The sequence below is a fragment of the Pieris napi genome, chromosome 2 (assembly GCF_905475465.1).
Source record: "Pieris napi chromosome 2, ilPieNapi1.2, whole genome shotgun sequence".
Lineage (NCBI taxonomy): Eukaryota > Metazoa > Arthropoda > Insecta > Lepidoptera > Pieridae > Pieris > Pieris napi.
Genome location: NC_062235.1, coordinates 10,725,606 through 10,797,694, shown reverse-complemented (window position 1 = coordinate 10,797,694; position 72,089 = coordinate 10,725,606). Strand labels below are relative to the sequence as shown.

Genomic DNA, 72,089 nt, shown 5'->3' with positions numbered 1-72,089 from the left:
ACGCCTAACAGCTCTCAACACATCTGCTCATGGTCTAGCTGACTGATTGCAAGATAAAGACTTATATAAAAAAAAAAGGTACAGTCCATTTGATGACAATAATGATTGTTTTATGAGACGGGCGGTAAAAGCCAGCGGAACTTAGAATTAGTAACAACTGAAGTAATCGCCGTTTATAGACATCTCCAAATTAGGAAGGTAGCAATGTACCTCTTTAGTGTGATATTAAAATCAATGATATTTGATGTTTTTTTTTTAAGATTTTGGTCTGAGAACAATTTTGCAAAAATATTAAGCCGAAGTATATTTTCTTTGACTATGTTTAGAAGCCATACATTTAGATGTCACAACTGATACAACTTATGCGATTAGCTTTTGTTAATTAGCTTTTGTTTATGTACCTACATCCATAAGGACATGAGGTTTTAACGGTTTGGAAATCACTAAATGACTTATTATTTCATAATAATGTGTTGCAATTGATACACCTTATCCAAAACTCATATCACCAAAATCATAAATTAATTCACAGATTAATTGAAGCCCGATATCTCATTTACGTTTGCAACTAAACATAATTAATAGCGTACTTGATAAATTTGATTAGTAAATAAATCGGAATGCGTAATTAATATTTCGGATTAAATAAATACCATTATTCATTTTCGTGCTTCATTAAATAAATTGATATTATTGAAATGTCAAATTATCATATTAAGTACTTTGCAAATTGAAGGTACAGTTTGAGTAGATATTGTGATTGATGGTGAGGAATTTTTTATTTTTCATTTGTCTTTATTGCCTGCTGTGATAAAACGAATGTTTTACTACATATCAAACCAAGAGTATAGGCATTACGATTTTTGTTACTAGCAGAGAATTTCTCTATTAAGTTTTAAAGTATCATTTTTCTTTCTTTCCTAAGTAACCTAAGTTTATGAATGAATTCGTCATTTTACAGGACAAACTTCATCCAGACAGAATACTCATCAAGGTTTACCTTATAAGTAGCCTATAGGCACCTCTATAAGCATGTATATATATATTTATACTAGTTATGACTCCTTTATTTTAAACAAACGCAAAGGCAAACGGGCAGGCAAATTATCTGATGTTAAGTGATACCACCTATTGTTAATCTCATTGCCAGAAGGCTCGCGAGCGCTTTTTAAGTATAGGCTCGCTCTTTTCTTGAAGAGCCGAATTGGTCACACAAAACACTTCTTTGGACGGCTGATTCCACATAGAGGTGGTGCGCGTTGAAAACTGCCTTAAAAACTATCAATATGGTACTAATTTTATTGTTCCAAATCAAAATATTCTAAAACTAACACATACTAATTTTAAATGTAATTTACATGCTAAAGCGAACTAATAACATTCCGCGCGAAATAGGGCATGATAATTCCCGTGAATATTAAAGTTTTACTTTACTAAAAGGGATGTTAAATAATTAATTAGATAATCCATTAGGAAGGTGCTAATCTTTACGGTTTCTTAGTCGACATTAAGTCGGGAGTTACCTGAATCCGATATTATCACACTTGTAAGGACAATGCTACGACTACGTTAATTTTAATCGCGATTAAGGCCGTGGCTAGAATTGAAATCGCTTTTCCAACGCTCCCTACTGTTGATGTCTATGGTTGTTGTAACTAAAAATGGGTCATTTGAATTATAAAGTCTATAGAAGTTTTGGTAATTGCATGCATGTTAGAATTTTGACTATTCTTTTCATTTGATAAATGATAAATGATTTATTTCTGTAAGTAGGTTTGTACAAACACTTTTACACGTCAAACATATTTTTTTTTTAAACTAGATGAGATCGACGTTTCCTATCTGACTACTCTGAGAAGAAACGCCGAAACAAACTCAGAGGTCACAGTCTCTTTTAAAGTCCAGACATAACAAGATTATGTGAAGACCATGTAGATTGCAGTCTGAAATGGTCTTTTGAGTAAAGAACCACACAGATTGAGTGGACCTGTCAAGTCAGTGCACGCATTTGTCAGTAACCGTGCACACTGGAACACTGTTGAAAAACAGTGTTTGGTTACAGTATCGAATGTATTTTGCCAGAGATACAAATAGTCTTTATCTTAACCCTTTAAAATATATCCTACCCACCAAATAATAATGATAATAGCCTTAACTGAGATACTTTTATATTTCAACAACAATTTAAACCTTTTTTTTTAGATATATGTGTGCCCTTTTTGGCAAAGGCCTCCTCCAATTAATACCAACTAATTTACTACAGGAATCTCCTAAATAAATTTGCAAATATAATAATCAAAGGATTCTAAAAACCGCTTCAGCTCACACACTCTGATCGTAACCAAGCCCTTAATTTTACTCTTTAGTTACAAAATCACGTATTTCTAGATAGGTATGATGAACACTCTCCTTTGATTAAATTGTACGTGTAAGGATTTATATCCGTTAGATTATATTTAGTATAATTATTTTTACAAGATATAATAAGTATCATTCTTTTTTACGAGATTACTAGTTTAATAAAGAAGGTGTTACACGCTAGGGAACACTTTCCTATTTTTGCAACGTTTATATTGATTGTGTTCTGTTATTAATTTATACTAAAGTTGAAATTCCGGCTGTGCACGGTGTACTTGTTTTTTATAAACGGAATTGACACGTGCTCGCACCGTGTAGGTAAACAACGAGTGATAAAGACACCAGAATATGGTAAGATTCATAGTCAAGGTTCAAAAAAAAAACAAACAAAAAAACGTGTGAGTACTTATATGTAAACGCGTTAGAAGTTTGTTGTTTCTTTGGCGTAACAAGATAAAAATCTTTTCAAAAATTTTATTCTACGTTTGTAGTAAAAACGCAACTAACAATAGAAAAAAAATACTCTCAACATTTTCCCTAACGCGCCAAAAGAAGTATAACTTCAAAAACCTTTATTACGCATAATAGAAAAGGATGTTTAGTTAAAAGAGAAAATTGCACTCGCCCACTAAGATTCCTTGTGTCACAGCTAGTCTTTTCCATTTTACACATTAACGAAGGGACTTGACGTAATAAATTCTACATAACACTTACAATTTTATAATGAAACTACCGTTGTACAAGAAGAATACTTTTGGTTTCATCATACGCCAGGTGGAGAAGATGTTACTTAAGACTTGAATCGATAGTGAAAATTTTATTTACGAAAGTGGTTAAAGGACCTCTGAAGGAGAAAAAAGAAGAAGCGATGGGTGAAGAAAGTGCGTTGTTTTGAGTTGTATATGAAGTGGTATGGTCGGTGTTTGTTTCAAATAAAGTCGGCATATTATTATAAGTATAGTTGTCTAACCGTTAGAAGTTTTGTTTCAGTGTATAATTTTGATGTATTTGTGTAAGGGTCTGTTTCACAATGTATGGATAAGTACCAAATAGCTATGGATATTATTTGGAAGATAAATTGTACTATTTGACAGTCGTGAAACGCAACAATAGTGTTTATCCTACCAATAAGTAATAAATAGCTAATTCGGAACTTATCCGTACATTGTGAAACAGACCCTTAGACTTTCGTATGTGAATATCAATAAGTTTTTGACAAACAAGAGCCATACTTAGCTTAATGATAGCCTAATAACAATAATTGCCTAATTCTTTTATACTTAAGTTTAATGATAACTTATTTTATAATTGATTAAGAGCTTATAAAAAATAAATAGTATATTGTCCACACATAAATCTGATTAACCGGACTAACCCAGGTATGTTTCGAAAAGTATAATCGTCATGGCGCCACTGCCTTAAAAGCATAAAAAGTTCATTTTCATAATGCGTGGGGCGGAAGTCATAAAGCTGAATTGTTTCTCTTTCCGACGCACATTCTTTCCGAGAGTTTTAATTTTTCTACGAGTTTAGTATATTTGACGCCCGGAAGTAAATGTTCGCATTGTTTATTCACAGGGACTAATGATTTCCTGTTCTTATTTTGAAAAAATATAGGAATTTAACAACGATTTGAATTGGCGCGATTTATGTTTCGAGTAATGTACGTTTAGGGTTTCTCATATATAGATTGCAGATATACTTTATATTTTAAAACATGTATGAATCCCTGATAAGCTTGTAGGTTTTACGTGAAATAGTAAGCTCTTAATCGCTTACACATTGAGTAAGTTATGCCGCAAAATACGAATGTTGAAGATACATAATTTTTGCGATCGCTGTATCGGAGTAATGACGTTACTACGCGTTGCATATTTTGGTAATAACCTTTTTTTTTATAGAACGTGGGCAAACGGGCAGGAGGCTCACCTGATGTTAAGTGATACCGCCGCCCATGGACACTCTCAATGCCAGAGGGCACGCGTGTGCGTTGCCGGCCTTTTAAGAATTGGTACGCTCTTTTCTTGAAGGACCCTAAGTCGAATTGGTTCGGAAATACTTCAGTGGGCAGCTGGTTCCACATAGTGGTGGTGCGCGGCAAAAACAGCCTTGAAAAACGCTCAGTTGTGGATCGGCGGACGTCGAGGTGATACGGGTGGAATTTCGTATTCTGCCTCGACGTCTGATGATGAAACTCAGCTGCAGGTATTAATCCGAACAACCTAGCTCACAGGGCTCATAAATTAACACCGTTAAGTCAAATCATTCCAAAAGCTATAACTAATAAGCGTAATGCAATTCACATATATGTTTAAGTTATCTAATTAAGGTTCTATATGTTCAGCGCTCAAATTCATGGCGTCACTTGTATACATGTAAACTTGCTATGTAATTATTTCGCCCATAACATCCATCATATATATCTTGAAACAAGTGTGATCCCCTGATATCCAAGATCTTTATACCGACTATCATTTATTATCTAGAACAAGGGAGTGTAAGAACCAAGGGGTCGATAATGAAACTCCCGCTGAAGTTAAGTGCTAGTCGTCATTTTCTTAATATAGCTTTGATGCAGGGGGACTTGGTATGATCAGAATGTATATTATAAGTCAACGCAATTATGAAAGATGTTTGTAATATTTCGAGAATAATACTGGTTGATTTTGTTTTATAAGTTATGAATGAAATTCGCAATGTTTGTTTATTTTGTATATACGTTTAAAAAACTAGCAAAGAAACACGTATTTCCCGATACACGAGGTAGTTTTTGTTTTTGTTCTTTTTCTTAATTAAGTATCTCATTTCTTTTCCAGCTTATACAAAATGAGACAAGAATAGGCCTTTGTCAGGGTTTGTCACGTTGTTCTTTTCCAATTCTGAAGCGTTGTTAATTTCGTTACTTTCGCCTAAAGGTGGGAACTGACCAAAGTTACGAGGTGTAATGTAACACGTTACACAGCGAACATTCGTGCAGTCAGTACGTCATGTTACGGGGAAACCAGCGAGCAACGAGCCGCTCGTGGCTCGCTTTGAGTGCTCCACCCGGCTGTCGGTTTTTTGGCGAATTCTTTGACTGTTACGCGGTTCAGTCAGTACGAGTCGCACGTCGCGAGTGATCTGGATTATGATTTTCTATAAATTGTGTCATTTTTTAAGTACTTTTGGTCGAATTAAATTCAACAGTTCTTCAAAATCGAGACATGCGTACAAAGTTTTTATACTGTCCAGTAATCATTTGGTTTTTTAATATTGCAATCAATAACAAACCACCTCATACGCCTGTGTTTTAAAATAAGTTTCATGTCCAGTAAAATTTTTTCTTCTTCTTGTTAATTTGGATGAAACAATAATTAAATATAATGAAAGATATCAACACGTCCTCGCTGTCGGCCATCTCGTGAACACTGGCGGCGAAAGCGGAGCACAGAGTTTTGACGAGCATGTTACGCTGATTTTAAAACACAGCGTAACATGCTCGATGCGTAAAACGCTCGATGCGAATGCTACATTACACCTCGTAACTTTGGTCAGTTCCCAACTTAAGGTAAACGAAAAAGAGGAAGACAATTAAGAAGCAGGATAGATTAAATTAAAGAAACAGCAGGTCTTACAAGGCAGAGAGTGACACAGTGCAGAGAGGAAAGGCGGAATTTGGAGACGGCCTTTGGCCTTAGGGCACACACGCTATTATTATTATATGATATATCAAATCAAATCATCGTACACCAATAATTATATTTTGTTTATTATCTTTATCTTTGATTCATTAGTTTTTTTTAATATAATATTACTTATTGTAATGAATGTCGACGCTTCGGTGAACGGCGAAATTTTTACTAATTTGTGTTCCAACTGAATGTCACATAAATTGTTGTATTTTATAAAAAAAAATATTTGCCAATATTTAGCGTGAACAGTAATAGCCTATTGGGTTGACTGACTCTTCTTTCTATGTGCGAAATTAACTTTACCCTTTGAAGCTTTCGTGAGGAAATGTGCTTCATATAAGTTTCATTTCGAACCACGAAACGAAACTGTTCCAGATTTCAAGCGTGTGATTTAAGTGTTCATCCGAATTCAATTGATTCAGAACTCGACACAGTTTGCAGAATCTATAATTGATAACGTATGTAGTCAAAAGAAGAGTGAATATAATTAATTGTATGTCTTTCATTGAAGTTCGCTAATTATTAAGGGAATTTTCTATCTATGAAGCAAACAAGTTCTCAGAACTTCATTAACATATCTCCAATTATATTTATGTTTCATTTTAAGCTCAAACTAAATAAGATTTAATGCAAACTGAATTGAATCTGAAATAATTGCAGGTTCAGTACTTCCGAGAATTCAGTGCGAGGTTGACTTTATTATACACATTTTATTGCAATAAATGGAAACGCTAGCTTTTGTATATAATTAACCGTGACTGTATGTAAAAGGAGAAATAAGGTTCTATTAAGATCCGGTCATGTAGGATAGAATTTTATATTGTTAAAATATTTGCGCACTATTTTGTATTGGCATTAGAAGACAATCTAGTCTGAGGTTAAATGTCACGTGTCAAGCTTTAAACAAAAACATGTGCATTGACACCTCCACAGATTATAGAAAGAGCAACAGACGTGTGGTTAAATTATCTATGGTAAAACACACTACTATATATGTTAACGTAAAATTGTAAACACCGTTAGATTGTTATCTATCTCGCGAGATTATAAACTGTCGAAAGATTGTGAACCTCAACGAACTGCTTACAATTTAACGTATTATTATTCGGTAGATTGTACTACACTAACTTAGTTATCATTCAAACTTCTTTTGTCAATTACAGATTAATTTTACTTTCCAACAATTTCATATAACTACCGAATAATAATACGTTAAATTGTAAGCAGTTCGTTGAGGTTCACAATCTTTCGACAGTTTATAATCTCGCGAGATAGATTACAATCTAACGGTGTTTACAATTTTACGGTGACATATATAAACGATAATAACAATGTTCTTTACTTTTTTAATAAAATTTCGCATTGATAAAATGGTTAAGAGTTTGAAATAATTTAACGTGTGACGTCACCTTTCGATTTGTTTATACATTATGTCTTACAATATATAACCGACATTAAAAATGATAATTGTAACATACATAGAATTTCTCTTTGTTTTGATTTGATTTGTATAGAAACTTCTAATTAATGATCTACTTTTAAAAGTATTGCAAATGTTAGAAAAAAAACAGAATAGTACTGGAACACAGCTCTGAGTGACATTTAATTGAATTGATATTCTACGAGTTTCAATAGAGAACTTGGGAGCAATTAGATTGAAAAGACTTATATTGACTCATAAATCTCTTTAAGCATTTAAGTGTACAAGGTTGACGTCTTGTAATTAATCTTCAGAAATGGGTCAACGTATATAAATGTTTTTCTTTATAAGCAACTAGTTTATAACTGGAAATTTGCTTCACGTTTAAGATGAATTCCTTAAGATTTGCATTCAATAGTTGAGTTTTTGTTTTTTCCTCAAATATATAGCTCGAGTTTTCTTTAAATGATGCCTCAACATTTTGGTTGCCGAGTAGAGATTTAGGCAACGTTTATTACAAAGTTATTATTAGAGTAACATCAGTTACTATAATAATAACTTTGTGAAATTATCTGTCATCAAAAACATAACTATAAAGACGGTTGATTTATTCAGTCTCTACTTAAGTGACTTTCTATCTTTAGTTTTTGTCTAATTACCTAACCTAAGAACATCTTATCTGACTAGTAACTATATCAATATTACAAATCTTTTATGTTTTTAATATATAGATTGACTTGGCAATCCCACTAAACAATACTCATACTTCTAATATTATCCATAACATAGGGGTGAAAAATAGCCTGAACTACTTCGAGAAAAGGATGTTACGGCCGTGCCGCTCTTTTGCTCGACTTGGCGATTATATGCCAATTATATATATAGATTTATTTATTATTACATCATTATTATATTTTACAATTACGAGTACATTAGAGCTACATAATAATACCTACGTCTGAACAATTCCTGGATAAAAAAGCAACAAAGATTTAACTAATAATAAAACTATTATAAATGACGGTACATATAGATGACCGCATTCAGCCGTTTCGGGTGTAACAAATGCATGCGGTTCATTTGCCATGCGGAAAAACAAATGGTTTCAATTTTGATTCGGTTGTTCTGCAACGTCACATTGCATGCGATGTATGCTAGTTTGCAAGTTTTGCGGCAATCACTTACGTCTAGCGTTGCATGCTACACGACACTTTGTGACCCTTCATTTGTAGTTCGTATCCGATATTCACAAAACCTAGACCGAGGCCTATCGCGATTGCTTTTTGCGGTTGAAGAAGTTTTACCAAATGTACTATTTTTTAATGTCATCCCATCCTTCTAAGCCCGTTCCGTGGTACTTGTTGCACACTCCCTCGAGAGGGGTGAGCTTTGGTCCGTTCGGGGCGTGCATCCCTTCGGGTGGTGTTCTTGATTCGCACCCTGCTGATACAAGTCAGAGCTTTATAAAGCACTATCTGTGCACTTCCGAATCGAAACGACTTAGGTCGACGCACCATTCCCTGAAAGCTCGGCAACACAACCACAAGCCCCTAGCATTGCAGGTTACCAGCTTGATTGCCTTCTGACCCACAAAAAATAAAACAATCATACAGTGCTCATGATTTATTTACGGATTTAATAAAGAAAATAAAGCTTATTAATCGTTTGTGTTAGACACAGGTAACTAATATTTTATACGTAACATTTCCTACTCCCACATTGGATATATGTCACGAGATCGAATCTATTGAAATCTACCCAAGTCAATAATCTAATATAGAAAATATTTAAAAATTAATTGTAGCAGAAACCTCTTGATTTTTTTGAACTGAACATTTGCATACAGCTTTTACAATATTGTATATATTGAATAGTTTGTTGGTACGCAACCCCTGTTGAGTCATCCGTCAATTAGTACTCACTGCTTGATTAAAAATAAGGCTTAATCTAGAGCAAGTATAGGGGAAGGTGTAGGTGCGTCCGTTACGTAAATTATTGTTATACAATGTCACATGTGAAGGTTAAAGGGTTGGGTAGATAATTAGTAAATGCCTTTCATAAATCATAGGCTCACATTTGAATTTTATACTTATCTAAAGAGGTACACGTTTCTATGTAACATAACAGTGAAAATATGCATAGATATTAAGAAAAATATAAGCGTGCCACGCGTCATCGATTTTATGGTTCGATGCTAGTCTCGTCTTGTCTCACCACGATATTTTCCTCCGCCGTACGCAGGCACGGGTTGGGACCCCAGACTTGAGATTCGCCAATTTAAACGCTAGGTTAAAGCGGGCCATAGACGGACCGCATGTCGCAGCCGATACCGACTGCTCTAAGCGGTCGCCGCACGGCGATCTGCAGTTTCCATACCAAATTCATATTCGCAATACACGGACCGCTCGAGCAGTTCCTAAGCAAACCTCATATTGCAGTCAGTCTTGACTGCAATAATATAATGGCCCGCTTTACACTCATTTATATAAATTTCAAATACTCAAAGAATTATCAATATTTATTAATTATCTTTAAAAATAATCATTATATACATATAATAATTAAAACCAAGAATATATTTTCGTATGGATACAAAACACTTGTTTACTCGTAATATCAATAATTTATAATGCCCGTTAGTTCAAACTTATACTTACTATTAACTTATTCACATATAAACATCGGTTGTGAAGAAATTCAAAATTCGAATGAGTCATCCTCGAAAAGCACGCGAGCCGTCTTCCACTTGCTTATCACGATTTGCGATGCCAATGAAATATTGAAGCAGTGCTTTCACCCCAACTGTCACGCTATCTACAACGGAGTAGCGATAATTATCACCTAATGCTTAGATAGTCTTAAACACCTTGACTGCGTATTAATCAAAAGTGGGTAGGCGTAAGCGCGTAAACTTTACTTTTTTTGTTATTTATAGACAACCAAACGGGCAGGAGGCTCACCTGATGTTAAGTGATACCGCCGCCCATGGACACTCTCCATGGTAAATGCGGTAGAAGATGCAGAGTGACCCCCGCTCTTCGTTGAATACGGTCAAGTGGAAGGAGCTGGTACTGGGGAGCCCCCGCCCAGAGGTGAGAACAGTACTCCATGTGGGGCCGAATTTGCGCTTTATATAGTTGCAAGCGGTGGCCCGGAGTGAAGTACCGTCTCGCCTTGCTGAGCACACCAAGCTTTTTGGAGGCTAATTTAGCCTTTCCCTCCAAGTGACCGCGAAACTGAACGTTGTTCGATATGTCAACGCCAAGTATTCCAACTGTCACTGCAACTTAATCGATCGAAATTAAGAGAATTACTGTTAAATATTTTATATTTATTTACGTCGAAGGTTTCCTTATTGTTGAAAATTAATAAAACATGCATAGGTTGTATATTCATTAGGATGAACATGAAAAATTCTTTCCGGCTTGTAACAATTGCATGTTTTCAAAATACCGCATGTAGCAAAATAAAATGTAAGGCGCATATTTTTATTATATTCAGGGGACCCTTGACCTCATAGGAATGTGTATTAATTAAAAATACATGACCTTTTTTAATTTGTTTATAAAAGGAAAAAAAGTGCGTGCGTACAAAGTACACATGTCAGAAGTGAAACTTCTTTGGCTAAACTAATTATTAAGTCTTGTTCATATTTATACAAATCTAAAAAATTCCGACACCTTTTTTAAAGGGAGGGAAAAAGAAAGATATGTTAGGAATTTAATGAATTTAATTGTCATTAAAATACTAAAAGATTCGAAAATTAAAACAAATCATAAATTAAGTGGCATTTTAATTTATAATTCGTCATTTGAGATTTCAATAAATTATTCAGCATAAAATATAAAATACTAATATTTCATAAATTCTCTTTACGAAATTTAAATTTTAAAAATAGAATTTCTATTAGGTAATTCGCCTTTCTCACTCTCTGTCAATCGGTCTCACTCGCCCTCTCCCTTTTCTTCGACAAAAACGAAGCACATCTTCGTGACGTATCTGTAAAAATTTGACCCTCATGCGCCTAAAGAAGTTTCACTTCAAAAATTGGTTTCCTAGCGTAGTATCTGTTTCGTGGTCATTTAGTTTTTCTAATAGGTACTTGCCTGAGTAGTAAAGAGCCTTCTGTGCCTGACACACGTCGTCTACTTTTTCGATCTGAGGTATGCCGAATTCCTCACCATAGTTTCCTTCATCGCACGATCGAGTGTTTAATATGCATAAAGTCGATTTTATCTTTTATCTGCACTTTATTTATTGCATAGGGTTGCAAGGTTATTGCATAGGTTAGATACTTGGCCTCATTTTGAAAGAAGGAAGCAGGTAATCAGCCTTATGTGTGTGTCTTTCTGATGTTTGGTTCTAAGACATGTTGTCACACATATCACACTCCCATACATTGTTTACGTTTACCGTTAAAGCTAGTATGAACTGCAAATAGGAAATAAAATTGGAACAAAAGACCTCAGGGTAGATAATCGCAGACTAAAATGACTAGGCTTACACTGTTGAATGAATGGTTGGGAGATGCGCAATAATTTATTGAAATAAATGTGTATGGCAATCAAAATAACATCGTTGTATGTTGAAATTTTTTATGAAGTATATACCACCATCATCCATACAAGTCGACAACCAGTCACATTCCGAATGACTCGGCGTTGCGTAGAGATGTGGGGTCTCTCTGCATCTTCTACCGCATGTACCATGGAGAGTCTTCAGAGGAGTGGTTCGGACTACTACCTGCAGGTGAGTTTCATCATCGGACGTCAAGGCAGAATACAAAATACCATCCGTATCACCTCGACGTCCGTCGTTCGACAACTGAGCGTTTCTTAAGGCAAAAAATAAACATCAAGTTGTTAATGCTATTTAAATCAAAGCTAATTCTATAACTATTAAGGAAAAAGTCCTATTATAAATTTTTTTAACCTTGACAGTAACCTCTAGCGCTCATATAATATACGACACTTGATATTAGTTCAATAACCTGTTCCTTTTTTATTGGAAAAGGAAAAATATTTAATTTATAGTTTGACGAAATAATTTAAATAAATTTTTATCCAACAAATACTCTTTGAACTATTGTCATGACTTGTATAATTTTCTCGTAATATATAAGGTTCTTTACCCTGCGATTTGTTAGATTAAACATATGTATATTATATTTATTTTATTTAAAATCACAACGATTGCACGCAACGAAATCAAACAAACATTGTTTGCCAGACGTAATCAGATTTTCACAATTATTATTAAACTAATACTAATGCACACGACAAATTACGTGCTGTGAATTGTTTTCTTACTCATTTGTAAGTTGCATTTACCCTCATGCATTATTATAATTTCAAACAATTTATTGTTTCATTTTAATAAGCTGCACGCCACGTTCAAACTGTGACAACGTATAATTTGCTGTGGAAAAATATTAAGTCAAGTAGATTTTGCAAGTTAGATATTATATATTAAAATAGAATTTTGAAATAATAAAAGTTAATCGTTTTTAATCCTTAGTTGCGTTCGATATTCAGCTGTGCACTTATGGATATTCCTAAAGCGAAATTATAACTTAGCCCGAAAATCTAACCATAATCTATGAACTGTTAGATAACACCTGTCGAGGGACATTGTAAAGAGAGGTCGGCTGATCGGCTAAGTAAACACACATAGGGTAGACCGAGGCGAATCGGATCACAGGGCGAATCGGATCAAAATTAGAAATGTGTTGATAATTCAAATATCACATTCACATAGAACGCACTCAACCGGCGTTTTGTGTCTCTCCATTTACTGAGCACCTCCCGACATAAGCAGTATTTCGATCGCGCTTGTGGATCAGTGGCAATGCCGCTCGTCAGCCACTCGGTTTTTTGTGTGTGTCGCAATTTGGCGCTCATCTAAGGTTACGTACTTACGTTTTCTTTGTGTCATATGACGGATTTGTCTTAAAATTTAACTACTTTGGTTTATATTGCTAAGCAAGGTGTTAATATTGAAGAACCAATTCGCTTTTAAGTATAATCTTAGAGGTTAACGTCTAACATATTTATTTCAAAAGTCTTAATTATGGGGCTAATCGGATCATATCCTTAGGGGCGAATTGGATGATACTTTTAAACTGATTTATTAAATGTTTGAGGTTATTGATTCATATTTATTTCATGACCACCGGAGAATGGTGTCAAGAAAAAATGAAAGAGGCTGTAAATTAAGTCCAGAACAAGGAGTTGACCTTGCGTAAAGCTGCTAAGAGTTTTTCAGTACCGTTCACGAGCTAACAGAAAAAAAGGACCATAATATATATGTGAATTATGTGCCAATAATTAAAATTTATCTTATTATTATATATTTTTACTGATTCCAAAGTTATTTAACACTATACCTTAAAATTTTGTTATATTTTGTGCACGATCCGATTCACCCCGAGAGTTGGGGCGAATCGGATATTTTCCTTTTTTTAGTTTTTAATAGCTAATTAAGAGAATATATGTATGATTTAAGTTTTCAAATATTTATTTCATAGGTAATTGTTACTTCTTACGATTTTATCAATAAAAATAACATTATATAGCACTTTAGTATGATTTACTCAACCTCAAAGAAAAAGTGATCCGATTCGCCTCGGTCTACTATAATATGTGTCTTTAATTAAATGACTAATCATTAAAACTATCTTAAATAAATTCAAATCATAACTGTACCCATTCTTCTTAATTCTTGTTCTACACAGTCACACCTTTCCGTAGGTCAGTTCTAGCCTCTTGTTTTCTAAAATATCATTGACCGGGCCACGCGTTGCTGAGGCTAAGGTTTTTGTTATATTGCATAGTAGTAAACTATCCAAGGGAACCGGTAGGTGAACACCAGTGATGGTGACCACTATGCTTCTGGTGGTTATGCCATTAAATTGTAGTTTATGTGAAACATTGGTACTTTCAACACAGCGTTATCTGTTAGAATTGTGACTGTTAAATAATATGCAATAAAATAATATTACGAGTATAAATTAAGATGTATCCTATCTTTTAAGTTAGATTACGGCGGTGTGAAAATTTGATTGAAATCGGTCATAGCGGACAAACAACGTGACGCGTAATTTTTATATACATATTAAGAAAATGTTAATTAAAAACTGGCTTCATACAACTGTGTTCTGTATTAAAAAAAACTAAATCAGTTTTGCCTATGAACATGTTAATAATTAAAATTATCTATAACAATGTAACTTTTTAACAAAACTCTTCAAGTTGTATATATCAAAATCTATTCGCGTCTTCGTCCATTTCGGCAACATTTTTATCATAATTTTAAGCAATAGAACACACGTAACCCTTCCTACAATCCATTTTGATTTTATCGCCTTCATACAGACAGAGATACATGGCCAGAGGACCTTTTTAAAAGGATCTTATTTAATGATATAAACAAAACTTTGTCCAGTCATGGCTATCAAGTAGACATCTAAAGTGTTTGTCATGCAATCGATGGCCGCACGTAAGAACTAAATCAACTTATGTACTTAGCAATAACTTAAAATGCATAACAAATATTATTGAACAGGTTTTTCTGAATCCAACGAATTAACCAACTTATAAAACATTTATAATATCACCCTTTGGTTATTCTGATAAATATTCAGTATTGTATTATATCATTATATATATAATTCTACTGTACGTGTGTATGTCACTGAGCTCCTCTTAAATGGCTGGACTGATTTGAATGATTTTTTTTGAATGCGTTTGTGTGGCGCCCTGGATGGTTTAGATTTACCAATTAGCTCGACAGATGACGCTGCAGTTTGTACTTTCAAACTTTGTTTAATATCCTAATCGCTTGAAATATCATGCAGGACAACGTTTGTCGGGTCCGCTAGTATATAAATATATTTTTACTATAAATTTCCTCTCATATCACATCTCCTTAGGTCGAACGTGGTCGGCGTACCTCTTGGGCCCAGCTCAGGGACGTGTGGAGGGCTGAAGTGCTTCAGTGGGTTCGGGCCTCGTTACCCATTTGTCCCAAGCCTTTTCGCCTCGTTTCAAATAAACCAAAGTACCTATATCTCTCAAAATTCAAAAATCATTTAATCATATAGGTAACACAATGTACACTTATTATCGTCAAAAAAAATTTATATGAAATGCTTCTAACTTTACATTGAGTGCCAGTTCTCAAATCAAGGGCGTAGAACGTAAGGGAAGAACTGGCAATAAACTCTCCGCCACTCTTTTTAATCGCCATGTTTTTTTTTACAAAACGTTTGTTAGGAGCTGCAACCATTACCATATTACCATGTTCCACATGAAATTTTAAGTAATTAATACTAATAACATAAATTAAAAACAAAGACTTGTCCTCTATCAGCAGGAGGCATGGTAAAATAGGAGCACGCACTTACATTCTTGTGGGAACAACACGCAAATCATAGTCGAAATAACTAACATCACCGCATACACGAATTCAAGTACGACCAGTCACCACAAGTAGCACCCGTTCACGAGTATGACGCATGGCCAGCCATCGGTCATAAGGGAGATCCCGAATAAGAGTATTGCACTCAAGTATATGTCAACGTAAAATTGTAAACATCGTTAGATTGTAATCTATCTCGCGAGATTATAAACTGTCGAAAGATTGTGAACCTCAGCGTACTGCTTACAATTTAACGTATTATTATTCGGTAGATTGTACTACACTAACTTAGTTATCATTTAAACTTCTTTGGTCAATTACAGATTAATTTTACTTCGCAACAATTTCATATAACTAGCGAATAATAATACCTTAAATTGTAAGCAGTTCGTTGAGGTTCACAATCTTTCGACAGTTTACAATCTTGCGAGATATAATACAATCTAACGGTGTTTACAATTTTACGGTGACATATATATTGATAACTTCATTTTTCATTTCTAGTTTATGTTAGGGGTTAATGAATAATAATACAATTTGTTTAAAGTTGAAAGGCAATGTATTTTCTCAATTTTTTAACGTTGACATGATTTGTTGTATATAAAACACGACACATTATACTTTAAGGAAAGCGAAAGCTAAAATTTAACCATTCGCTCTTAAAACTCCAAATCATACAATACGGTCTCAACAAACATCAACAAAAGTTTGCGTAATTTGTCTTTTCATGTGTAAACCTCAATAAATGCATTCAAGCGTTACCCTCAAATATTTCTCAAACCATATCGTTAGACTAAGTCCTAAATTGAACGCGAATGGCTACGGCACGTGTCTTCCCTTCTCTTCCCGCCCATCACTGTAACAACCTTCCACGATTTACAAATCGAGCTTAAACCCAGCCCATTAGGAATCCCTGACATTCCACGATACGTTTTTGGGGTTCCCAATAAAATTCCTTATGTGAAATCGTAAAGAATTTATAAGTGTTTTGTTATAAAAATTTAAACAACCGAGTCATTTAAGAAAAGAACTAACCGATTTTTAAAAGGCCACTACTAGCGATCCATATAGCAGTCTTCCAGCAAAACACCAGATAATAGCCTGTTCTAAAGTATATTTGAAGGTACTAATATATTTAAATAGTTTAATAATTTCGAGGCTAATTCATATTATACTCTGTTGTTTGCATTGAAATTATGTAAAGTAAACTTAGCTAGTCATTATATACTTACTTATCTATATATATAAAAATGAAACCCGTTTTCCGTTGTCACGACATAACATGAAAACGGCTTGACCGATTTGTCTGATTCTTTTTTTATAATATTCCTTGAAGTACGAGGATGGTTCTTACGGAGAGAAAAATTAAAAAATTGAACGCAAAAGTCTAAAAACAACACTTTTCTATATTCCCATACAAAATATTCGTAATAATACTTAAAAGTCAATTTGAACTTTAATACCATATCATAAAGTTCAAGTGTTAGTGGAGGGGTTCCGGGAAAGTAAATTTTTTTTTTGACATAATGTATTTGTTGTAACTTTCTTTTTTTTATCTTACTAGCTAGACCGGTGTCCCGAATTGCAGAATAAGTATTAAAAAAAATAAAGAATCGACTGTTAGGCGGTACGATGTTCGCCAGGCCAGCTAGTATTAAAATATTTCTATTAAGTTTATAACAAGGTCGAATTACGAATCAAAACAATTGGTTGTTAAATATTATGTGATAAATAAAATGCTTTTCTTTAATATATTGATATCAGTAACAATACAGGTCCATTATAAATAAAGTGCGAATGTACTTGGCTAGTGTTAAGTCCTGTCAAGTTCCCTGATAGATAAATGAGTTTGTTATTGATTGCCAGTTAGCTAACTAGGGTGCTGCCCTCTGACGTACATGTTTAATCGCTGCCGCTGATATCCAAGCAATTCCTGATTTATACGAATTCGATTTTTAAAACTATTGCACAAAAGAGGATTTATATGTCAACTTTATTTCTATTGTTTTAATAATATTAAAGTTTTTGAAAATAGAACAGTTACAAAGTATCTGTAATGATTTATGTCTTTTTAAGTTTTTATAATTGGTTACCATAGGGAGCGTTCAAGTATTACGTCATGCAAATTTTGTAGATTATTGGACCCCCCCCCCATGTTACGCGCAGTAACGTTTTTCTGTACCCAAGTACAGTACTCTACCCAAGTATAGTAAAACGTTTCAGACGTGAAAAGTTACCATTATGTTGGTGTAGAGTACTGGAAAGTGAAAAATAACGCTTAATTCAATCCCCGCCCCGCATCGTAATGTTTTACAAAAGGACCTCCCCCCCTCCTAAATTCGTTACGTAATACTTGAACGCTCCCAGCTGAGGTGACCACATGCATTATTAATTACACAAAAATTTACTGTAATCACAACATAAATATACAAAAAAATAATTATAATATTCCAAACATAATATCTATAAATGATAATAATTTTTAATGTTAAAGATTAGATTAAATTTAACTGGGAAAATAGTTCTAACAATCGCGCACTTTGACTTCTAAGACCATCCTATAATCTATTTGCGAAAAGGTTTTACAAGATTCACGATTCAATTTAAATTTTTCGGATCGCTTACAAGCAGTTGAGAATTTGAAATATGTGAAGATAGATCTCGATGCGATGGCTCTGTTCGTGTCGAGTCATCGGACTTATTACCAAATAGATTACATCAGTGATTATCTATTTGTCAAAATAGACAAAAGATACACGATTTTAATAGAGGTCGAGTCGTGACGTCATTGTTTTGTTATTTATAGGATAAGTAAATAAAAAATATTGACTTTCGGATTGTATTTGGAGAAATACTCGAGTGAAATATAAAGGCGGATGTGTTCTAACAATGTTTAAAGATGTGACGTTAAAACAAAACAAGCCAAATAATTATAGAAATAATTTTAATTTGTACATTACACAGGGGAGTACAAAACTACATCAATATTAATTAACTACATGTAAACGTCAACGAAGAATTCTACGATTTTTAAATTTTTGTGTGTTGGCCATATTTTGCGTTGTGGGAGAAAGTTTGCCCTACGTGTTGTATGAGGAACTTCTGTGCACCTGGCCTGTTTATTTGCCAAAAAGGATATACTATACTATTATTAATTAGAATTAATTCAATTATTAAATAATACATTATCTATTAATTAGAATTAATAATAGATAGTGTATTATTTAATAATTGAATTTTGCGCTTAATGATGCGACGAATTTAGCTTTGATTTACGTAAGGGCTTCTGTGTAATAGCATAGAAATAATTTTTAAAAACGCTCCATGAATTCAAATACCATACAAAATAAAATCATCTATCACAGTATAGTCATAATAAGCTTTCCACGTTTTTTAAATGATTTAGCACATCTAATTCGAGATGTCTCACAAATCGTTATATCTTCCATATGTTAGAAATATTCACGTTCATGTTGACGGTTTTATGGGCTCCTCTGTGAAGAACCGAAATAATTGTTCTTTTATGGTTCTACATGATGCCAGCGTTTAGACAACGATGACAGTTTCATGTTTAACGTAATTTACTGTAGGAATGTTTTATACGAGTTATCAAATGTGAGAATAGAATTTGTGATATAAATCATTAGAAGTTTTTATGTTTGCTCGGATCATGTTACAAAACTGAGCTTAAAGAGTGCTATGGTGCACGAATTTACGATAGCAGTATGTCAATGATATTACCAGTCTTTTTTTATATAAACGCAATGATTTTTATTGAATTTTATTCATTACACTACACTATATATCATACATTAGTAATAGTGATTTTTTTGAGTTATGTTGTAAGTATGATTATTTTTATAAGGATGGAAATATAAGGGCTTAATAATAAAAATGTTAAATTTTACGTACCTAGTCTTAATATTTCAAAAATGATCATTATTAATTTGTTGTAAAATTGGGTTAATTAACATTAATTATAAAAATTATTAATTAAACTTTATACTTTCATTCGGAAAACTGTATTTTCATACAAAATCCTTTTAACTATTAGATCAAATTACAGAGTCAATTGTTCGTTGGCTCTATGTGGTAAACAATCCATTTTGAAAGTTTATTAAAAGGTTAAAGTTATTTACCGAAAAAAATAAGTGAAAAAAGACGCCATAAAATTTAATGATAATTATACCAATTAATTTTAAATCCTCTATTTTTCCTCATTGATTTTGCTAAAGCAGGTGCAACAATGTGGTAGTAACGGATTCTATACACAACTATTGATTTTTACAAACGAAAAATAATTGTAAGATGGGAATCTTTAAATGTGTTTTAATTTAGTAGGGTATACTTTTGGGTTTATTTAAAAAAAACTAATATTTTGAGGTATATTTATTGTGTATAAATTTATAAATACATCTTTAATTTAATTTTAATATACTTAAAATACTCTTAACTTTAATCTAAAGCTAGGTTTTCTGCGGGCATCGCGTGGAAGAATTCCTGAACTGCTTCCACAAGTCTGGACACGATTGCCTTGACTACTGGGGGACCCACCTCATCAATGATTTCGTTTCCATTGCTTTCAATGACATCTTGAGCAGCTTTAGCTATTAAATATAAATATGTTTAATACATATAAAACTTATGTGTGTAACATAAATGTTTTAAAGTAAATACTTTGAAACGTTAAGTTATGAATATAACTTTATTATTTCAATAAATGAAATGTGAAGCACATGGTCGCAAAAACGTAAACAGTATGTTTTAATTTGTTTATTTGGACTTATCTATTGACTAACTGTGCGCTGTGGTTTCACACGCCTTAATTTCATGATGCTATGTATAGTTATTCTCGATAAATTTATAGCTCTGAAATTTCCGAGTTTTTGTATTAGTGCGATCCCTTGGTTAGTCATCAACATCCGTAATATTGGAGGACTACAGCGAAATTGCTTACAAAAACGCGGTACCTACCTGGGCAGTAACCTTTTGAGAGTAGCGTGTTCAAACAAACGCTTTTCAGTTAATGACAACATACCTAAGTCCTTATTTCCGTTGAAAAGATTTTCGAAATGGACACTCGACTTTTCTTGCAGTTTGTATGCATGGTCCCAGGTTTTTATGTCCCAGTATGCCTTTCCATCTCTGGTGATTTCATCATATTTACCTTCTACTTTGAAGATCGCTTTGTCTAAAAAATATAATATTATAATAAAAGCACTGTAGAGTCTCCTATTTGCCTTAGCTTTGGATGTACCATCTTCTTAAAGTGTTTATGACTAGCATATTTTAATTATTGGTCTTTTATAATTTTTAATATGTTCAAGGCAAGTGAGGTGCAATTTTACTTACATATTGAAAGGTGAACTGTATATCTACGATCGTAGTATTGAATATTTTAACCGAGAGATTTATGGACATAAATATGAGAATGAAATGAAATTCTTAATGGGCGGATCGATAGCCCCTATTTGCTGTCGTTAATTTCTTTTAAAATTCCTTCTCCATATGCGACAAGACACACAAAATTGTTCATTTTTCGTAAACTATATTGTTTATCTATGTAATCTGTTTTGGCTTTTTGTACTGTCTAAGTGTTTGTTTTGTAATATTATGATTTTTATAATTAAATAATAAAGATTACTTATAATTAAATAAATAAATAAATATTAAGAACAACTTACTAAGTTTGACTTGGAACTTGTCGTTTCCTTCAAGGGGAAGAAATAATAGGCGCCCCTTCATGTCATAGTTTCCTTCAGCATCTACAGTACATAGCAGAGTCACTGAGATCATTTTCTTAGCAGCATCTCGTCTGAAAATAATATATTTACTAGAATGACTACGATAACTGTTTTTTTTATTTGTATGAATTTTTTTACTACTTTGTGTTACGTCTAAGGCCAAAATTAAAATAGCGGTAATTAGAGAAAGTTGTTATTGTGCGATTGCAATTGTTCATAGATTATTTTAACTTTTTGTTGAGAAACAGTCCTGCGATTCTGTAACTCACTTCACGAACTCACACAGCGGTTTTTACATCGGCGGTCGCTCTCAAATCTGTCGTGAAGCAGTCATTTTATGATTTGGCATTCTGAAAAGGTGGGAGCTTGTAATAAACTACAAGTTTAAGAATCGCAGGGCTGGCCTAATATTCGACGCGTATGTTTTTGTCTTGGTCGAGGCATAGCTCCTATGTCCGTGAACAGAACTTAAAAATTAAGGTGTGAAACGATTCTTAACCAACTGGTTCCGGATTAAGAAATGCTTAATATCTAATTTGTGTAAGTTACAGTTAGTACAAACACAATTAACAATATAATGTACAGGAATCGTTCTCACGTTTTTTCTAGGATTAATAAGCATTATTATCCATTTAGATTGCTCTTATAAGATTAAATGAATTTAATTAGTCACTTAACCACTTTAAAATGTCAACACGTTTAAGTATTTATAGGCAACAAACATATTTTGCGCTATGCAAAGTTCGCACATGTTCTTTTTACTACCAAAAAATCCAATGAAAAATCGTGTTTTTTTACAGATATTCCCGATTCCCGGCATCAAGGAATAGTTCCCGTCCCGGGTATGATAAAGCTAAAGCAACAAATTTATTAACTGTGCACCAATGTATAATATTTGTGTTAATTGTTAGGTGTAAGTTTTTTTATAGAATATGGGGCAAATTGGTAGGAGGCTCGACTGATGTTAAATGATGGATGGATATGTACACTGAGATGCCAGAGGGCACGCGAGTGCGTTGCTGGCCTATTAATAACTGTTTAGCTTGATGTTGTTAATTATACTACAGTAATGTATGTTGATTAAGTATCTATTTTAAGCAACATATGTAAATTTTAATCAAATGAGTTTCATTCAATAGTTTAGTTGAAAGGTGAATGAAGAATAGTTTTAACACTGTATCTTAGCTTGTAGCGGTTAATAATATTATTGAAAGTTAAACCTTAATTACTGTTAGGAAAACTTTTAATTCGCAGTTTATCTAAATATATTATTTGAAATAGGTTACTAGTATCTCAGTAACTGGTAATATTTTTGGAAGTAAATAAATGAAATTATAGCTATTTGTATAAAACGTATCAAAATCGTTGTGATTATCGTCCTATTGTCGTGAGCCTAACACCCCACAGAGAGGCAATATATTATTGTTCTTAATCGATTAATTTAAACGAACTTTAAATTAATATAAATATATTAACATATATATAAAAATATATGTTTCTATATCTGTAAACATAGGATGAATCTTTTTTTGGGATGTTTCCTGCTATCATCGTACGAGTAAGTGTGTTTTGTGAACGGGGAAAAACCCACGACACCTCCTTAGGGTCGCACCAACATTAGCTCACATTATATTATTCTGAAAATGTTTCCACCAGCTAAGCAGTGTGGCTTCAGAGTGTAACGCTCATCCCTATGTCGTAGGTTCGATCGCCGGCTGTGCACTAATGGACTTTTATATGTGCTCATTAAACATTCGCTCGAACGGTAAAGGAAAACATCGTGAGGAAACCGGCTTGCCTTAGACGCAAAATGTCGACGGCGTGTGTCTGGCACAGGATGATCTCCTACTTGCCTATTAGATTGACAGATGATCATGTAACACATACAGAAAACTGCGGCCCAGACCTAAAAATGTTGTTGCCATTGTTTTTTTTTACCAGCTTTAAGGTTTTTGTAGTCTAGGATTTGATATATTATTTAATATTATAAATTGTGTACTTACTCTACTTTCTTTGCAGTGCAGCCTTTAAGTCCCGTTACCTTCATATTACTTAGAAATAGTTTAAGGTTAGGGGTGCTCGCATCGACTTTTTCAATTTCCATTGGATCTAAAGACTTGATGTTGAAGATTGGCAGCCCTGGGGCGAATTTTGGTATCAGAGCTTGTGTTACTGATTTCAAGCATTTCGAGTCCGTTGATAGGCATTTTGTCAATTCGAATGGAACTAAAAATAGTGAATAACAGAAAGAGTCATAATTAGTATTAAAATATATAAATTACGTGTCACGTTGTTTGTCCGCTATGGACTCCTAAACTACTGAACCGATATCAATCAAATTTGCACACCGTGTGCAGTTTGATCTAACTTAAAAGATAGGATAGCTTACATCTCAATTTATACCCGCAATATTATTTTATTGCAAAATATTTGTTTATTATTTAACAGTCACAATTCTAACAGATGGCGCTGTGTTGAAAGTACCAACGTTTCACATAAGCTATGATTTAATGGCATAACCACCAATAAAGCATGGTGGTCCACATGACCGGTGTTCTCCTACCGTTTCCCTTAAATAATTTACTACTATATAATTTAAAAAAAACCTAGCCACAGCAACGCTTGGCCGGTCTGCTAGTATACTTATATAAATATAATATGATTGTGTCTGAAATATATATTTAGGAACGTCCTACTTAAATAAATCTCCCTCAAATTAATAATAATATTTAGAAAACACAAATAAATATTTAAAATAAATAAACACAATTAATGACGAAGATAATATTAGAAATAAATATTTATTTACCTGGAATAGCACAAACTATAGACACGAATATAATATTGAGAATCACGAGCGAATGCATTTTTCCTTATAAACAAGTTTTATGTACAGAGATCAATACAAGTCTGCCCTGTTTTAACGAAAATCACATTTAAATAGGACCTTAACAGATACGTTATAAAGGCATCGACACACGAGGTGTGACGCACAATGGTTTCATTAATAAATGATTTTGTTTATAGATAGCGCTTTGGTTTTTTTTAATGGAATCTGTTTTGATAATACGACACTTGTCAAATATAGAGAGCAGTGTTGGCCTAGTGGCTTCAGCGTGCGACTCTCATACCTGAGGTCGTAGGTTCAATCCCCGACTGTGCACCAATGGACTTTCTTTCTATATGCGCGTTTAACATTTGCTCGAACGGTGAAGGAAAACATCGTGAGGAAACCGACATGTCTTAGACCCAAAAAGTCGACGGCGTGTGTCAGGCACTGGAGGCTGATCACCTACTTGCCTATTAGATTTAATAATGATCATGAAACAGATTCAGAACAGCCGCGCCACTGATTTTTTTTTTATGTATTATTGTCAAATATAGACGGAATATTGTCTAGTTTAACACACATACTTAATTCCTACACAATTTTCTTCGGCGCAATCTTTCCACTGCAATGGGGCGTTCCCACGGAGCGTTAATCACGACAGTCAACTACGCTAGTCAACTGTCGTTCGTGACACTCACGAAAGTGTGAATTGATGAAACGTTCACATGGTTGGGGGATTTCGTGCCGTTCACGCTTCGTGTTTCGACTTAGTCATTATCGAAACATCGATATATAAATCTCTATCACGGTATTCCTCCAAACTTGGATCATATAATACCTTTTCCATAGAATATAACTCCAAAAAACGCGTAGTTTCACTGTCGTTAAACTTAATTCCACGTTGTTGTGACGACATCTTGGCTTCACGAACGGTATATCACGACTGAAAATCAAACACGTTTGATCTATCCACGCTTGTGTCGTGCGCCGTTCCTCACGAAAGCAAGTTTAACGCCTATGCGTTCACACAGAAGTGTATTTCACGAAAGCGTGGTTGACTGTCGTGATTAACGCCTCGTGGGAACGCCGCACAACTGTGGCGTTCACTGGGTCATGGCTTTTGGTTCTCTAGTCTCCGACGTATTCTGCACTTTATTCTCCTTGTTAATAGTTGATTGATCTGATATTAATTGTGATTGATCAGCATTAATTTATTAGTGATTATATTTTTATTGTCATGAATTTGATTTGTTATTAATATGTTGCTATTCTTAGATAGGAAGTAACAGACAATTAAATTCACAAACGTATGAATTGGCTATTAACTCCGGCTTCTTGCTAATCTTTTTTTTAATACCTCATCACTCCCATGCCATCAAAATAAGAGATAAAAGTTTTTTTTAATAACCTTTGTGTACGATTAATTAACGTTAATCGTAACAGTATAATTAGTATGGTGCCTAAAAATATTTAAGCTGTTTCAAAACTTAGTTAAACAAGGAAACCATAAATTGCAGATCGCTCGTTAAGTTTCTTGTAATTATTAATACCAATGTGCCAAACAAAAGCATACCGACTTCCTGTTCTGTTTTTAAACGGTACGTCATATGACGTTTCGTAAGGAACATAAGGTTATTGAGCTGATCAATTATTTAATGATGAAAGTCGAGGCGTAGTAAGGAAGTAATATTTCTGTATCCTATATACCAGGAAAAATATTTTTTAACTATCCCATGTGAAGACGGCATTACATTGCTATAACAAGCTTTTTTATCAGCCAACTTGGTATTTTAATATATCTCCTTATTTTCCTTATTAATAAAAGTTTTTGTTTAACGTATTCAATAAAAAGAATAATTAGTTATAAAAGACAAATAAAATATTTGAGCAATTATCTCCCATGCTTTGCCTAAGCATTTAATAAGCTAATTTAATTATATAAACCTTTTTTGTTAGTACTATTAAAGAAATATTTGTGACGGTAAAAGGAAGTATAGTCTTATAGTAAGTACATTTATACTGTTTTATCGAAATACTAATGGGCTAACAATTCTTTGCTTCAAAACAATACTACTGTACGAAAAGCATTTCAAGCTTTTTTAGAGATAATAATAATAAATAAAAGAACTGATTGTGAACAATCGAACAAGAACAGTTATTATTTTAAGAAGAACTGAGTTACTAAAACAACAGAACAAGAATGAACTAAGCAGATTCTATAACTTGTACTTACTGTTTGTTGTATAACATAAAACAACAGTGGCGCTACAACCGCCAGATCTGGGCCTTAGATTTTCTTCATAGGCAAGTAGGTGATTAGCCATTGATGCCGGCTTTCCTTTCCCGTGCGAGCGAGTGTTGTGCATCTACAAATAAATATAAAGTGTACAGCCCTTATGAGAGGTTTTCACTAAAGCCACTGGCCAACATTGCTCGTTGTAGTTTAGGTATTGTTACATTAATGATTTGTCATAACAGTTTATCACTTTCCGTTCGAGCCAAAACTAAATTTTACTGCGTAGCTTACGTTACGTACGTTTAATAAATTTTCCTTGAGGGAGGAATCTTTCTTTCCGAGATACTATTCGTTAGTAAGTTGTAACTGAATTTTTAGTAAATTTTGGAAATTGCAACTACTTTCAAATATTTTTTACTAGGCATATTGAAGTTATACTTCTTTAGGCGCGTTATGAAAAATTGATGAGACACAAAATTAACAGAATAAAGTTGCCCACGGAAGATGCTACGGCATTGGACATAATTTAAAAACAACTCGAAATTTATTATAAAAAATTAATTCGAATAATAATAGAATTTATGTTACACTTAATGTAAGAGAATAATAATAAATATTTATTTATTTAATATTTCAAATTTAAACTGAACTTTATTGACTATAATGACTCCTTTTCCAGTCTTTGATTATTTAATTGTAATTAATTATTTGCATGCAATCAAAAACTATTTTTAATAATTCCAAAGAAGTATAACTTCTTACGCGCGTACATAAGTACACGCACCCTTTTTTTTGTTAGTTATGATTTGTGTAGCATGAAAGTAATGAAAGATTTTTATATATTAATTAAGTAGTAAATAGAAATAACAAATGTCAAATACGTTATCATGACCGTTATACATACATTATTTACTTATGGCATCAAGACAGATGCCTGGTCTTGTTGTGAGTAAAGTAGTATAACACGAATACGTACTCGATATGGGTACATTTTTGGTTTTACATTTTAATTTACAATACCAATTATATATAGATTCATGCAAGTCGGTGCTTTCGAGTCTTTTCAAAGGAGTTGGCTTATAATTCGATGTGCATATTTTTTAAAGATCCGGTCGCCTATAGGTACATGGAACATCTAGGAAGAAAGAGATGTTCAAAGTGAATCGGTTGCAAAATTTGAGTACATTAACTGACCCCATAGAGAAACTGCATTAGCGTTATGTAGAATAGAATAGACAACATAAATATATAATGGCCTTGACATTTGTTTACATAACATTTGGAACAGATAATTAGTATTCTATTAAATGAATTGTCAGCGTCGTATGATAGACACTACGTATAGAAATGGTAGCCAAGCGGCACTATTGACAAGCCAATTCGACTACTAGCGGTCGAACCGTAGCGTAGAAAATTATACAAAATGGCGCTGGTGCGATCAGCTTGTGATTGGTGTGGAAACATATTTCTATTTTAGAAAATGCTAGTCTTAGACTGTCGTAAGGTGTATTTTCATTCAAAGTGTATTTTCTTTTGTAACAGTGATGATCACGTAATTAAAAAACAATATTACTATGACATTGCCTTTTTAATTACTGACTTGTGTCACGGTGCAATTTCAACAATGTCACCATGGTTCAATTGATGCTGCCGTGCAGGTACAATTCTCTATACAATTTGTTGTAGTCTTTTGTACAAACTAAAATCTTTCACTTTCCATCTTTAGCACCACAACTAAGAGAATATAAATATATATTTCTGGCATAACCGGTCCCTTATCATGATAATGCTTAGAAAATCTCTATACTTAAATTGTAAACAAATAATAAGTAATATTACGGCTATTTTTTTTTCACATTTTTAAGGTATTCGATAAAAGTAAATAATATTTTTACTGAAGGACTTACAAAGTATGTTCAAATGTAGTGTTTGTATAAAACTGAGTGGGAACGTAAAATCAGTAAATAGAAGATTGATCCTTTTAATTAATAGAATATTCATAAAATATTAATATTATTCTGACAACAAAACTATCAAACAAAAATAATTATAATTCAATATGTCAAATCTTATATGTCTCAGGAAACATCATAAACTCTGAAAGGCGGAAGTGAATTTTTGAATTAATAATTCTTTAAAAAGTTTGTCATATAAATTAGATTTTCTAATTAATTAAGTTAATTTCGCTATTGTTAGTCATAAATCAGACATATCAAATAAATTAAAATTTAATACATATTTTAAAAAACAAAAGTAAAGCTTAAAATAATTATGTAGATGTATTTAGAATAGTATTTCATCTTATCTAGTCTTAAAGGTCAAATCGGTCAGGAGGTATTTTATTTGCGTAAAAAGAACAAAATTGAACAAATTTTCTATTTCTTGTTTGTCAAACGATTTGAACTTTTTGTAAATTCAAATATCAACTACATTATACCTAGTCCAGCCATAAATTCTGTCACAAATGAAAATGCATTTAAAAAAAAAAAAAATTAATGTAATTTTATTAAAATTTGTACCTACATATTTATTAAAGTCTCAGCAAAAACTAAATAAATATTCTATTCGAAATGGCCACCTTTGGCTTTTACACAGGCCATTAATCTGTTTGACCACGAATCTATGGATTTACGCACTGTTTTCAAGGAAAATTTCGTCACTGCTTGCTCCAAAGATTTTTTAAGAGACTCAATGTCGCCATGTCGTTTAGAGCAGGCCATGTCTTCTAAAACTGACCATAATTTCAAGTCTAAAGGGTTAAGGTCTGGGCTAGATGAGGGCCAGTCTTCAGCTCTTATAAAGTCCGGAAAGTTGGTTTCAAGCCAGGCTTGGGTAGTTTGTGCCTTGTGACCAGGTGCAGAATCCTGCTACTACGGTATATTTTGAAAAATTGTGTATTACCGAGAGGTTTCACAACATAATCCAAGACTGTATCTTGATATACTTTGGATGAAATTTTTACTCCCTTTTTCACAAAAATGTAGTTTTGTGACTCCTTGATAAGTAAGACACGCCCCACGTCCACGTTGTACCTTTCCGACCACTTGAGCAGCTTCTTTAAAACTATGAGCGTACACTATCATTTTGCTTATTGTAGGGTTCTTCAATCGTGAAAATTTTATATTTATATTTTGTAGTTCTAACAGCACGCGGTCGCCCCGATCTTTTCTTGTCTTCGACAGATGAAGTGTTGTTGATTATCTTTTGATAGTACAATACGAACAAACGGCTGATATCAAGCTGTTGAAATCTCTGGAATATAACCGACGGCTCCATATGCACTTCGTGCAAGGCGATCACTGCAATCCTATTTTCTTTAACACCCCATTCCATATTGTAATTCGATATTGAACACAAAAAAATATGTGAAATGGCGCAAAATCGTAAGAAGTTTTTAAAATAATATACGTGTTCCAAATTCAAAATAATTCAAAAGTTGTAAACCAGGAAAGTTTTTATGTAACAGTATTTATGGCCAGACTAGTTATAATTATTCGTTTCCAAATTATTTTTTATTAAATTAAATCCTTGTTTAGGTAATACTTTAGATTGTAAACTCCAGCGGGGCCGACGTACAGCAAGTCTCTTGAATAACGGAATCTTCTGCTGTTCTGCAGCGTTCTCAGTGATAAGGATACGCGACGCCACTAACAGAATGCAGAAAAGCTCGTCTATGTTGGCTATTTTCATAACATTACCTAATGCGAAGCTGACATCAAAAATCAATATTTTGTGGTGCCGAAGCAGTCTGCGTCTATATATTTTTGTGCAAACGGATAGTTGCCCATAATTGAATGTATATTGTTTTTCTTAATTCAAAAGTACTTCAGTGATATGACTCATGAATTGCTGTCTATCCCTGAGATGACAATATGAGATTGAAGAATGAGAGAAACCTTCTAATAATCCTATATTCTGTTTGTACAATACATCAGGATTGTGATAGAGCTGCACAAAATGACCGACGTTTTAAATTATCCGTTGAGTGAACTGGCAAATATTTGATTTACGTCAGTACCTAATATTAAATTATTTAAAAAATATGTAAGGTAATGTTTTATTATGGTAATTATTAATATTATGTATGTAGTTTTTTTGTATTTAAGCTTTGTTTTTTATTGTTATTGAATATTATTAATTCCTTGAATTTTTGTTGTCGCATTAGAGTGACCTGTAAAAAAATACGTGTTGTTTTTGATACGTGAAAACAGCTACCATATTATTTATCATCGCAAAGGTCATTTAATTTTATTATTTTATAATTATATAATTTTGCAATGCCCAGGGCAGCAAGTTAAATGATTATTTCTTAAAGGTTTTTTGCGTTATTTTGGTGGTTTTCATATACTTCATTACTTCTTTAACACTGGACAATGCTTATGACTGGAGGTTTGTTTAAACTTTAAAGATTTTAATTCAGTTATAATGCGTTGGGTAGTTTTAACACCACGGAAACATTCGTATTGGTCTCAAACTTGTCAGCTTTTTCATTCTAAACATCAACCAAGTTTTTTATAGTGTTTTTTAATATAATCTTAGTATTGGATTGTAATTGATAACATTTTTAAACAGAGAAACAGAATTATATAAAATAGAATTTATTAAATATTTAAATTAATTTTCTTTGTATATAAGTGATAATTTATATTTTTATTCAATTATCAATTCACTAATTGGAACTTGGTGGAAGAATGTGTTGATGTTTTTGGTTATTTCCTTTATAATATCAGATATAACTGGGCTCCCGACTTCTTCGACGATTTCATTACCGCTCTCTTTTATCACTTCCTTTGCAGCTTGTCCTGAAAAAATATAATAATTTCTGTGAAAATTATAAATAACTTAATAATTTAATTTTTCAGATTTCAGAACCTGTTCCATTGTTCGATTTCATTTTTAGGCAAGCTGACTCTCTTATTGATAATACTACTTTTTACTAAACGACGTTCATTGCGCCAGAGTTTGAACCCTCGACTCTTAATCCTAATTCATAAGGATTAAGAATCTTAGATTTTTGTATGTTTGCCATTTTTTCATACTATTATTTACATACAATTAAGACTGCACCTTTAATGCGCCAAATTTATACATCTTTTAATTGTTGTTACTAAATAATTTAAACGATCCCCATGTTTTTTTATGTAATTTCTAAGTTCTCTTAACATCCGTAACACTTGAATATATAGTTCTAAAGCCACAAGTACTCAATTGCGATTGCCATCGTTATTGGGTTTATAACATTGTTTCCCAACGTGGGCCCCACATCCCACAGGGGGGCAATTTGATTGTTAAAAAAAAATATTAAAATTATGGAATTTGAATTTCAGTTTAAAAAAATTTACTTAGTGTGTATCATACCCAGCATTTAAGTTTCTTAAGTAACTTAAGGGGGCCATAAAAATTTTAGGAATGCTAAAGGGGGGGCATGGCACAAGAAAGGTTGGGAAGAGAGACTAAGTCCTAGTGTGTTTATTAATGCATTAACTTATATAATTACTAACCTAGCACATCATTTCCATTAAAAAGATTTCCGAACACAACGTCCGCTTTGTCCTTCAATTCAAAACTGTGTTTGTAATCTTTGATATTCCAGTATTTAGCTCCATCCTTTTCAGATTCTTCGATACTGTATTCCACGCTGAATTCTGCCTTCCCTGAAAAGTCCGATTTCGCTATTAGCACATAATTTAAATAAAGAATTTGTTAAGCAACTCAGCGAATGTACCGAGCTACTGTTTAGCATCCAATTCCTTTACTCTACTTCTTCTACTTAATTGCAGTTACTCAATAGATGCAGGGAAATGAATATGTCAGTCACAGTCTTCTTACCTAACGATATAACCACATATTAGCTACTTATATAAATAATTGAATCTTGAACATAAAAAGCCCAAAACTGTGTTCATAATTTTCTTTGTCTATATGGGATGGGGCAACGCAAGTGATACCAACATAAATATACTCCAGCGACAACAGAAGAAGATCCTAAGAGCAGTTGCAAAAGTACCATGGTACATAACCAACAACGAAGTTCACGAACACCGGAGACTGGCAGCTAAATACAAAAAGCGGTTAAGCTGTCACCCGAATGAACTTGCTCGCCAACGCACCATTAGACATTACCTATGTGAGTCGACTAAAACGTCACCATACTCTAGAGCTAGAAGACCGGCAGTAGCTCTAGACAGAATATGAGTAGATGCTTCCAATGGGAAGTCACTCCACATGATAGCCTTAGGGCTGATTGCAAATAACCGCAGAGAAAAAAAAATATAATTTATACTCTTATTCAATTATCAATTCACCTTTAGAAACTTGGTGGAAGAATGTGTTGATGTTTTTGTTAATTTCCTATATAATATCTGAAATACAGTGGTGGATTAAGAAATTTTCAAGGTTATAGGCTGTGTAGTTTTTGCCGCCCTTGCCTCTCCAATGGTCATGTCCTAGAATATTTTTCAATCCAACAATTTCCTTGAAAATGCACATTAGGTAAATATTTTTAGGGATTGATTTTAGAACACAATTATAAACACAATCCATCCAATTCCCATATTCTCGGATAAGACCGGAAAATATGATTACATTGCAAATATGGATATAAAAAACAATTGTAGCTCACTTTATCTAGCTATGTTATTTGAATAAATAATAAATAGAAAACGTACGTAAAGCACGTCTTTGCCTGTGGCTTTAGTATGATAATGCCGACCAAGGACACTCGCACTGCCAGAAGGCTCGCAAGCGCGCTGCCAGCCTTTTAAGTAATGGTACGCTCTTTTCTTGAAGGACCCTTAGTCGAATTGGTTCGGAAATAATTCAGTGGGCAGCTGGTTCCACATAGTGGTGGTGCGCGGCAGAAATTGCCTTAAGAAGCGCTCAGTTGTGGAACGACGGACGACAAGGTGATTAATATCGTAATTGATACGCGATACTCTGGTAGCTCTATCGATGACCTCTAATAGGCAACGATGGCGAAACGTCGTAAAGCGCATAACATCTGCCCCTTCTATCACCACTACTTCATAGCGATCACGACCGCTCTGTCAAGAGTGCACCGGATAGGAAGAACTCTGGTAGCATTGGTTATAGGAATTATTAAAATTACTTTTTACTCCTGTTAAAATGTCAGTGGTCGCCGTAGCATCAAGGCAATTTTTTTTTTTATATGATTGGACAATTCACACCACTTGACCTAGTCCCATGCTAAGCTGGTGAAGCTTGTGTTATGGGTACTAGGCAACGGATATACATACATTTTATAGATAGATAGACATATAAATACATATTTAAACACCCAAGACCTAAGCACAACACCAAATGCTCATCACATCGATGTTTGTCTCAGCCGGGGATCGAACCCAGGACCCTTGGATTCGCAGTCATGGGTACTAACCACTAGACCAATGAGCCGTCATACTAATTAAGAGTTACTAAATATGAATGCTTACGTAGTTGTACGTGAATAGGTCCTTTTCCTTCCATACGCAAAATTAGTAATTGTCCATTCATTTCATAGCTTCCTTCAACTTTGGGAGAACATTGCAGTTTTATTAGTAGCTTGGAGTTTGATTTGTCGTATCTGAAATAAATTATGATATAAGTGTAAGAAATAAAAGATGGAACTACTTGTCCCCTTCGGGGAATATGAAATGGTATTTCACAGGCGCGCTTAGGTCACAAGGCACTTAAATGAAACTTATCAAGTGGAATTGTGATGAAACGTCTGTCTAGGTATTTAAAAGAAAGCATTGAGAATTTAAGACCATTGTATGAAAATTTTCCATACTATGTGTCGTATATGACACGTCCAAAGACGAACGCAGAAGCCATCATTAAAAGTTGATATTATTAAAAAAATTAAATTGATTAGTCTGCTAATGTGTGATGCAGTAATACAAGATACCATAAACAAGTCTAGCAAGCGTTAAATTTAATAAAATTTAGAATTCAATTGTTTTTCTTTTATATATTATTACGTTCCGCGTCGTTAATAAACCACACATATGAATAATTACTGTTACAAAAAATAAATTGCTTTCCAGGTATTTTATAAGGCAGATATTCTATTCATAGGAATGTCATTCAAAGTATTCAACATTTTAATTAGGTAGATCTCAAACAAATAAATATTTTAAAGATTCAAGGCCAATGTTTGTTTTAAACAAGTCAAAGCTTATTAAAATATTCTAAGGTCAACTGCAAATAAAACATTGACCAGTTTCCGTGTTTAGTAACGTAATAGGAATAATTACTAGAAGCTATTAACTGACCTACATTAAACTAATTAGTAAACATCATTTAACACGGAATAAAAACGTGACAACTAACATAAACTCACTAACTTAAGTTCAATATAGTATTGGTCAACTATCTCTTTCAACTCGTAAATTAAAAGCATTGTTTACAAGGGAACTAAGTAGAGGCCTGTCCATAAGGGAACTGCAATATTTTGACAATACTAGATATTATAGTATTGTCTTTTATTGACATAACCTTTACACATTTAAAAAAAAAACTTTTTAACCGGATTTATAGAGCCATTTCTGCCAAAACCCTCCATCTTTTAGTCGATACCAACTCCGGGGAAAAAATACAGATAATGCAACTTTTTCTACAGCTGTGATACTTTTTGACATCCAACACCTTTTGTCTTTAGTCACCGTGACCATGCACGCTGTAAAGCACGCGAAACGTCGGTTAAATTTAAAATTATGTTAAATAATTGTAAATTTATAATAATACATAACTTAAATCCGGTTAAAAAGTTTTTTCTTTAAATACTAGATATTATTACAGATTTTGTTATTCAGCAGTTTAGGATTCTTATATTTTGTAAGCATTATTAAAATTAAACCATAATTAGAGCTATTCATGATTTGTATGATGGCACAGTCCAAGAAATTCTATCTTATTCACACAATCTAATATTATATGTTTTGGTTGTGACTTAAAAATCGGAGGAAGGGGTTATCAATTGGACGTGTATTTTTTGTACGCCAGAAAACATAATTGATGTATGCCTAGATTCTTAATTATTGTATACATATATGTATACTAGTGGACCCGACAGACGTTGTCCTGCATGATATTTCAAGCGATTAGTAAAGCAAAGTATGAAAGTACCGACTGCAGCGCCATCTGGCGGGCTGATTTGTGAATCTAAACCATTCCCAGATCCCCTTGAACACACACAAAAAATTTCATCAAAATCGGTCCAGTCGTTTGAGAGAAGTTCAGTGACATACACACTCACAGAAGAATTATATATATAAAGATATACATTTACACAATTAACTTTCTTTCTTTCAATGTGATATGCGTTTTAATTCGATTAAGTAAAGTCTACTTTGACTATTGACTTTATTTGATACCAATTTTTTTGAAATCAATTAAATATATTTTACGTGCGTTATTATTATTCGTCAAAGCTCCGTGGACCTTATTGGATCCTCCATATTGTATTGAAATAGCATTCGAATCGCATGGAAATATAATGTGTTTAAGTTAAAACTGTCTTATGTTTGTAGTACTGGGAATCGAACCCAATACCAGACTTTTCTATGCCATACTCACTTAGTCTTCTTAACAATGCAGTCTTTCAGCCCAGTCACAGTATAATCAGTTAAAGTCAGCTTGAGGTTAGGTGAACTGGCGTCTGTGTGTTTGATGACCAAAGGGTCCAATGACTTTATTTGAAACTCAGGGATCCCAGCTGCGAAGGTTTTTATCGCCGCCTGCGCCGATTCTTTGCTACATTTCGAGTCTCCCACCTTACATTTTGCTACCAATGGAACTGGAAATAAACAAAAGCGACCTTAGTTCGTAATTTCTTCGATATTGTTCTTATGTAAATCTGCTAATATTAAAAAACTGAGGAGTTTTACGGAAGCAAAGCAGGTTAAGCCAAGACGGCCTAGTACGGTATATGTATATTTTTGTTTTAACTGTTTCATAATGTTAGATTAATTTGTTTAGCATAATTTTTTTATTAATCGTGTAATTTCCGTTGTGAAAGATGTTTAATAAAAACGGATAAATGTTTCGTTGTTTCTTCATTAAAATATTGGTCCAAGCGGAGCAATATTTTTGTTGTTTATTAGTACTTAACTATTTGTAAATATTTATTTAATGGCGTAAAAGAACATTGTGTTTAGTAAGTAAGTTAGTAATAAGCTGTAAATCTTTCTCAATAAATAAAAAAAAAATATACTTAAAATAAATATTCTATGGGCACTTTATATTAAGCAGGCTTTAATGGTAAATAAAAACATATGTATTTTTATAATAAACGGTAAACGACTAGATCAGGTTACCTTTTTTTTAACCCCAATGTTTAGGGTGTTATAAAAGAGGAGTGTAAAAATAAACCTAAAAAACTATAGCTGCCATAAAGCGAAAAATCTTACTAAATTGTCTATGTAATAGTCCAATTTTTTTTAAGTAATATAAATCAATAGTTTGGTATCGTATTATTAAAATAAAAATTACCTTAATTGGTATTAATAAGGTAATATAAAATTTATATAAGAAATATTCATGACCGAGGTCAGGACAGAGGCAGCATTCTACCTGCTTACTTGCCTTGGACAGAGTAAACTTACTAGGTTATTCAAGAATAAAAAAAAAATAGTATCTATGACTGCAGTGCATATAACAATTATTAGAAATCATTTTTTACGTAAAAAATATAATTTACTTTTAAATATCCGAAGATTAAAATAAGTTTTAACAACATAGGTTTATTTATTGACCAATTTATTAAATAATCAATCAGATTAAATATTATTAAACGACCTTATCTCTAACAAATGATTCAGGGAAGCTATTTTATAATACATCCATCGGTCAGTACAGAATATCCTGGGATAGTTTTTTTAAATTATTTAAATCGGTCCAATAGTTTTTACTTAATTCGTTACAAATATTTCCTTTATATTAGCTTAGATTTAAAAAACGATATCGAAAATTGGAGGAAAAACAGTATTTGAGCTTGATTAAAATACAGAAGCCAATATCCAAGGCAACCGTGGTTTGTGAGGTCAGGTTGCCTTGTCATACATACCTGGAAATAGGAGGTGCAACAGTACAAATTAAAAGTACCAACCCATAAAGGCCGATTTACATTATCTTAGTGTTTAGGAGAGTGCTTTAGGATAGTACTTTAGTTGAAACATGTAAACGCTACTTGCTTTAGTAAACGCTACGCTAAAGAACTTGCCTTTCAAGTTGTACTAAAGCACTCTCCTAAACACTAAGATAATGTAAATTGGCCATAACCGACGAGCCTACATGGTGAATCATGAAAATGGATGAAGCGAGAGAGGTATGTCAGGGCAGAAGGGTGGATCCGTGATGCCTGATGGTTTGAAAAGGCATGATGAATAAATAAAAATTATTGAAATATTACCTCCATTAGTATAAGCAGCGAACGCAAGAATAACCACAAAGTATTTCAAATCAATCATATTTATCAAAAATGTAAATTAATTTATACACGCACAACTTTACCCGTTAACCAATAATGCTAAATGGCACATTGATCACGTCCTACTCGCCGTTTTATAAACAACCAGCATTTTACACGTTATTTTTAACATATTAGCTGGCAAAAACTTATCAGGTATTTTCCATCCATCAACCATCGATTTTTTGATTGATGGACTAAGAGCTCGTGAACTTTTTTTTGTTGTTAAATATTTATCATACAATCAGTCTTTGTGATTATAAGTAGACTAGCCGTTTCGCGCCCGCTTTGCTGGACGAATTAAAATAAATTTTATGTTTCATTATTTTATTTTTTTTCATATTTTTATTATTCTTCTTTTTAACTTCCCGCTAAGAAAATTGAAATATTTCGAAAATCGAGTTTTTAACAGATGTTGACGTTTAGAGGTTCTAGGAAGCCTCCCCGAATGTTTCCGCGGTGAAGTCCGTATGGATAAATTTTCATAAAAGTAAAACAGCAATAAAAAAATGAAGGAACGTTGGAATTTAATAAACAAATAGCCATAAACCATCTAGGAAAATCGTAAGCGTAGCGTAATTTCGCATCGAATGGTGATAGTTTCATGTCGATACGATCAGTGGTTTAGGCGTGATTGAGCCTCAAACGAAGACCATTTTCATTATATATATATAGAAGATACGTTGAGTGCTTCTTCACGTGTTAGGCGCTACTCCCAGCGGAGCCTGCCTATTCTTATTTAAACTAAGTCTGTTGGGTTGTATTGGTCAAAAATGTCTCGCCACTTTTTTAGTCGTCGAGTAGTTTCTAGTATAGTTAGCTGTCCTGCTAGCTGATTGGGGTGCTTATGAAGTCTTAGTTTGTAGTTTTTTATATGAAGACTGAATACTATCGTTTACGTTTCTGCATCTTAATTTAGCCCGTGATAGTTGGGTATAACAACATCGTATTAATCAGTAGTTTAGTCCATGGTTCATATTGAGACTTGACTTGACAAATTACGAAGAAATATGGGACAGTCTGAGAAGAAATATGACATATCTTTCAGACGTTTGCACTTATACCTGAAAATAAAAATTTGTACTTTTTATCAATAATATATTTAGTTTGACAATATGACATCAGGTGTCACAACCTATAAATATATAATAAAATTGTTTACTACTATTGTTTACTTACTTTACTTGTTTTCTTTGTTTTTATCAATACCCAGGAAGTTTCACTTTGTATATACGTAATTTCTTAAATTCTTAAAACAGAAAGGGGTTTTTAACTATTTTATTATATTTAATTTGAGATACCATTGACTCCTAGACTTTGTTAAACGTTCAACAACAAAGATAATATCAAATAGGAACTGCGAATACTATGACCGTTGGTATAGGTTAAATTTAAAGTTATTTTTTGCTGGTACATGTTATTTTAGACACATCAAACTTCATAAGCATAATGTTAGTCGCTTGATTGAATATAGTTGTTTGGATGTTTTTATATAATTCTAAGAAATAAACAGTCAGTAATCTTACTATTTAGTAACAATTTTGATCTTGATTCCGATTTCAAAATGGTATTGAAAAAAAACTTTCATAATTTTTTACTTAATTACGACTTAGGAACAATATTAGTACCAATATTTTATCGTGAAATATTATAAACTAATTTAGAATAAAAACAAATTCATAATTATAAATGAGTTATGTTTTCTTTTCTAATAGTAAAATTTGTTATAACATTTTAAAGCCAATTAGATTATTAACACCCTTTCACTCCAAAAATTATTAAAATATATAAATAGAGCAATAAAACCATTCTAAAAAGAAATCGACTAAGATAATTATATAATAAAACATGACTATTGTGTACAATACCATGGTTTTACTAAATGTACATAACCTGTAGAACTATTATAAAAAGATTTTCGTAATGACGTGATAGCCACCGAATAATCTACAATCTTAGGGATATCTTTCAGCAATGGATTTAGTATATAAATAATTTTCTATACTAAATAACTTAAGAATATTACAGATGGTAATCGTGATGTTTGGCTTATTGAGTTAGTGTTTAGTTAATTAAACGTGTTTTTTTATGTTCGTAATACCATATAAAAATCACGTCAGTTAAGCAAACGCGTACGTGCGTAATTTTATCGAGCTGTGCGTAATTGATACTTGCAGGCGGGGGCGTGCGTTCGACCAATGGTTTTTTCCATGTATTTATGCGATTGATACTTATACGATGAGGACAAGGGTATGTTTAACACCCAAAAAACAAAAGAATGAAGAGCAATATTGTCAATAATTGAATCATTTTGGTTAAGATATAAAGAAATATGAAACAATAATGCTTATTAAGGTTTTTTATATTTTATAATACTGTAAATGCTGTGTCAAAGTAATAATTTGTACAGTTTTATACATAATTCATTTTTAAATTACGTTTAAAGCAGTCTAGTCTAGTCTAGTCAGTAACTATACATAATAATTAACATATAGTAATAAATTAAATTTATTTATTTTTAATTATTATTACCTTAGTTTTTCAATGATGAGTCTCAGAGTCTAGACATAGCGTGAACTACTCTCGTATTCATATCAAAATCAACTAAGTTTTGGATTAGTTCCTTGTCGATAATTTTTGACTACAGTTCTTACCCTAAGTTACAAGACACACATTATAAGTATAGTGCGTAGTTATTAAAATTATTTTGTTTTTTTCTTTAAATATTTAATAATATACGTTACTATATTCATTCCTTGTGGTACAGACGACAAAGAAGAGCTTATGTTTTGCTACGAAGCAAGGTAAAAAGAAGCAGGTAAGATAAAAAAAAATATATATAATATTTACGGAGAGTGAGTGGCTTTTTTTATTGAGAGTCTCAAGACAGGACGGGACACTCACGATATACGTATAGATATATTAGCCTTATAAAAACTTTAATATATCTTGCACAACCATCACGTTTAAATTGGTTTATTCCGTCAATTAGGTAATTACTAAAGTTCTAAAAGGATCAATGACCCTATGCTAGAGAAGTTCTTAGAAGTCACAAAAAAACCTATCAAGTTTGTCATTCCGGTTTTAGAAAAAGTATATTTCAATGAAACTAACAGGTTTAACAAAAGAAGCAATTGTTCAAAATTTTATCATAATTTAGCTTATACCTCGAAATGACTAAAATGCATTGCTAATCATGACTAGTTGAGAAAGGGAATTTTAATAATAATAATACAGTTTTTTACAATGACAAATACGTATATATGTTAACGTAAAATTGTAAAAACCGTTAGATTGTAATCTATCTCGCGAGATTATAAACTGTCGAAAGATTGTGAACTCAAGGTACTGCTTACAATTTAACGTATTATTATTCGGTAGATTATAATCTATCGAAGTGAAATCGTCAAATTGTGAAACGGTACGCACCTCACGCGCTGATTGGTCGGCTTTATAGTAGACCGTTATATGTCCATAGAGTTAGGAATGAAACAAGGGTATCGGTCAAATAAAATGAATGCACTTCAAAAATTAGTATTTATTACTTAGTAGGTAATCAATAATTCTGACATCACATGATGAAAAAAAATATATCAAAATAAAAAAATCAGAAACGTAACAATATTTTCTCTTCAAACACAAATTAAAATTGAAAAATTAATGAAATTTTCTTTTAGAAAAAAAACGATCACAAAATAAAATCAAAATTAAAAAAAAACAAAGTGAAAACATATGAAATGTTTTTGAAAACATAACAAAATGTCTATTATATAAAAAATAAGAAAGTAAATTGCACCAATAAAAATGTTCAATTTTTTCAAAAAAAAAAATTATAAGAAAGCAATTACTGGAGTTCGTCAAGTTTTAATTACTAATTCAGAATAAGACTTGGAATAGTTGGCATCTACACAGTGTTGTATATTCCATCAGCGATCGATTCAAATCGCTTGCAGTTACAGTTTCGGTGCTGAGAGAACTACCATCTGTCGCCTGCCACAGGAGCAATATGTATTATTACATAGAAGAGAAGAAGAAGATTAACGTGAACTCACACTAATTCTATAAAAAAGACCTAGTGTCAAATGATTTTGATGATTTTTTTTCAGTCTTCTCACTAGGCCCGTGGTATCAAGGAGTTGAATAGCCTTGACATTCATGTGATGGTGGAGCCTATCATTAAGATTATCTATATTATCCTCCCCTATATTAAGAACCCGATGGAGGTCGTTATTGCAAATGTACCAGGGAGCATTGACTATTCCCCAGAGCACGTTGTTTTGGAATCAATACGGATTAATGATTACAAATATTATCTTCTAAACATTATTAAATAGCCTTAAACAAATTTAATTTTCAAGCTCAGCTTAATCAAAATTTTTCCTGTCATCCCACTTTCGATCAAAGTATTATATCTGAAACCATTGCATCTCTTTTTCGTTCCAGTCGATTGCAGAAGACGAAATAGGGAAGAGCATCATGTCTGTCTCGTCCAAAGCCATTGGTTATGATTGCATTGGTCAGGATATGATCCTTCCTATTGTCGACATATTAATTCCGGTACTAGCACACATTTTCAACACTGCCGTTTTCTCTGGTGTCTTTCCTAATATCTGGAAATATGCCCATGTGTTTCCTACTCCTAAAATCGCTAACCCAAATGCCTATTCTGATTTTCATCTTATTTCCATCTTACCTTTCCTTTCTAAGGTTCTTGAACGTATTCTTCATCAGCATTTAGCTATCTTTCTCAACCAATATTCACTTCTTAAATCAGTTCGATCCGGTTTTCGTCCTTGGCACATTACGGCTACTGCACTCACTAAGATGACAGATGACATAAGGCGTGGCATAGATAATAAAAAAACTCACAATACTTACCTTACCTGACTTTAGTAGCCTTTAATGGCATAAAGTTAGATTGTACATTTCTTGTATCTAGACAAGAATTTAGACTATTGTATAAGTTACTAGAATACTGTTCAGACTATATATCTGTAAGACTGTATATTTGTTTAACTGTACTGCGCTGGGGCGCACTATTATTCTCTAGTTCGTGAAAAATTATGATCATTCCAAAATGTCACAATTCTATTCTTTTTTAAATTCGACTGCTAATTTCCTCACGATGTTCTCTTCACCTTATTACATACTAAATGTACATGAAAATATTATGTGTGTCGTATTAGATATAATTATGAAACATTCAGTTGATTTGCTACTTCTAATAATATAATCGTAATTATATATTACAGGTGTGTAATAAAAAAGTACCAATGATAGATATAAAATAGTTTATTATTAAAGTAAAAATATCAATAATATGTATAAAACTACGGTATTTTTCAATTGAGCTCTTTATGCTCAAACCTCAAAAGAGCCAGGTACCTACTATTATAGCGACTCATAGCCGAAGAATATTTTGTCTAGAAAAAACACGAGAGTTATACATGAGTTATATGTGCTACTAATGTATGTGTATTCATTTGTTACATACTATTACATGTAACAAATGTATAGTATTTTTACTTTAACAACCTAAGGTGATATGAACATTTGATCAATGGGTTCAGTCATTAAGTATTTGTTGCCGTTAAAAAACATTTTCTTCATGTTGTTGTACCATATAGGTTCCAGCAGGAGATCGGAGACCTGCTTCCAGTTCTGGTTAGCAAATGTGAGGACATTGTCCGCTGAAATTATTAAGTAATATATACAACGCCATAAAGCAAATATTACCATGCACCCTAACATATTTTATTTCTTTACAAAAACTCTTCATGTTAAATAAAGGAAGAGACCATATTATGTAACTTGTCTGACCATAAGTTCTGTTACAAATGATAATGCATTTTTTTCAACTTTTTAATAATTTTAAATCTGGAAGACGTAGGTATATATATATAATTTGGGAGCTTGTAGTTTATTGTTTATCAGAATGCCAAATCGTAAAATGACTGCTTTACGACTGATATGAGCGCGACCGCCGCTGTGAAAAAAGCTGTGAGAGTTCGATAAGTGAGTTACAGAATCGCAAGGCTGGTCCCAAGGCACGAACTACCCAAGCCTGGCTTGAAACCAACTTCTGCACTTTATAAGAGCTGAAGACTGCTGAGCCCAGACCACAACCCTTTAGACTTCAAATTATGGTCAGTTTCAAATAACACGGCGACATTGAAAAATCTTAAAAAATCTTTAGAGCCAGCAGTGACGATTTTCCCTTGGAAACAGTGCGTACGTCCCTAGATTCTTGGCGTCTGGCTAAAGATTAGTTTGTATAAAGGCCAAAAGCCATTGCGAATAGAATATTTTAATATTTTTTGCTGTGATTTAAAAAAATATGTAGGTATAAATTTTAATATTACATTACTTCATTACTGCATTTTCATTTGTAACTTATGGTTGGACTAGATATAACACACTTTCTGGCACATTTTTTTTTATTTGAATAAATAGTAAAAACCAAAGAAAAAAAAGTTTTAATATATGAAAGGCAACGGAATCACTTTATTTTAGTAAATCGAATAATTCTTTAAAATTTATCCAATTAGTATAATTTGGAAACTTAAGTCGTTTTTGAGTATAAGTATCAGTAAGCTTTAAATATCAGATATATAACATAATAGATAGATAGAAAGAAAAATGTTATGTAATTCATACCCTGATCCTTTTGTCCATTAAAAAGGGTTTTGAAGTCGAAGGAAATTGGAGATGTTGCTTCGGTTTTCTGTTTGAAAGATTTGATGGAGAGATATGCTTTGTTGTCATCTCCAACCACAGTTTCCAAATCCATATCGAGGATGATATTGTATGACCCTAAAAAATTGTATTTTAATATTATGAAACTTTAAAGACCTACTTTGTGGCGATGTTTTAAGATGTTTGTGTAAGCCAAACCTAGGTGGAACGGAACCAACATTAACATGTCAATGAAAACTAATAAGAAATAATAATTTGACTCCTACAGATATAATGGGATCTCTCAGTTATCGTGAGGGCTCGGGATCATATAGAAATGTTAAATCAATATCTTGACAGACTTTTACAGTTACTTATAATCACGATTTGATATTTTATAGGTCTTGGCAATGTGACAATCCACTGTTAGTATTGAAATAACTTTTAATAATGTGAAAGCGAGAATTTTGTACTATCATTTACTTACTTCATATATTAACAATTACATATAATTAATCACCTATGCATTTCAAGTTTTATCAGGTACTAATAAGTTAAAAGCGAAACGCCTGCGTAAAAATGTTAATTATTCTTTAAAATCCCTGCTATATAATATTACTATCGCCACGATAGAGCAAAGAGTTGTGTACCTGGCTGGTATAAGGTATAAGGTAATAAGGTAAGTGAAATTGGTCATCAATATACATTTTTGAAAGTTTTTAAAATTACAATAATATCACTTATTACATGAACACATTACATACTTTTCATAGAACTTATACATACGTGAACCATTTCATATTATGTAAAACTTTCATCAAAGGAACTATTAGTGATGTTGACTCATATTATTAATAGGTAATTTTCATATTGTAATATTCACCGGCAGGGATTTTGAAGTCTCCATTTCCCTCAATTGGTAAATTAATGAGACGTCCAGAGATTTCGTATTTGCCAGTTGTTTCTAGATTCGGACAGACAAGCTCGCTGTGTACTTTAAGCGCACCTAAGTTCATTCTGGAAATAAGAATAAAATAGGCTGGAGTTTTTCTGCTAAAATGAGTTCGAGCATTGTGAAAATGCATGCGATACAAGTGTTTGATATAATCAAAAAGATATGAAACTATTAAGTATGGACCCATGCTAATGCTTACTTAAGATGCCCTAGATTCTAATAATGGATTAATATAAATAGTATATAGCATAGAGACGGTTCTAAAAGATTTAATGCTTGTGTATATTAAGCTAGAGTTCAGACAAATTCTTAAAATGTTTATTAAATCAAATGGCGTAAATCGTTAGATAAATGTATGCGTTTTATAAGTTTCGCCTTTAACCTTGCCTAAAATTGACACATATACTGGTTTTATTTATTTTTTTGTATAACAGAAGGCAAACGGGCAGGAGGCCAATGGTTGCTCAAATAGCCAGAAGGCTCGCAAGTGCCGGTCTTTTATAAATTGGTACGCTCTTTTCTTGAAAGACCCTAAGTTGAATTGGTTCGGAGATACTTCAGTGGGCAGCTGGTTCCACATAATAGTGGTGCGCGGCAAAAACTGCCTTAAGAAACGCTCTGTTGTGGAATGAAGGACGTCGAGGTGATACGGATGGCATTTTGTATTCTGCCTTGACGTCCTATCATGAAACTGAGCTGCAGGTATTAAACGTTTATATATTATATATATACATTTGAAAATAAGTTATAATTCACTTACTTCACATTTTTGACAATACACTGCTTGAGTCCCGTAGTGATTGGGGAAAAAAACTTAAATTTAATATCGGGCATGTCGCCCTCAATTAGGTCAAGTTTCAAGGGATCACATGATTCGACCCCAAGGGCTTTGTTTTCAGACATAAACTGAGGCAGGGCTTTGTTAACGGACTTCTCAAAACAGACATCGTCGTTAAGAGGGCATGGCGCTATTAATTCTGTAAAAAATGGAATATATTATTATGATTGTTTAAATATTTGTCTTGGTGTAAGGACAGCGGTGGTAATTAGACAAAACTAAATATACGCCATATTCTACGAAAAAAATATTGTAACACAAGCTTGATTTAGTTTTATATAAAATCTATAATCGCACGTAATAATGTATAATGTAACCTTATTCTTGTTTGAATAATTAATACATTTTGTTTTTACGTTTTTACAGTATTTTGAGAGACCTGTTAATTTATAACTCAAATTATATGAAAGTATAGACCTTTGTTATTAAAAATATTACGTATTTTGGCTTACGTGTCTATTATTTTAATATATTGTATTAAAATTCTTATTTTAAGATAATTCAAATTTTGCCGTAAGATAGCTTGATGAATACCTAGGTAACACTGAAAATGTTTAGAAAATGAAAAACGGCCTATTGTAGAAAGTTTCTAATACTTTTATTGTTTTTCGAAGTAATCTCTGTTCCTCTCACACATCGTCGCATTCGATGGAACCTCTGAGAAAAGCAGTGGGCCCATTCTTCCTTAGGGGTCTCTTCTGTGGCATTTACGTACGCTTTCACCGCATCTTCAGGGCTCGTAAAGCGAATACCTAGAATTGTATCTTCTAGTTCTTGGGAATAAATGAAAGACGCAGGACGCCAAGTCAGGACTGTATGGCGGATGACTCATTATCTCGACACCTGCCATAGTCAAATATTCAACAGTCCGTTTTGCGGAGTGCGCTGAAGCATTGTCGTGAACGAGGATCCTGCTTCGAGGACGCTGCTGTCAAATAGCAATATATGCAGCTTTCATCACCTGTGACGATATCAAGCAATTGAGTGACCGCCGTTGAACTTATCTAACATTTGGCGACACCAGTCCATGCGAAGGTGTTTCTGGTCGTCGGTTAAAGTATGGGGAATCCATCTGGTTCAAAGCTTCCTGACGCCTAAATGTTCGTATAATATTTTTTGAACTTGACTCATACCAATGCCAAGGCTTGCCCGTATCTGCTGATAGGTCACTCTCTTATCTTCCTCTATTATGCGTCGCACAGCACTGATGTTATCTTCAGTAGTCGCTGTTAAACCCTCACGCTATTCATCATTGAGATTGCTACGTCCACGCTTAAACTCGTTAAACCAATTGTAAATAGTGGCACGAGATGGGGCTTCATTAAGAAATGCTAATCGGAGTCTATCATAGCTTTGTTGTTGAGTAAGCCCATAACTAGTCATAACACATCATTGATATTGATACAATGATACACATAGACTTGCTGCCAATTCACAAAAACAAATGATAAATAAATGCAATTTACCACATTATATGTTGAAATTCAAAAAAAGTTTTAATTAGCAATGCTTCTTACTGGCCAGTTTCAAACATTTTCTATGTTACCCACGTATGTGCAAATTTTCAAGGATAAAACTTGTGGCTTCGTTAATGAAGCCTCAAAGTGATCCTGGTTTCGATTCCCGCGATACACTAATCGCTATAGTTTTGTAACAAACTTGCTACTCCATTTCTAACAGACGGTATTATAGAAGAATACCTTTACACATAACAGATAATGTTCGCGTTAAATTACGGTAGTAAACAATGTGAGTTACCATTCCACACCTTATCCTTCAATTCCTTAGACTTAATCCACTAAAATCAAATTCAAAGGCTTAACGTGAAAATGCTCCAAGTCTTATAAAAAAGTCAACATAAGGTATTAAAAATAAAACTTACCACTTTGAGCGACACTAGCGCACAGTGTCGTTAAAGCTAATATTTCAAAAATCGAAAACATAATGGAATTTATCACAAGTATACTAATGCAGATGTAGCACTGTAGTGTTCACAATACATTACTTCGTTGAATTTATATAAAATATTTAGCGGTGATAATAAGTAATTAACTTTTATTATTATTGCTTATAAATGCTATAAAAAAAACATATTTATTAGTTAAATCTCTTGTTTTGGAAGTTGAGCAGATTTATTATATTATATATTACCTACTTCAGTGTTGAAGGGGAATAAAAGTTTTCGTTCTCAAGATAGTGAAATTGAAGCTCCTAATATAGTCCTAAATACAGTGCATTTTAAAATGTAATAATTCATAGACAACTAAATCATATATTTTAGTGAAATGTTTAGAGTTGCGTTTATTGATTGAAGTAAGAAATTATAGTTAAATAATCGTTCTTTGATTTTTCATAGTTTCCAGTCCATTTATTAAGAAGTATTATGAAAACTTAACACTTAATTTATATTAATATTGTTTTATATAAAAATAATAATATAAACAATTTATTATTACTACAACTCATGCTCATATCATGCTATGCTTAACCTTGACCTTTATTTTTTTTTCTGCAATAATAGTGGTTCTTAAACTACCATATATAATCATTCATCTGTGTTTTTATATACTATGTGCTTCATAGGTAATCACATTAAAATGATAACGGACATTCATAAGTCGAGCGGGCCGCATGGTATCCTCCAATTGTGCTGCGTATTTGTGCTTCTGAGTTGGCTCCGGTCTTAACGCGCCTTTTCCAGTACCTGTACTCGCTTGGCTGATTGGCACTGTCCCAAATTCCTGGAAGACCGCTTCGATACATCGGATCCCTAAAAAAGGCGATTGCTTTGATCCGTCCAACTATCGCCCAATAGCTATAACCTCCTTGTTCTCCAAAATAATGGAATCCATTGTTAATTGCCAGCTCTTGAGGTATCTAGAGGGCCACCAGCTGATTAGCAATTATCAGTACGGCTTTCGTCGTGGTCGTTCGACCGGTGACCTTCTTGTTTACCTTACACATAGATGGCCAGAGACAATTGAGTCCAAGGGGGAGGCGCTAGCGGTTAGTTTGGACATAGCGAAAGCCTTCGATCAGGTGTGGCACAGAGCACTGCTCTCGAAGCTTCCAGCCTATGGGCTTCCCGAGAAATTATGCGATTGGATCTCCAGCTTTCTGGCTGATCGGAGCATCAGGATCGTCATGGCCGGAGCATGTTCCGACCTTAAACGAGCAATTTCAAGGCAGTTTTTGCGCACCACCACTTTGTGGAACCAGCTGCCCACTGAAGTACTGACTGACTTAGGGGCCCTCAAGAAAAGAGCGTACCAATTATTAAAAGGCCGGCAGCGCACTCGCGTCCCCTTTGGCATTGAGAGTGTCCTTGGGCGGCGGTATCACTTACCATCAGGTGAGCCTCCAAACCGTTCTATAAAAAAAAAACAACGCACAAGAGCTCGACGATATTAAACGACTTTCAAAATTTTAATGAAATCTGTTGTACATACAATGTATGTAAAAACATCACATAGTATTATGTAGTAATTAGTAAAAATACAATGGTTAGTTCCCATTGATAATTTTTACAAGCAACGTTGCCGTTTTGTGTTACGCTATTGTGCGAAAAGTAAGGAAATATCTTTCTATCACTTGCCCTGCCCTACTTACCTATTGACCCTTCACTCGAATGGTCGCTGTGAACGAATCTGGTAATGTAATTTGTCCATGCGCGGGACTCTAATGCGCGCGTATTAATTTTAAGTCTAACAAATAAATAAGTTGTCACGTTATTTCTTCGACGACATCTCTTACAATCTTAAACATACATAAAATATATAATATTTACTAAGAATTAAATAAAGTTATAAAATGTATCTACAAACAAAAATTGTAGAAATTCTGTATAAAAAGCAAAATAAATAAATAAAAATAAATTTAAACGTATTTAATTCTAATGTATGTAGACAAAAAAAGATTTTATTCCATAGAATAGATTTTCACAAACAATTATGTGTGATTTGTGAATAAGTGAATTTTGAATAAGTAATAAAGTTGAACTATATAACATTTCATAATCTTTAACGATTTCCTAATATTTATTATATTACATGATTTCTGACTATTAAAATAATTAATCCATGTCATCGTAAAATACTATTGCTAATCAACATCACAAATAACGCCACAATACGGTGAGACTACTATAGGTACTAGAAAACTGTTCAGGCTATTTATCTGTAAGACTGTACATATGTTTAACTGTACTGCGCTGGTGCGCACTATTATTCTCTAGTTCATGAGAAATTCAGATTATTCCAAAATATGACAAATTTTTCGTTATTTAATTCGAGTCCAGGCATGCTAATTTCCTCACGATATTTTCTTTCACAGTATTACATACTAGTTGTACATGAGAAGATTATGTCTCCCTAATTAAATTTATAATCTTTCGGTTGATATGCTACTTCTTATAATATAATCATAATTATATATTATAGGTGTGTAATGAATAAGTACCAATAATAGATATATAATAGTTTATTATTAAAATAAAAATATAAATAATATGTTTATAACTACGGTCTTTTTCATATGATCTCTTTATGCTCAAACCTCAAAAGAGCTACTATTATAGCGACTGATACCCGAAGAATATTTTGCCATTTATGTAGAAAAATCACGAGATACATGTGTTTTATGTGCTACTGTAGTGGGGTGGGTGTATGTATGTGTATTCATTTGTTACATACTAATATATGTAACAAATGTATTTTTACTTTAACAACCTAAGGTGATATGAACATTTGATCAAGGGGTTCAGTCATTAAGTATTTGTTGGAGCTAGAGAGGATTGTCTTCATGTTGTTGTACCAAATAGGTTCCTGCAGGAGATCGGAGACCTGCTTCCAGTTCTGGTTAGCAAATGTGAGGACTTTGTCCGCTGAAATTGTTAATTAATATATACAACGCCATAAAGCCAATTTTAGCATGCACCCAAGCATATTTTATTTCTTTTGAATTTTTTTTTAAATTTTTTAATGTTGAATAAACCACATATAACACACTTGCTGGCACAAAAAGTTTTATTTGAATAAATCGTAAAAACCTAAGGTAAAAAAGGTTTAACTTATTAAAGGCAACGAGATCACTTCATCTTTGTAAATCGAATAATTCTTTAGACATTCATCCAATTATTATAATTTGGTAACTTAAGTTGTTTTTGAGTTTATGTATTAGTAAGCCTTAACTATCAGAAAATGATATAAAAAAAAAAATGTAATGTAATTCATACCCTGATCCTTTTGTCCATTAAAAAGATTTTTGAAGTCGAAAGAAATTGGAGCTGTTGCTTCGTTTTTCTGTTTGAAAGATTTGATGGTGAGATATACTTTCTTATCATCTCCAACCACAGTTTCCAAATCAAGATCGAGGGTTATATGGTATGACTCTGAAAAATTGTAATTAATATTATGGAATACGACCAGCCAGAACTATTAAGAGTCCTACTTTGTGGCGATGTTTTTAGAGGGTAGCGACTAGATAGTTGCCTGCTTGTGTAACCCAAACCTAGGTACATGTTAACGGGACTAACATTAACATTTCAATGAAAATTAATATAAAAGATTTTGAATCCTGCAGATATAATGAGATCTCTTAGATATCGTGAAGAATCGCGAACACATAAACACGTTAAATCAATATCGAGATTTGGCAATGCGACAATCCACTGTTTGTATTAAAACTACTTTCAATAATGTTAACGCAATAATTCTGTATTACTTACTTTATATAATAACAATTTCATATAATTTACCCATGCATTGCAAGTTTTATCAGGTACCTACTAATAAGTTAAAAGCGAAACGCCTGCGTAAAAATGTTAATTATTCTTTTAAAAATTAAAATCCCTGGTAAATAATATTACTATACACGATAGACCAAAGAGTTGTGTACCTGGCTGGTATGAAACAATAAGGTTAGTGATATTTGACATTAATATACATTTTTCAAAAAAAAAAAATCACTTATCACATGAACACATTACAGACTTCATATATAAGTGAACCATTTCATATTATGTAAAATTTCATCCTCAGAACTATTAGTTATATTGAAACATATTATTATTAGGTAATTTTCATATTGTAATATTCACCGGCAGCGATTTTGAAGTCTCCATTTCCCTCAATTGGTAAAGTCATGAGACGTCCAGAGATTTCGTATTTGCCAGTTGTTTCTAGATTCGGACAGTCAAGCTCCTCGTGTAACGTAAGTGCATCTAAGTTCATTCTGGAAATAAGAATAAAATAGGCTGGAGTTTTTCTGCTAAAATGTGTTCGAGCATTGTGAAAATGCATGCGATACAAGACGTGTTTGATATAATCAAAAAGATATGAAACTATTAAGTATGGACCCATGCTAATGCTTACTTAAAATGCCCTAGATTTCAATAATGGAATAATAAAAATAGCATATAGCATAGAGACGGTTCTAAAATATTTATTGCTTGTGTATATTAGAGAGCTCGAGTTCAGACAAATTATCATGTTTGTTAAATCTTAAGGCTTTAAGCCTTAGCCTCGTACGATAAATGTATGCGTTTTATGAGTTTCCCCCTTAACCATGCCTAAGATTGTACCATGCCTAACACATATACTTGTTTTATTTATTTTTGGTAATTTATATTTAAAGAAAAACTTTTTAACCTGATTAAAGTTATGTATTTAAAAGATGTAAAGTTATTGTAAATTTACAATTATTTAACATAATTTTAAATAATTGTAAATTTATAATAATACATAACTTTAATCCGGTTAAAAAGTTTTTTCTTTAAATATGTAAAGGTTATGTCAATAAGAGACAATACTATGTAATTTATATTGTTTTTTTATTGTACAATGGTAACTTAATTATTTAATAACTCACTTCACATTTTTGATAACACACTGCTTGTATCCCGTAGTGATTGTAGAAAAAAGTTTAAATTTAAGATCGGGCATGTCGCCCTCTATCAGGTCAACTTTCAAGGGATCAGATGATTCTACCCCAAGGGTTTGGTTTTCAGAGAAGACCTGAGGTAGGGCTTTGTTAAGGGTCGCCTCAAAACAGTCCATGTCGTTAAGATGGCATGGCGCATACATTTCTGTAAAAAATGGGAATGTATATTTATAATTGTTAAAATATGGCTTGTTTAGCTAACCATTGGTTAAGAGATAAAACTATTTGAAACATATACGCCATATTATACGGAAACAATATTGTAAAACAAGCTTGATTTAGTTTTATACAAAACCTATACTCGGACGTAGCAATGTACAATGTAATCTTAATCTTGTTTAAAAAATTAATACATTTTGTTTTTACGATTTTACAGTATTTTGTCAATAAATTCGACTTTTGTTAATGAAAATATTTCGTGTTTTGATTTACGTCCATATTTGAAACTAAATTGTAATAATCTATTGTATTATATAATTCTAATTTAAGATAATTCAAATGTTGGCGTAAGATAGCTTGATGAATATGTGCTAATTTCTAAGGATAAAACTCGTGGCTTTATTAGTGAAGCCTCACATTGATCCAGGCTTCGATTTCCGGGATACACTAATATATAGTTTTGCATTGGACGTGCTACTCCATTTCAAACACAACAGTTTAATATAGAATTACCCTTAAACATCACAGATTTTATATACGCGTAAAAATTTAAAGTAACCATTCCAAACCTTATCCTTCAATTCCTCAGACTTAATCCACTAAAATCAAATTCAAAGGCTTAACGTGAAAATGCACCAAGTCTTATAAAAAAGTCAACACAAGGTATTAAAAATAAAACTTACCACTTTGAGCGACACTAGCGCACAGTGTCGTTAAAGCTAATATTTCAAAAATCGAAACCATAATGGAATTTATCACAAGTATACTAATGCAGATGTAGCACTGTTCACAATAAAGTACTTCGTTGCATTTATATATTAAATCTTTTGCGGTGATCATTAGATAAAGTAATTAACTTTTATTTTTATTGCTTATAAATGCTAGAAAAATATAATGCTTATAAGTAAAATCTTGAGTGACGCATTATGTAATACCTAATTCAGTGTTGAAGGGAAAAAATAGTTTCGGTTGTCAAGTCAGTGAAACAAATTCAAGCTCCTATTATAGTCTTGTATACTGTACATTTTTAAATGTAACAATTCATTGAGACAACTAAATCATATATTTTTGTGAAATATTTAGATTTGCGTTCTTTGATTTTTCATAGTTTGTCTAGTTATTAAGAAGCATTATAAAAACTTAGCAAATAATTTATATTTTTCTTAAATATTATTTGAATTATACATTTATTATACAAAATATTATTGCGAATTTAATAACCTCTATGAAGCAGCAATTACGTGTGCGTTGAAGCTAAACGGAAATCGTAAAACTGTCGCAAAATTCAAGACTTGAATGAATCGACGTTTAATACTTTAAAATACATTGATTTTTTAACAAATAAAACTGTAATACGTTGCTCATATTTTTTTATACAAATTAATTTTTTATACATAAAAATTAACCAGTTGCTGTGAATGCGCGTACCACATCCGATCCTGCACCAGATTAGCTACTTCTTTCCAGTTTTCGTTCGCGAATTTTTAAATCACGTCAGCTGATAAACAAATATCTTGATATAAATACGTATTTCTTAGCTATAACAATTATTAATCGCTAAATTAATGTTAAGGAAATTAAAAACTTATTTCTTATAACTATTAAAAACTTATATTATATTATTTTGATTCCAATACTGTGTTTTAGCTGTTTTTGGGTTAATAGGTCAACGACCAACATTTTTGTATTAAAAAAAACAAGTGTCAAAGGTCCAGGCCTCAGGTTTGTGTATCTGTTTCGTCATCATATGCCTATTTCTACTATGCAAGTATATTAGCTTTCTTCGCTCTACACCGGACATCAACTTTTTGGGTCTTAGACATACCATCGTGAGGGTATCACGATGATTTCCTTAGACAGAAAGTCTATTGGGGTGCAGACACGGATCGAGTCTGCTACCTAAGGAATGCGATTCGCTGAAGCCACTACAACACTAATTTTAATATTAAAAACATAACCCCATACTTTAAGTCGTTAGTTTGCTAAAGAAAACTTATAAAATAAGGCATAGTATTTCTTGCGCGTCTTGTCTTATATCTTAAACAAACATAAATAAATTTTATCAAGAATAATATTAATTTAATTAATTATAACATGTATAATACAAACAACGATGGTAAAAATGCTGTATAAAAAGCAAAAATAATGTTTATAAAAAAATATTATTTGTTTTTTTTAACTGCAAACCCTATGGCGCATCCCTGTTACAGGTCTTGACTTACAAGGGAGGCTTCAATCTGAATACTATGTACAATAGCTAAACAAGAGCAAACCTCTAGAGTAGCCTCTAAATCCCACAGGTAAAAGCCTCCTCCAAGGAATTCTAGAATGTTCTAGCTTTTGCTATCTGTAAATAATTATTGAATTTAAACTATACACTACATTATAAATTTGTGAAAAGCACGTGTTTATATGTAAAATATAGCATTTACTGTGTTTAAGTCTGCATGATTGGTCATGAGTTCAATTCCCAATGACAATTTATATAAATGAATAGCATTGAAAGCTAATTTTGGATCATGGGGCGTTTGCTGAACTTGCACTAGTATTTAACTTGAAGTCATATCCATCATGTACCACTCACAAAGAAGTCAGTGAGCATCTCATTATAGAATGTTCCATATTTGGAGCCACCACGTGCGATCTGGAGCAAGAAATCGATATAAAGGTTACCAAGCATTTACCAGAAGTATTAAGGAGCTTCAGATCGCAACTGGAAGATTTCTGAATTAAGATAGTGCGTCACTTTTTGCAACAAGCGCGTAGAGGAGGCAAGGCGACGGGCTCCACTCGCCCATGGATATTAAATAGGATAAGTCTATATTATAATATTATTAAGAGGAAAGATTTGATTTTTTGTTTGTTTGAAATGAATGGGCTCCGAAACTACTGGACCGATTTCAATTATTTCACCGTTGGCAAGCTACACTATTCCCGAGTGACATAGGCTATGTTTCATTTTGAAAAAAAATAGGGATGCTGACTAAAACTTGAATAATCTAACCCAAGGTGTATAAAAATAAACAAAAAACTTCCTTCAATCGCGTGCGCTGTGAAAACTATTAATGATAGAAAAAAATGATGTATTTAAATTTTCCAGGATACATCACTATCTATAAAAAATGTCGCGACAGCATGTCTGTATCTTTTATAGTTAAGTCACAATGAGCGTCCTTTTATTAATATTTTTTTATTAAAATACCACCGCTAGAAAAGGCTCTTTTTTCGTACCTAGGTATTGATCCTTATCAAAATAAATACCACCGTTTCACATAAGCTACAATTTAATGGCATAACCACCAAAAAAGCATGGTGGATTGATGTTCTCCTGCCGTTTCTCTTGAATAGTTTACTACTATGTAATATAACAAAAATCTTAGCCACAGCAACGGTTGGCCGAGTCTACTAATTATCAAATTTCTTAATATTTATATACCTCTACATAATATGTGTATAAAATAAGGTCCCGCACCACAAGAGTCCGGGATATTGGGAAATTTATAAAAAAAGGCTAATAAGTAATTTAAATCTAACCTAATTTACTATTAGGGATATTAACATAAGTAAGTATCCAATAACACTAATTACATACATGGAAGACACTCTGTCTTATGTTCAATTTTTCTATCACTTCCCACTGTTTAGCACTTAAGACTAACGTGCACTAATACTATTTCACTAGTTCAAATTGTTTTTATTTTTCTTTCTCATTGGGCCCGTAGTCAAGAAGTGGAAAAGCCTCGACATTCACGTGGTGGTGCAACCGATGTTCGTGGGCTCCAGCAGCCTTTTTATTATTGTGGTGACGTCCTCTAGATTAAGGTTCCGATTTAGGTCGTTATTGAAAATGTACCAGGGAGCATTGACTATTCCCCTGAGCACTTTATTTTGTAATCTATTACAAATATTATCTTCTTAACATATTTAAATAGCTTTTAAACAAATTTAACTTTAAAGTTCATACTGATTATAGGTGCCTACTATTCCAAGTTTCGTATTAACTATTGGAGATTTGCTCACCAGTTTGTGGTATAAAGTTAGATTGTACATTCCTTGTATCTAGACAAGAATTAAGACTATTGTATAAGTTACAAGAAAAATGTTCAGGCTATATATCTGTGAGACTGTAATATATGTTTAACTGTACTTCGCTGGTGCGCACTATTATTCTATAGTTCGTGAAAAATTATATTTATTCCAAAATGTCACAATTCTATTCTTTTTAAATTTGACTGCAGGCATGCTCAATTCCTCACCATGTTTTCCTTCACCGTGTTGCATACTAAATGTACGTGAAAATATTATGACCCCTTATTATATTTATAAACATTCGTTGATATGTATGCTACTTCTAATAATATAATCGTAATTATATATTATAGGTGTGTAATAAATAAGTACCAATGATAGATATATAATAGTTTATTATTCAAATAAAAATATAAATAATATGTTTACAAATATGGTCTTTTTCATTTGCTATTTACTATTATAGCGACTTATAGCCGAAGAATATTTTGTCATTCATGTAGGAAAAACATGCGTTATATGTGCTACTAATGTATGTGTATTCATTTGTTACATATAAATGTATAATATTTTTACTTTAACAACCTAAGGTGATATGAATATTTGATCAAGGGGTTCAGTCATTAAGTATTTGTTGGCGTTAGAAATGATTTTCTTCATGTTGTTGTTCCAAATAGGATCCTGCAGGAGCTCGGAGACCTGCTTCCAGTTCTGGTTTGCAAATGTGAGGGCATTGTCCGCTGAAATTGTTAAGTAATATATACAAGGCCATAAAGCCAGTATTACCATGCACCCTAACCTATTTTATTTACAATAACTCTTTTCAAAAAATTGTAATGTTAAATAAAGGAATACGTATATAACTAGTCGGGCTATAAGTTCAGTTACAAATGAAAACGATTTTTTTTAACTTTTTAATTATTTTTAATTTCGTCTATTATTATACTTCTTTCGATTTGCATTATTTAACACATATTTTCGTGTATTATCAAATTACAATATGGAATGTGATGTTAAAGAAAATTTCGTCGGTCATATTCCAGAAATTTAAAAGCTTGGTACCACGTGCTGTTAGAACTACAAGGGCTGTCACTGCTGTTAAAGCCAGAATTCGTCGAAACCCTATTAGGAAGCAAAAAATCGTATCGCGAGAAATGAAGATTCCTGCTAGGACTCTGTCTCGTATTACAAAACAAGAACTGCATCTCAGTATTTATCGTCGATATATAGGACATGCCCTGAATAAATCTTTACAATTAAAGAGAGTGGATCGATCAAAACGCCTTCTGTCACGATACGCAAGTGAAAAGCACAGAAATATTCTCTTTACCGATGAAAACAAACAAGATTGAAGAACACCACAATAAGCAAAATGATAAAATGTACGCTGACAGTTCTAAAGAATCTGCTCAAGTGGCCGGAAAGGTACAGTGTTGTCATAATCCTATGTCAGTGATAATTTGGTGGGCCATGTCTTATCAAGTAGTCACAAAACGACATTTTTGTGAAAAAGGAGTGAATACTTCAGCCAAAGTGTATCAAGATACAGTATTTTTTTTTATAGAACGGGGGGCAAACGGGCAGGAGGCTCACCTGATGTTAAGTGATACCGCCGCCCATGGACACTCTCAATGCCAGAGGGATCGCGAGTGCGTTGCCGGCCTTTTAAGAATTGGTACGCTCTTTTATGTCTTGGATCATGTTGTGAAATTTCTCAGCAATAAACTTTGAAAAAACCGTGGACTTTCCATTAGGATTATGCACCTAGTCACAAGGCACGAACTACCCAATCCTGGCTTGAAACCAGCGTTCTAAACTTTATATGAACTGAAGACTGGCCCAGACCTTAGATTTTAATGAATATGTAGGTATAAATTTTAATAATATTACATTACTTCATTTCCATTTGTAACATAACTTATGGCTGGACTAGGTATAACACACTTGCTGGCACAAATTTTTTAATTTGAATATATCGTAACAACCAAAGCTAAAAAAGGTTTAACATATTTAAGGCAACGAGATCACATTATCTTTGTAAATCGAATATTTTTTTGGAATCAATCATCCAATTATTATAATTTGGAAATTTAAGTCGTTTTTGAGTATAATTATCAGCAAGCTTTAAATATCAGATACATATATATATTAATAACAGAAAGAGAAATTGTGTGTAATTCATACCCAGATCCTTTTTTCCATTAAAAAGGTTTTTGAAGTCGAAAGAAATTGGAGATGTTGCTTCGTTTTTCTGTTTGAAAGATTTCATGGAGATATATGCTTTGTTGTCACCTCCAACCACAGTTTCCAAATCAAAATCGAGGATGATTTTGTATGTCCCTGAAAAAAGCCAGAACTTTTAAGACCTACTTTGTGGCGATGTTTTTTAGAGGGTAGACTCTAGATGGCCGTTTTCGGAACCATCATTAACTTGTCAATGAAAATTCATAATAAATAATAATTTGACTCCAGCAGATAATAAGAGGTCTTGAAGACTGGCGAACACATAGAAATGTTATATCAATATCTCGACGGAGTTTTACTGTTAATTACAATCAGAATTTGCCATTTTATAGGATTTGGAAATGTGACAATTCACAGTTTTGAAACAACTTTCTATAATGAGCACGCAAGAATACTTAATATATTAACAATATTATATAATTCACCCATGCATTGCAAGTCAGGTACTAATAAGTTAAAAGCTAAGCGCCTGCGTCAAAATGTTAATTATTCTTTAAAATCCCTGGTAAATAATATACACGATAGACCAAAGAGTTGTGTACCTGGCGGGTATCATACAATAAGGTAAGTGAAATTCGACATCAATATACATTTTTCAGAGTTTTTTTTAAATTAAAATAATATCACTTATTACATGAACACCACATACTTTTCATAGAATTTCATTCCATTTCATATTATGTAAAACTTATATCAAAGGAAAGTGAAATTGATTTATGTTATTCTTAGGTATTTTCCGATTGTAATATTCACCGGCAGAGATTTTGAAGTCTCCATTACCCTCAATTGGTACATTCATGAGACGTCCAGAGATTTCGTATTTGCCAGTTGTTTCTAGATTCGGACAGTCAAGCTCCTCGTGTAACGTAAGTGCATCCAAATTCATTCTGAAAATAAGATTAAAATAGGCTGGAGTTTTTCTGCTAAAATGTGTTCGAGCATTGTAAAGATTCATGCGCTACATGTGTTGGATATATTCAAAAAGATATGGAACTATTAAGTATTGACCCATGGTAATGCTTACTAAAGATGCCCTAGATTATTATAATGGAATAATAAAATCATTAAAAGAAACAATTTTAGAAATTGAAATTGTTTTATTTATGTTTTGGTAATTTATATTTTTTTTTATAATACATCGGGTAAACGGGCAGCAGGCCTATGGACACTCATATTGCCAGAAGGCTTGCAAGTGACGAACCCTAAGTCGAATTGGTTCGGAAATACTTCAGTGGACAGCTGGTTCCACACGGTACGCGGCAAAAACTGCTTTAAGTCCGCCACTGCCACAAGAGAGCGTTTTGGAATGAAGGACGTCGAGGTGATACGGATGGCATTTTGCATTCTGCCTTAACGTCCTATCATGAAACTGAGGTATTAAACGTTAATATATACATTTGAAAATAAGTAATAAAACACTTACATCATATTTTTGATATGACACTGCTTGAATCCCGTAGTGATTGGGGAAAAAAACTTAAATTTAATATCGGGCAGATCGCCCTCAATTAGTTCAAGTTTCAAGGGATCAGATGATTCGACCCCAAGGGTTTTGTTTTCAGAGAAGAACTGAGGCAGGGCTTTATTAACGGACTCCTTTAAACAGACATCGTCGTTTATATGGCATGGCGCTAATAATTCTGTAAAAAATGGAATATATAATTATGATTGTTTAAATATTTGTCTTGGTGTAAGGACACTGGTGGTAATAAGACAAAACTACATATACGCCATATTCTACGAAAAAAATATTGTAACACAAGCATGACTTAGTTTTATATAAAATCTCCTATACTCGGACGTAATAATGTATAATGTAACCTTCTCGTTTGAATAATTTTAAATTTAATTTTGTTTTTAAGTTTTTACAGTATTTTGAGAGACCTATATGAATAAATTCGACTATTTTCAATCAAAATATTTTGTATTTTGATTTACGTCCCTATTTAAAACTAAATCGTAATTATCTATTGTATTATAATTCTAATTTAAGATAATTCAAATGTTGGAGTAAGATAGCTTGATGTATGGGTAATTTCCAATGATGAAACTCGTGGCTTTATTGGTGAAGCCTCATATTGATCCAGGTTTCGATTACCGGGATTCACTAATCGCTATAGTTATGTAATGGACGTGCTACTCCATTTCTTACACAACAGTTTAATAAAAGAATACCCTTATAAATCACAGATTTTATGTACGCGTAAAAATTAAATTACTATTCCACACCTTATCCTTCAATTCCTTTGACTTAATCCACTAAAATCAAATTCAAAGGCTTAACGTGAAAATGCTCCAAGTCTTATAAAAAAGTCAACATAAGGTATTAAAAATAAAACTTACCACTTTGAGCGACACTAGCGCACAGTGTAGTTAAAGCTAATATTTCAAAAATCGAAATCATAATGGAATTTATGACAAACTGTATACTAATGCAGATGTAGCACTGTAGTGTTCACAATACAGTACTTCGTTGAATTTATAATACATTTTTCGCGATGATAATTAGATAAAGTAATTAACTTTTATTTTTATTGCTTATAAATGCTTGAAAAATATAATGCTTATAAGTAAAATCTTGAGTGACGCATTATGTATTACCTAATTCAGTGTTGAAGGGAAAAATTTCGGTTGTCAAGTCAGTGAAACAAATTGAAGCTCCTTATATTACTCTTGTATACTGTACATTTTCAAATCTAACAATTCATTGAACAACTTAATCATATATTTTTGTGAAATATTTAGATTTGCGTTCTTTGACTTTTCATAGTTTGTCCAGTTATTAAGAAGCATTATAAAAACTTAACAATTAACTTATATAATATTCTTTAATATAGGCTACATGGCACACATTAGGTATAGTTGAGATTAATTGAAATATTTACACGACACTTCTGAACATCTAAAGAGTAAACAATCGTAATATCCTATTAATCTTTATTTGTTATGATTTCGACATAAGTATTATTTTTAATTTCTATATTTTACAAAATAATATAATACAATCATAATAAGTTACATTAGAAAACCGCTGTGGTTTGTATTAATGTAACCATAGCAGTCTTGTTTAGGAGCGCGACAAATGCATATAAAAGTAGTTTTTTTAATTTACTGTTTACGTTCGTTGGCGTTAGGCAATCTAATAATCATCAATCGTGACTTGTATAATTCTTATGTTACCTTTTACATCACTATTCGCTGTTCATGTATTTGTAAGATTAGCTTTTAAGTTTTTAGTTTGTTATTAATTATTTTTTTGTATTACTTTAGATTAAGGATTCTCCACTTCTCGCACGCATCATGTTTCTTTTTTTAGTTTTTCTCTTAACTAGGGTTGCCTGGAAGAGATCGCTTATTAGCGATAAGGCCGCCCGTTGCATCCCTTATAATTTTTATGTATTGTGTTTCTGTTATTTGCAACGAAGTGTAAATAAATAAACAAAAAGTATACTTAGCGATAATATTAACGTCCCGGAAGTAGGTATTCTTTTAATCCTACCCAACCATCACGCAAATACGCGGCCTTGCCGTTTTTCACCGATGTTCTTGTATGGATGAATTTGCAAGGATGTTAATTTATTAACTTATTTTACCTGAATTTGTTTGTATGGAAAATGGGTTTCTTAATTATTTACATTTTCCTTGTACTTTTACGTTAATATGCACATTGGCACCGATATCCTTTAAATGGAGAAAAATGCCTCGATGTATAATACGTTGTATATATACAGGATATTTTTAAGACTCCTAAAGCTTGGAAGCAACAGGAATCGTAGAACTTTCGCCAAATACGCATTCAAGACTTGATTGAATCGACATTTAATACTTTAAATTACATTGATTTTTTAACAAATAAAACTGTAATACGTTGCTCATATTACTATATAAAAATAAGTCGGGTTTTCCTTCCTGACGCTATATTTCCAGAACGCACGAACTGATTTCCACGGTTTTGCATTCGTTGGAAAGGTCTCGCGCTCCGTGAGCCTTTATAGCCTAGAGAGAAAATTCAGGAAAAATTTCAACAGAAAAGCGGGATCACCAAACGAAATGTTACATAAAACTAAGCCATCTGGTGGCGAAACGGAGTTCGCCGAGTTTGCTAGTTTTTTTATAAAAATTTAATTTTTTTTACATAAAAATTAACCAGTTGCTTTAAATGCGCGTACCACATCCGATCCTGCACCAGATTAGCTATTTCTTTCCAGTTTTCGTTCGCGAATTTGTAAATCACGTCAGCTGAAATAGCTTGATATAAATACGTATTTCTAGCTATAACAATTATTAATGTTAAGGAAATTAAAAACTTATATATATTATTTTGATTCCAATACTGTGTTTTAGCTGTTTTTGGGTTGTTAGGTTAACAACCAACTTTTTTGTATTAAAAAAACAAGTGTCAAACTTTTAGGTCCAGGCCTCAGGTTTCTGTATTTGTTTCGTCATCATATGCCTATTTTTACTATGCAAGTATATTAGCTTTCTTCGCTCTAAACCGGACTTCAACTTTTTGGGTCTTAGACATACCATCGTGAGGGTGTCACGATGATTTCCTTAGACAGAAAGTCTATTGGGGTGCAGACACGGATCGAGCCTAATGCGATTCGCTGAAACCACTACAACACTAATTTTAATATTAAAAACATAACCCCATACTTTAAGTCGTTAGTTTGCTAAAAAAAACTTATAAAATAAGGCATAGAATTTCTTGCGCGTCTTGTCTTATATCTTAAACAAACATAAATAAATTTTATCAAGAATAATATTAATTTAATTAATTATAACATGTATAATACAAACAACGATGGTAAAAATGCTGTATAAAAAGCAAAAATAATGTTTATAAAAAAATATTATTTGTTTTTTTTAACTGCAAACCCTATGGCGCATCCCTGTTACAGGTCTTGACTTACAAGGGAGGCTTCAATCTGAATACTATGTACAATAGCTAAACAAGAGCAAACCTCTAGAGTAGCCTCTAAATCCCACAGGTAAAAGCCTCCTCCAAGGAATTCTAGAATGTTCTAGCTTTTGCTATCTGTAAATAATTATTGAATTTAAACTATACACTACAAAATAAATTTGTGAAAAGCACGTGTATATATGTAAAATATAGCATTTACTGTGTTTAAGTCTGCATGATTGGTCATGAGTTCAATTCCCAATGACAATTTAAATAAATGAATAGCATTGAAAGCTAATTTTGGATCATGGGGCGTTTGCTGAACTTGCACTAGTATTTAACTTGAAGTCAGATCCATCATGTACCCCTCACAAAGAAGTCAGTGATGCATCTCATTATAGAATGTTCCATATTTGGAGCCATCAAGTGCGATCTGGAGCAACAAATCGATATAAAGGTTACCAAGCATTTACCAGAACTATTAAGGAGCTTTAGATCGCAACTGGAAGATTTCTAAATTAAGATAGTGCGTCACTTTTTGCAACAAGAGCGTAGAGGAGGCGAGGCGACGGGCTCCACTCGCCCATGGATATAAAATAGGATTAGTCTATATTATAATATTATTACGAGGAAAGATTTGATTTTTGTTTGTTTGAAATGAATGGGCTCCGAAACTACTGGACCGATTTCAATTCTTTCACCGTTGACAAGCTACAAGTTTCAATTTAAAAAAAAATAGGGATGCTGACTAAAACTTGAATAATCTAACCCAAGGTGTATGAAAAAGAACAAAAAACTTCCTTCAATCGCGTGCGCTGTGAAAACTATTAATGATAGAACAAAATGATGTATTTCAATTTTCCAGGACATATCACTATCTATAAAAAATGTCGCGACAGCATGTCTGTATCTTTTATAGTTACGTCACAATGAGCGTCCTTTTATTAATTTTTTTTTATTAAAATACCACCGCTAGAAAAGGCTCTTTTTTCGTACCTAGGTATTGATCCTTATCGAAATAAATACCAACGTTTCACACAAGCTACAATTTAATGGCATAACCATCAAAAAATCATGGTGGATTGAATAGTTTACACAGCAACGCTTGGCCGAGTCTACTAGTAATATATAAATGTATATCATCAAATTTCTTAATATTTATATACCTCTACTTAATATGTATATAAAATAAGGTCCCGCACCACAAGAGTCCGGGATATTGGGAAATTTATAAAAAAAGGCTAATAACCTAATTTACTATTAGGGATATTAACATAAGTAAGTATCCAATAACACTAATTACATACATGGAAGACACTCTGTCTTATGTTCAATTTTTTATCACTTCCCACTGTTAAGCACTTAAGACTGTCGTGCACTAATACTAATTCACTAGTTCAAATTGTTGTTTTCGTTTTCCTTCTCACAGGGCCCGTAGTGTCAAGAAGTGGAATAGCCTCGACATTCACGTGGTGGTGCAGCCGATGTTCGTGGGCTCCAGCAGTCTTTTTTATTATTGTGGTGACGTCCTCTACATTAAGGTTCCGATGGAAGTCGTTATTGAAAATGTACCAGGGAGCATTGACTATTCCCCTGAGCACTTTATTTAGGAATCAATACGAATTACTGATTTCAAATATTATCTTCTAAACATATTTAAATAACTTTTAAACAAATTTAACTTTAAAGTTCATACTGAGTATAGGTGCCTACTATTCCAAGTTTCGTATTAACTATTGGAGATTTGCTCACCAGGTTGTGGCATAAAGTTAGATTGTACATTCCTTGTATCTAGACAAGAATTAAGACTATTGTATTAGTTACTAGAAAAATGTTCAGGCTATATATATGTGAGACTGTAAATATATGTTTAACTGTACTGTGCTGGTGCGCACTATTATTCTATAGTTCGTGAAAAATTATATTTATTCTAAAATGTCACAATTCTTTTCTTTTTCTTTTCACTAAGAATTTTTTTAAGAAAATCGATATTTTAACGGTACATTCCCAATATATTTACAACAGTATCGTTTTTGTGCGTAGTATTAGTTCTCTTTTAAAGAACAGCGACATTCACAATAGGAATACAAGAAATAAGGGAAAACTTTTCCAGCCGTCTAACAGGTTGCAGAAAATAAATACTTCATTTATGGGCCTAAGTATACGCTGCTATAACATGATTCCTAGTGAAATATTGGAACTGCCTTTAAACAGATTCAAAACACATATCAAAAAACCTTAATGTGTAAAGGTTACTACACAGTCAATGAATACCTGGAAGATAAAAACGCTTGGCAATAGTTCTAATTATATTCTTATAATTTGATTTGTTATCTTTGAAGTGTTATGAATATGTGTGTAATGGTAAATGTGGTAAATCACAGAACAGATTTTTAATTTTTTTTACTTATGTAACTTTAATGACGTTGTGGTTTATGACATTTACCTTTGAATAATTGTAATCTAGAGGGAGGGTAAAACTTGCTGAGTTTCTTGCCCGTTCTTCTCAGAACATAAGGCCTCATGGTAGTTTTGCGAACGGATGGTGTATTCTTGCTCTTTCATGAATTTTGTAAACGATGTTGACATTCATAAGCATGCTCTAAGAAGCATCTAAATTGAATAAACGAATTTTGATTTTTTTGATTTTTTAATTTGACTGCAGGCATGCTCATTTCCTCACCATGTTTTCTTTCACCGTGTTGCATACTAAATGTACATGAAAATATTATGACCCCTTATTATATTTATAAACATTCGTTGATATGTATGCTACTTCTAATAATATAATCCTAATTATATATTATAGGTGTGTAATAAATAAGTACCAATGATAGATATATCATAGTTTATTTTTAAAATAAAAATATAAATTATATGTTTAAAGCCACGGTCTTTTTAATTTGCTATTTACTATTATAGCGACTTATAGCCGAAGAATATTTTGTCATTCATGTAGAAAAAACATGCGTTATATGTGCTACTAATGTATGCGTATTCATTTGTTACATTCTAATATATGTAACAAATGTATTTTTACTTTAACAACCTAAGGTGATATGAACATTTGATCAAGGGGTTCAGTCATTAAGTATTTGTTGGCGTTAGAAATGATTTTCTTCATGTTGTTGTTCCAAATAGGTTCCAGCAGCATATCGGAGACCTGCTTCCAGTTCTGGTTAGCAAATGTGAGGACATTGTCCGCTGAAATTGTTAAGTAATATTTACAAGGCCATAAAGCCAGTATTACCATGCACCCTAAAATTACAAAAACTCTTTTCAAAAAATGTTAAATAAAGGAATACGTATATTACTAGTCTGGCCATAAGTTCAGTTACAAATGAAAACGCATTTTTTTTAACTTTTTAATTATTTTGAATTTCGTCTATTATTTTACTTCCTTCGATTTACGCCATTTCACACATATTTTCGTGTCAATTTCAAATTACAATATGAAATGTGATGTTAAAGAAAATATCGCCAGTCATATTCCAGAAATTTAAAAGCTTTGTACCACGTGCTGTTAGAACTACAAGGGCTGTCACTGCTGTTAAAGCCAGAATTCGTCGAAACCCTATTAGGAAGCAAAAAACTTATCGCGAGAAATGAAGATACCCGCTAGGACTCTGTCTCGTATTATAAAACAAGACCTGCAGCTCAGTATTTATCGTCGATATACAGGACATGACTTAAATTAATCTTTACAATTAAGAGAGTGGATCGATCAAAACGCCTTCTGCCACGATACGCAAGTGAGAAGCACAGAAATATCCTCTTTACCGATGAAAAAAAATTCACGATTGAAGAACTCTATAATAAGCAGAATGATAAAATGTATGCTGATAGTTCTAAAGAATCTGCTCAAGTGGTCGGAAAGGTTCAGTGTTGTCATAATCCTGCGTCAGTGATAGTTTGGTGGGCCATGTCAAGGAGTCACAAAACGACATTTTTGTAAAAAGGAGGTAATACTTCAGCCAAAGTGTATCAAGATACAGTCTTTATTTTTTTTTATAGAACTGGGGGCAAACGGGCAGGAGGCTCACCTGGTGTTAAGTGATACCGCCGCCCATGGACACTCTCAATGCCAGAGGGCTCGCGAGTGCGTTGCCGGCCTTTTAAGAATTGGTACGCTCTTTTAAGTCTTGGATTATGCACCTGGTCACAAGGCACGAATTACCCAATCCTGACTTGAAACCAGCGTTCTAAACTTTATATGAATTGAAGACTGGCCCAGACCTTAGATTTTAATGAATATGTAGGTATAAATTTTAATAATATTACATTACTTCATTTCACTTCATAACACACTTGCTGGCACAATTTTTTTAATTTGAATATATCGTAACAACCAAAGCTAAAAAAGGTTTATCATATTTAAGGCAACGAGATTACATTATCTTTGTAAATCGAATATTTTTTTGGAATCAATCATCCAATTATTATAATTTGGAAATTTAAGTCGTTTTTGAGTATAATTATCAGCAAGCTTTAAATATCAGATAAATATATATATTAATAATAGAAAGAGAAATTGTATGTAATTCATACCCAGATCCTTTTGTCCATTAAAAAGGTTTTTGAAGTCGAAAGAAATTGGAGATGTTGCTTCGTTTTTCTGTTTGTAGGATTTCAAGGAGAGATATGCTTTTTTGTCATCTCCAACCACAGTTTCCAAATCATAATCGAGGATGATATTTAATGACCCTGATAAATAGTATTTTATTATTACGAAATACGACTAGCCAGAACTTTTAAGAGTCCTACTTTGTGGCGATGTTTTTAGAGGGTAGACTCTAGATGGCCGTTATCGGAACCATGACAAGTTAAGTCAATGAAAATTCATAATAAATAATAATTTGACTCCTGCAGATATAATAAGATCTCATAGAGATCGTGAAGACTCGCGAACACATAGAAATGTTATATCAATCTCTCGACGGAGTTTTACTGTTAATTACAATCAGAATTTGCCATTTTATAGGATTTGGCAATGTGACAATTCACAGTTTTGGAACAACTTTCTATAATGAGCACGCAAGAATACTTAATATATTAACAATATCATATAATTGCAAGTTTTATCAGGTACTAATAAGTTAAAAGTTAAACGCCTGCGTAAACATGTTAATTATTCTTTAAAATCCCAGGTAAATAATATTGCTATCGCCACGATAGACCAAAGAGTTGTGCACCTGGCTGGTACCATACAATGAGGTAAGTGAAATTTGACATCAATATATATTTTTGAGAGTTTTTTTTTAATTAAAATAATATCACTTATTACATGAACACCACACTTTTCATAGAATTGTAGTGTGTAAAAGACGTAAATCATTTCATATTATGTAAAACTTATATCAAAGGAAAGTGAAATTGATTTATGTTATTCTTAGGTATTTTCCGATTGTAATATTCACCGGCAGAGATTTTGAAGTCTCCATTACCCTCAATTGGTATAGTCATGAGTCGTCATGCACCTGGCACTCATATTGCCAGAAGGCTCGCAAGTGCATTGACAGCCTTTTAAAAATTGGTACGCTCTTTTCTGGACGAACCCTAAGTCGAATTGGTTCGGAAATACTTCAGTGGGCAGCTGGTTCCACATAATAGTGGTACGCGGCAAAAACTGCCTTAAGAAACGCTCTCTTGTGGAATGAAGGACGTCGAGGATAGCATTTTGCATTCTGCCTTGACGTCCTATCATGAAACTAAGGTATTAAACGTTAATATATACATTTGAAAATAAGTAATAAAACACTTACATCATATTTTTGACATGACACTGCTTGTATCCCGTAGTGATTGGGGAAAAAAACTTAAATTTAATATCGGGCATGTCGCCCTCAATTAGGTCAAGTTTCAAGGGATCAGATGATTCGATCCCAAGAGCTTTGTTTTCAGACATAAACTGAGGCAGGGCTTTGTTAGCGGACTCCTTGAAACAGACATCGTCGTTAATATGGCATGGCGCTAATAATTCTGAAAAAATGGAATATATAAGTATGATTGTTTAAATATTTGTCTGGGTGTAAGGACACTGATGGTAATTAGACAAAACTACGCCATATTCTACGAAAAAAATATTGTAACACAAGCATGATTTAGTTTTATATAAAATCTCCTATACTCGGACGTAATAATGTATAATATAACCTTCTCGTTTGAATAATTTTAAATTTCATTTTATTTTTAAGTTTTTACAGTATTTTGAGAGACCTACCTATATGAATAAATTCGACTATTTTCAATCAAAATATTTTGGATTTTGATTTACGTCCCTATTTAAAACTAAATCGTAATTATCTATTGTATTATAATTCTAATTTAAGATAATTCAAATGTTGAAGTAAGATAGCTTGATGAATGGGTAATTTCCAATGATGAAACTCGTGGCTTTATTGGTGAAGCCTCGTATTGATCCAGGTTTCGATTACCGGGATTCACTAATCGCTATAATTATGTAATGAATCATTTCTTACACAACAGTTTAATAAAAGAATACCCTTATAAATCACAGATTTTATGTACGCGTAAAAATTTAAAGTTACCATTCCACACCTTATCCTTCAATTCCTTTAACTTAATCCACTAAAATCAAATTCAAAGGCTTAACGTGAAAATGCTCCAAGTCTTATAAAAAGTCAACATAAGGTATTAAAAATAAAACTTACCACTTTGAGCGACACTAGCGCACAGTGTAGTTAAAGCTAATATTTCAAAAATCGAAAACATAATGGAATTTTTGACAAGTATACTATTCCAGATGTAGCACTGTAGTGTTCACAATACAGTACTTCGTTGAATTTATAATAAATTTTTCGCGATGATAATTAAATAAAGTAATTAACTTTTATTTTTATTGCTTATAAATACTAAAAAAAAAATTTAAGGCTTATAAGTAAAATCTTGAGTGACGCATTATGTATTACCTAATTCAGTGTTGAAGGGAAAAAATAGTTTCGGTTGTCAAGTTAGTGAAACAAATTGAAGCTCCTTATATTACTCTCATTTTCAAATCTTACAATTCATTGGGACAACTTAATCATATATTTTTGTGAAATATTTAGATTTGCGTTCTTTGACTTTTCATAGTTTGTCCAGTTATTAAGAACCATTATAAAAACTTAACAATTAACTTATATAATATTATTTAATATAGGCTACATTGCACACATTAGGTATAGTTGAGATTAGTAGTTTTAT

General features: G+C 32.7%; 5 protein-coding genes and 1 long non-coding RNA gene across 7 annotated transcripts; all 6 read right to left on the bottom strand.

Moving 5' to 3' along the window:
- Nucleotides 1-20,241: 20,241 nt before the first annotated feature.
- On the bottom strand, nt 20,242-24,555 carry LOC125061090 (protein takeout-like). Its single transcript, XM_047666253.1, has 5 exons — nt 24,421-24,555; nt 23,615-23,837; nt 21,552-21,682; nt 20,906-21,058; nt 20,242-20,474 (listed from the first exon to the last, which is right to left on the bottom strand). The coding sequence occupies exons 1-5, from the start codon at nt 24,476-24,478 to the stop codon at nt 20,323-20,325; spliced, it is 717 nt and encodes a 238-aa protein (XP_047522209.1). The 5' UTR covers nt 24,479-24,555; the 3' UTR covers nt 20,242-20,322.
- A 6,704-nt stretch (nt 24,556-31,259) lies between these two features.
- Nucleotides 31,260-38,244, bottom strand: LOC125058427 (circadian clock-controlled protein daywake-like). Its single transcript, XM_047662496.1, has 5 exons — nt 38,088-38,244; nt 36,254-36,473; nt 34,129-34,259; nt 32,179-32,331; nt 31,260-31,479 (listed from the first exon to the last, which is right to left on the bottom strand). The coding sequence occupies exons 1-5, from the start codon at nt 38,143-38,145 to the stop codon at nt 31,328-31,330; spliced, it is 714 nt and encodes a 237-aa protein (XP_047518452.1). The 5' UTR covers nt 38,146-38,244; the 3' UTR covers nt 31,260-31,327.
- Nucleotides 38,245-43,420: 5,176 nt separating this feature from the next.
- LOC125058400 lies at nt 43,421-48,626 on the bottom strand. The gene is made up of 5 exons (XM_047662484.1): nt 48,495-48,626; nt 46,535-46,751; nt 45,703-45,836; nt 44,802-44,957; nt 43,421-43,834 (listed from the first exon to the last, which is right to left on the bottom strand). The coding sequence occupies exons 1-5, from the start codon at nt 48,553-48,555 to the stop codon at nt 43,680-43,682; spliced, it is 723 nt and encodes a 240-aa protein (XP_047518440.1). The 5' UTR covers nt 48,556-48,626; the 3' UTR covers nt 43,421-43,679.
- Nucleotides 48,627-51,073: 2,447 nt separating this feature from the next.
- LOC125058336 (circadian clock-controlled protein daywake-like) lies at nt 51,074-54,526 on the bottom strand. Its single transcript, XM_047662413.1, has 5 exons — nt 54,394-54,526; nt 53,480-53,696; nt 52,710-52,843; nt 51,846-52,001; nt 51,074-51,494 (listed from the first exon to the last, which is right to left on the bottom strand). The coding sequence occupies exons 1-5, from the start codon at nt 54,452-54,454 to the stop codon at nt 51,340-51,342; spliced, it is 723 nt and encodes a 240-aa protein (XP_047518369.1). The 5' UTR covers nt 54,455-54,526; the 3' UTR covers nt 51,074-51,339.
- Nucleotides 54,527-58,117: 3,591 nt separating this feature from the next.
- Nucleotides 58,118-71,669, bottom strand: LOC125058385 (circadian clock-controlled protein daywake-like). 2 transcript variants are annotated; one of them, XM_047662473.1, is made up of 5 exons: nt 71,558-71,669; nt 70,649-70,865; nt 60,737-60,870; nt 59,924-60,079; nt 58,118-58,479 (listed from the first exon to the last, which is right to left on the bottom strand). In XM_047662473.1, the coding sequence occupies exons 1-5, from the start codon at nt 71,616-71,618 to the stop codon at nt 58,325-58,327; spliced, it is 723 nt and encodes a 240-aa protein (XP_047518429.1). In that variant the 5' UTR covers nt 71,619-71,669; the 3' UTR covers nt 58,118-58,324. The 2 variants fall into 2 exon arrangements, with proteins under 2 accessions (XP_047518429.1, XP_047518420.1); XM_047662464.1 differs by lacking the exons at nt 70,649-70,865; nt 71,558-71,669 and adding exons at nt 61,407-61,623; nt 62,327-62,436.
- On the bottom strand, nt 67,920-69,585 carry LOC125058441. Its single transcript, XR_007118406.1, has 2 exons — nt 69,435-69,585; nt 67,920-68,090 (listed from the first exon to the last, which is right to left on the bottom strand). It is a non-coding gene; the product is annotated as an uncharacterized LOC125058441 (long non-coding RNA).
- Nucleotides 71,670-72,089: the final 420 nt, after the last annotated feature.

Excerpts from the sequence above, each read along its gene's own strand:
- LOC125058336 (XM_047662413.1), bottom strand. The coding sequence starts at position 54,454 with ATGGTTTCGATTTTTGAAATATTAGCTTTAACGACACTGTGCGCTAGT. Across the intron at positions 52,002-52,709 it reads AGACTTCAAAATCGCTGCCG|AGTCATACCATATAACCCTC; the intron begins GTGAATATTACA and ends ACAATTTTTCAG. Across the intron at positions 51,495-51,845 it reads TAATGGACAAAAGGATCAGG|CGGACAAAGTCCTCACATTT; the intron begins GTATGAATTACA and ends TAACAATTTCAG.
- LOC125058385 (XM_047662473.1), bottom strand. The coding sequence starts at position 71,618 with ATGTTTTCGATTTTTGAAATATTAGCTTTAACTACACTGTGCGCTAGT. Across the intron at positions 60,080-60,736 it reads AGACTTCAAAATCTCTGCCG|GGACATACAAAATCATCCTC; the intron begins GTGAATATTACA and ends GGCTTTTTTCAG. Across the intron at positions 58,480-59,923 it reads TAATGGAAAAAAGGATCTGG|CGGACAATGCCCTCACATTT; the intron begins GTATGAATTACA and ends TAACAATTTCAG.
- LOC125058427 (XM_047662496.1), bottom strand. The coding sequence starts at position 38,145 with ATGATTGATTTGAAATACTTTGTGGTTATTCTTGCGTTCGCTGCTTAT. Across the intron at positions 32,332-34,128 it reads ACCTATTCACGTACAACTAC|GGAAGGCAGAATTCAGCGTG; the intron begins GTAAGCATTCAT and ends CGGACTTTTCAG. Across the intron at positions 31,480-32,178 it reads TAATGGAAATGATGTGCTAG|GACAAGCTGCAAAGGAAGTG; the intron begins GTTAGTAATTAT and ends ATATTTTTTCAG.
- LOC125061090 (XM_047666253.1), bottom strand. The coding sequence starts at position 24,478 with ATGCATTCGCTCGTGATTCTCAATATTATATTCGTGTCTATAGTTTGT. Across the intron at positions 21,683-23,614 it reads TGCACTGCAAAGAAAGTAGA|ACGAGATGCTGCTAAGAAAA; the intron begins GTAAGTACACAA and ends TATTATTTTCAG. Across the intron at positions 20,475-20,905 it reads CAACGGAAATAAGGACTTAG|CTAAAGCTGCTCAAGATGTC; the intron begins GTATGTTGTCAT and ends TATATTTAATAG.
- LOC125058400 (XM_047662484.1), bottom strand. The coding sequence starts at position 48,555 with ATGTTTTCGATTTTTGAAATATTAGCTTTAACGACACTGTGCGCTAGT. Across the intron at positions 46,752-48,494 it reads CGCTAGTGTCGCTCAAAGTG|AATTAATAGCGCCATGCCCT; the intron begins GTAAGTTTTATT and ends CATTTTTTACAG. Across the intron at positions 43,835-44,801 it reads TAATGGACAAAAGGATCAGG|CGGACAATGTCCTCACATTT; the intron begins GTATGAATTACA and ends TAATAATTTCAG.